This window comes from Ammospiza caudacuta, chromosome 2, assembly GCF_027887145.1.
Source record: "Ammospiza caudacuta isolate bAmmCau1 chromosome 2, bAmmCau1.pri, whole genome shotgun sequence".
NCBI classification, from domain to species: Eukaryota; Metazoa; Chordata; class Aves; order Passeriformes; family Passerellidae; genus Ammospiza; species Ammospiza caudacuta.
The window spans coordinates 45,243,860-45,315,042 of record NC_080594.1 but is presented as its reverse complement, the minus strand read 5'-3'; the positions used below and the strand labels follow the sequence as shown (position 1 = coordinate 45,315,042).

The 71,183-nt window shown below is 39.6% G+C and overlaps 4 protein-coding genes across 4 annotated transcripts; all 4 read left to right on the top strand.

The window, feature by feature from the left end:
• The first annotated feature begins 16,308 nt into the window (after positions 1-16,308).
• LOC131554975 (stromelysin-1-like) lies at positions 16,309-22,731 on the top strand. Its single transcript, XM_058800639.1, has 10 exons — positions 16,309-16,463; positions 16,612-16,856; positions 17,309-17,457; positions 17,551-17,682; positions 18,539-18,700; positions 19,116-19,335; positions 20,466-20,599; positions 21,151-21,310; positions 22,151-22,254; positions 22,444-22,731. The coding sequence occupies exons 1-10, from the start codon at positions 16,359-16,361 to the stop codon at positions 22,542-22,544; spliced, it is 1,512 nt and encodes a 503-aa protein (XP_058656622.1). The 5' UTR covers positions 16,309-16,358; the 3' UTR covers positions 22,545-22,731.
• Positions 22,732-28,269: 5,538 nt separating this feature from the next.
• On the top strand, positions 28,270-35,107 carry LOC131570256 (stromelysin-1-like). Its single transcript, XM_058822621.1, has 10 exons — positions 28,270-28,377; positions 29,121-29,362; positions 29,452-29,600; positions 29,921-30,046; positions 30,561-30,722; positions 30,856-31,012; positions 31,782-31,915; positions 32,401-32,560; positions 33,763-33,863; positions 34,906-35,107. Exons 1-10 carry the CDS (start codon positions 28,270-28,272, stop codon positions 35,004-35,006), a joined length of 1,440 nt encoding a protein of 479 aa, XP_058678604.1. The 3' UTR covers positions 35,007-35,107.
• Positions 35,108-45,556: 10,449 nt separating this feature from the next.
• On the top strand, positions 45,557-51,063 carry LOC131569731 (interstitial collagenase-like). The gene is made up of 9 exons (XM_058821997.1): positions 45,557-45,784; positions 46,084-46,232; positions 46,323-46,448; positions 47,209-47,370; positions 47,731-47,848; positions 48,449-48,582; positions 49,616-49,775; positions 50,669-50,769; positions 50,963-51,063. The coding sequence occupies exons 1-9, from the start codon at positions 45,633-45,635 to the stop codon at positions 51,061-51,063; spliced, it is 1,203 nt and encodes a 400-aa protein (XP_058677980.1). The 5' UTR covers positions 45,557-45,632.
• Positions 51,064-56,078: 5,015 nt separating this feature from the next.
• Positions 56,079-63,489, top strand: LOC131569787 (matrix metalloproteinase-27-like). Its single transcript, XM_058822072.1, has 10 exons — positions 56,079-56,238; positions 56,568-56,806; positions 57,438-57,586; positions 57,683-57,811; positions 60,079-60,240; positions 60,412-60,535; positions 61,245-61,375; positions 61,585-61,744; positions 62,917-63,020; positions 63,219-63,489. Exons 1-10 carry the CDS (start codon positions 56,086-56,088, stop codon positions 63,317-63,319), a joined length of 1,452 nt encoding a protein of 483 aa, XP_058678055.1. The 5' UTR covers positions 56,079-56,085; the 3' UTR covers positions 63,320-63,489.
• Positions 63,490-71,183: the final 7,694 nt, after the last annotated feature.

Genomic DNA, 71,183 nt, shown 5'->3' with positions numbered 1-71,183 from the left:
GGACCTGGGAACAGCAGTCTTTGAAACTCCAGTTTGGGATGAGTCAATTCCTCCTACAAAGAGTTTATGCTCCAGGGAAATGTAATGCACAGTGAGCTGGCAGGTACAACCCCATGAGCAGAGCTCCAGCCTGCAGAAGCCAGAGCCAATCCATGGTGTATTTCTTTTCCCCAAATTTGGATGGCATGCTTTTGGTTGGAGAAGGCAAAATCAGAGACAAGAACCACCAAGAAGAGGGCCTTCAGGCAGAAGGGAAGGGAAGGGAAGGAGAGAGATGGGCAGGGAGAGAGAAGGATGGGCAACTGTCTCAGACTGGCCTGGACTGTGGGGCAGCTCAATGCTATAATGGATGCCACTCATGGGAAATGCTGAGTGGGTCCTTTGCTGCTCAGTTTCCTTCCTATGGCAATGTTACAGTTTGTGCTTCATTTGATTCCTAGAGGAAGCTGAAACTGAGAGCCAGGGATTGCTCACAGACCACTTTGCCTAGATGTAAGGAAGATGCTTAAGTGCCCTGGCTTTCTTAAAAGTTTCATTGAATGACATGACATTTTATTTTCAAATTTTCATACATACAGTGCTTTGTTACTGAGTTTTTAGATTATGGTCTGTGCTGGACATTTTGCTAAGAAAGCAGCAGACTTCTAGGCAGATGTGGAGAAATAAAAGCTTTCCAAGCCTGCCTGTTTATTCTCTCAGAACTGTTTTCAGACTCAGGTTGAAATCTTCCTGTTTGAAGTTTCAGAGAATGAAGGATGAGTTATTTTTGTATAAACAGTAAATATTTTCCATGAGCTAGCTGGTTTATCAGATCCTGCGTCCTCAAAAGGAGTGATTTACTGAGACTTGGTGTTCAGTTCTAAATAATGCATCTTTCTGCAAAAAATTTCAGTTGCTACTCAACACAAGTTATGCCAAGGAAAGCAGTGTAATCCCATGTGTGAGATTAACGAAGAAATGTTAGATGTTGCATGGTCTTCATTCCTTCCTGTTACAATGAAAGGAGAGCAAAGAACAAACACACCAGTTGGTGGGAGTGATCATGCCAGAGATGTGCCTTCACAGGTAGAGTCGTGGTCATTCCCACAGTTTAACACATCAAAAAATTGTTATACTTCTGGGGTATCTGAGACTGTATTTCAAATTCACTTAAGTAGCTAAAACACATTCAAATTCAAACAATTTTTCTGTGCAGGTCTGAGAAAGTGGATCAGCTCCACAGGCTCAGAAGTATTTTTCGTTATTTTTCATACTGGAGATCATCACAAGTAACTGTTGGGTTTTTGTCTTGGGAATATCCCAGATTTATTGTGTGGGTGTAGTACTTGTCTAGCATGATCCCACTGACTAGTCTGCTTCCTCACTTTGAATCATTAGATATTTCCATCAAGCAGATTGCACAGATTTAATTTTGTTTCAGCTCTCAGGTGCCACAAACCCCCTCTCATTTGCTGTGTCAGACATTCTTGCTTCAGCTGGCATGGAGTAAATAGCAAAGACCTGGAGGGCCTTTCTGCACCCAGCAAAAGAACAAAGGCACCAGGCTGAGTTATGTCATGCAGCAGGAAATAATGCCTGCTAGGACTTGAATGGAGATTAATATAGTTTGGATTAGTGTTGAAAGAGCAGCTTTAGTGCCTTCCCTGATACGTGATTTCTGTAGCAGTATCTGCATTTGGATGTCATGGAAGCAAGCAGGATTTCCATCCAGATTGGATCCCCTGGGCTCAGCTGTCAGATAAATGACAAAAATCAGGTACCTCATTCCTCCCACTTTGCCCACCCCACAATGCCTTAAAATTTTTCATGTTGTTTAGTTTCAAAGGCTTCAAAAGGAATTCAAGTATCATCCAGCAGAAAACATCAGCAAGTAAGAAGGTGTAATGCAAGTGTCCTGAGACTTCATCAAACACTTCTCTGTCACAATCTTGTCCCCAAACCACCTGGCAGTGAACAGGTGATGACACATGATGGCAGATGATGTAATGTAAGGGACTCACTTCTCTGAAAAAATGATTGCCATGCAGTTAATCAGTGAAGGAAGGTACAGAACAACCTTCAGGGAAGTAAGAGAAAGTAAAAACCCAGAAAAGAACATGCATTTGCATAAAGGCTTTTTTCAGCAGACTTGGTGAAATGCTTCCACAGCGTTCCAGGAAAAATGAAGAAAATCAGCTAGGCATGTAACAGAAGAAGGAAACAATCAGAACTGCAGGATAAATTGTAAAACTCCTTTTTTCATACTTAGCTGTGAGATAAAAACAACAGAAGCAGCTCAGTGGAGTTATTACTTCTTTATTAATAATGAATACTTCTGTCCATGCAATCTCTTCTGAGTTAAAGTAAATTATTTGCATTCATTGGGTAAGGGATGACTTAAAGTCAGATAACTGACATCATGTGCGTTATTTCAATTTGAGTTTAAGGTGAGGTATCTTTCAAGTAGAACTGATTGATTGTGAAAGAAATATAACTTTTTTTTTGAAAGATATAAATTATTTTGGTTTAAGAATGAGTTTGGTTTTTAAAAGTTTTTATTGATGTGAAGGCAAAACCCAGTGGCTTAGCAATTAGTTTCCATAACTCTGGCAGCCTTGGTGCCATGATCATTTCCCTGGGCAACCTGTTCCAATGACTGACAGCTGTCTCAGTGAAAAACCTTTTCCTGGTGTCCAATCTGAATTTGCCCTGAGGCAGCTTCATTCCATTGCCTCAAGTCCCACGGCTGATCATACTGGCACCATGAGCTATGTAAGTGAAACAATTTTCACCTTTATCACAGAGTTAAACAAAACTTGAAACAAAGCAAAAAGATTTTCTGGCTAAATGCATAAAGAAAGTAGAAAGATTTGGCTGTTATTGAAGGTAGATTAATGCTCTAAATAAGGCCAACGCACTTCATTCGTATTCATAAGCTAAACCTGACTTACATTACCTAAGGAACTCTGGTGGTTTTGCAATCTTGTTCTCTAATCCTGGGACATCCTTGAGGTTGTACAAATTGCTTAATCACCTCCAGTGTTCAACAATGGCTCATTTCCTCAGGTATCTCCTTTTGTGCAGATTGAGGACTGAGCCATAGCAGAGGTAAAGGGCTGAAGCCATCATTACCTACTGAATGTGGTGTTAAGAGGAATCTTTCTTACATCTGGGCTGATCACATATTCCCAGCAAGCACATGCCAGCCTTTGGGAGGCCAGATGTGCTCCTCTGATGCTGTGTTGGGGTCCCCTTCTCTTTACATGAACACCAGCTTCTCACCACATGGACTAACTTTTACCAGAGTAATGGCCTCTAAATGAAATGCTAAGCCAGATGCAAAATTGTCCTCTGTTCCCATTTAGTGAATGAAGAAAGGTAGACAGAAAGTGATTCACACCACTAATATTTCAGCTTCTGTCTGAAGGCATCTGTTTTTCTTCATTGACTGCAGTTAGGAAACTGGATGACTGTGCTCCTAGCCTAGAAAAATCTATGAAGCTGCTACATTTTTGAAAGATTTATCTTAGATTTAGCCGGGTTTCTGACTTTACGTATAATACCCCTGCTTTTGATTTTTTTTTTTAAATCAAATAACTAACATTCTGATACATTGAAGTACTTTTCAAAGTTTTTGTCTTTGGGGCATCTAGTTTCTTTTCACCTTTAGACCCTCAGAAAATTCAGATCCCTTCTCATTCGAGTAGCTGGATATTTTCCTCCAGCTAACTTCTGATCAATTCGTTGATTTTATCCAATGAAATTCTAGACACTATGACTTAGTCAGTAAATGACTTTTCACACTTTGTAGCCACTTAGCAAAATCAAAGCCAAAAAAAGAAATATTTAATAGTGGGGCACTGATTACTGTTAATCACCATGTCGACTATAATACCAACGTCTGTTTGGACCTTGCAGCTGGTTTTTGTTAGGAAGATGGCATGAAACATAAATGTAAATCCATTCTATTCCCTTTGATCTTATGCATTTGTTAAAGCAAAACAACAGAATCTATGTATAAAGGTCTTTTAATGTATTTTAAGTGTGTACTTTAGGTGAAATGAATCACATTCTCTGTAGGCTAATCTTTCAAAAGGAGAGATCCAACACTAAGATAAATTAATTTCATTCCTGAATATGACTTTCAGAGCTTTTATTTCTCTAAAAGAATTCCAATACTATCAGAATCAACACAGGGATCTCAGTGAGATACTCAACTGCACAAAATTTAGATCCAGATAAATTTCTTTTCTTTTGAAGTGACTAGTTTATTTTTATTCCATCACATCATAATGCTTAAGGCTAACTGATCATCCCTTTCTTGTTTCTCACATCAGCCCATAATGTGCACACATGAATAATTATGTTCCACTCACACTTTTGTTCCGCCATGTTATTGTTAACTTTGGCCTTGGATTCTTGTTCTGAGATACTATCTACTATGTTTGGAAGCTGTCAACATTCTAATGTCTGTCTCTGTTTACAGTCCAAAATTAACAATGAGTTGAGTTTAAAAAAACCAGAGTTAAAATTCAGGACTATTATGCAAGAGAAAAAATAAATTAATAAGGATTGGGAAGAAAAATAAAATAAATAAAGAAAAATAAAATAAATAAAATAAAATAGCAAAAAGGAAGAGAAGTGATATATTTGCTTGCAAACAGTTGTTCTGAATAAGTGAATCTTCATTGTACAAATATTTTCAAACTACACTTGAAGACAAAAAAACAGATGATGCAGAAGGATTCAGGAAGCATCTGTGGTCAATAATGCTTTTGGACAAATAGTGTAGAAGTGTGGGAAAAGACAGAAATAAGCCAAATTTTAGCTCTTATTGGTAACAGGGAAATGGAGGCAAGGCAAATCTCTGTTGAGGGATTGCTGGATTCCACCTCTTTCAGTTTTATCTCTTCTCACAGAGCTTTTGTTATTACAAAGAAAATAAACAGTCCAGGCTGAACAACATTGTGGAAGTGACAAACCCAGATTAATCCTCCAGTTAAGCATTCTAAAGTGAGACCTCAGTGACTCCAGCTGAGCTTGTAGGTCCATCTCCCCTGTTCTGGCAAGAGAGAAGGTGAGGGAAGTGGCTTCTCTGCCAAGTGCAGTGAGAGGGTGTAAGGGGTGGCAGCTGCTCCTCAGGCAGGCTCTGCTCCTGGGATGGGGACTGAGGAACCTGGGCTCGGGCACAGCGCTGGGGAAAGGAATGAAGGAGCTCTTTCCTGAATTCAGCTAGTTACCAGCCTTTTCTAATTGCTTGGCAGCTACTGTGGCTTGTGGGGCAAATTTGGCCTGTTATGGTCCAAAGAGATACCAGGGCTACTCAGCTGGCAGGGACAGGGGGCAGGTGACTGACTGTGGGGTTCAGGGCTCAGCCCACCCCCAGGGCCAGGTGCCACACTGCAGGCAGGGCCTTTGGGCACAGCCAGGCACCCTGGCTGACAGCTCCACTGAAAGGGGTCATTCTGGAGCAGGGAGGGCACAAAAGCTCAGCCACAGGGGGGCACAAGGCACACTGTACTTTCCAGGACCAGCGGGTGATGCTCCTTGTTGACCTGGGTAGGTGTCCCCAGGAGGCTTCCAGTGGGTGCAGAGCATTTCCTACATGACACACATGTGGTGCTGCCTCTCCTGAACTGATACCAATGACACTACTTATGAAATTACCTGTGCCCCAGACTCAAGGAGACACATAGTGAATATTTTCTTTCAAGGAAATTCCCTGAACTATTTCTACTTAGCTACTTCTTGGGAAGGATCAGTGCCCAGGCCTTCCTTAAAGCATGTGTGATTTTCACAATATTCCCCTGTGCCACTGGTGCTTCCTCATTCCCACAGACCTGAGTCTCCTGGGCATTTGCTCAGTCCCCACCAGATCTGTTCTGCAGGGTGTGGAAGTGGGTACGTGACTGCTTCAGCAAAATGCAAATTCTTCACAAATTCTTCACTTCAGAACAGAGCCTCAAGCAGATACTTCTAATTGACTCACTGTGCTAAATAATTTGTAAACACCTGAGTCATGCATCATTATAATGCTCTTACAAAAGAATCAGCTTCAAGAAAATTGATATGGATTACTGAGATAAAAGGATATTTTAACAATACATTTAGGTTAAATGCTCCTTTCCTGAAATGCCTGCTGGGAGGCACTGAGATATATTGGTGCATTCTATTTAATTGCACAACTTAAGTATGGTACCAATGACAGCACTAAAGAATTTTTTCCTAAAAAACTCCTCAGAAAAATTAACTAAATATATTTCTTTTACTGCCTTGGGGACAAGATGCTATAGGACGATGAAAATCCTATTGCACTTTCCACATTAGTCTTTGTGTAATAGCAAACAGGATTTTTTTTTCCTTTTTCATTATCCTTCTTGTACCAACACTTTAATTTATAATTGGTCAAATATATATAGGAATCTGTAAATTGCTTGTGAGCAGAACACACTCTTGACTGTGTTTCCAATTCCCTGTGCTAATGAGTTGGTAGTTAACATGACAGCCAGCTGGTTTTCGCACTGTTTTACTAAAAGGAAAAATAAAGAATTGCTTGTACAGCTGCATGAAAATGTGGAACATCTCTCGTGGAAGGACTTATGTCACTGTTATGAAAGCCTTTTTGTGGTCAGTGGACAAACAGAGGAAACTCTCTAAGGGCTGTTTCACTCTGTCTTCAAGGAGTTATTTCAGGGAGTTTGAGTGAATTCTGTTTCCCAGATACTTCTTAAGAGTAATGGGAGCTGCACTGCCAACAAAGTCTATCCCTGTCTTTGCACAGATAAAAGTGCAACTGAGCCTCAAGCTTATTGTGTGGGGATTAGTACTAACAAAGGACATGACTGCAGAAAAATACTCCAGTACTCTAAAGCAGTTTGTCTGCAGGTACAAATACCTCCCTTCAGGTTCTTCTCCTTCAGGCCCTGCTAGTTCAGTGAAAGAATATCCTTTTCTTTTCCTGTAAATTATCTCCCCTCCAAGGTCAACTGTGCATCCAGAAATCTTACTAGTTTTTGTCTAGGGTAGACAGGACAAGCAAGGTGTATAAGCAGCTACTGAAGTTGTCCATCTCTCCTTCTCTCCGTCTGCCTTTAGGCACAAAGACAGGTTCTGTTTAAGCCCTTATTAGCCATGACAGATGAAATCACAAGTGCTGCTTTGAGTGCTGGTCTTTCCCTGCTCTGATGGGTGTGATTATTGCAGTTTGGGGATTACAAGGTAGTTTTCAACAAAGATTGCTACTTTCATTTTCTTTGCAGTACAACAGTGTTTCAATCTTTCATGTGCACCTGAGAGTGATAATTCATCTGTAGTACAATAGTTTTGTACTAAGATGTTGTCCGGACCCAAGCACAGGAAAAACAGACTGAGAAACATCAGAGCTCTGAACTTTATTCTCTCACCATAATTGCCTCTCTTTATGGTTGTGTTGCTCTGTATATGAGGTAGGTTCAGAAGTAAAGAGCATGGATAGATATGTACATCGGCTATGGCACCAGTGTAAGGTTAAAAACTACATATTTCTGTTTCTGAGCACTTAGGTGAACATTACTGCTCTTTTAAATGACGTGTTTCAAGGAAATTTTTTTCCTGTTAAATTCAAAATATATGTTACAAGCAATATATATTTGACTGGATCGTAATTTAGTAGTATTAAACAGTAGTAGTGCTACTATTAATAGTAGTAGTAATACTATTAATAGTATTAATAATAGTAGCCTTAGTTTAATAGTATTTAAAAATGTGTAAAACCAGAAATCAAAATTTTCCAAGTTCAGGAGGAAAACTATATTTAATATTTTCAGTGCTCTTGCTACTCAACACTTTCTGAATTTAATGTGGTTTAAATTTTTTTTAAAATAACCCTTTCCCTTTATTTGTCAGCTTTGAGCAGGAAATGGTTTCTGAATATGTGAAGTAATAAGTGGTGCAGAAGTTTGGAAGAGCTAAAACATAATGTGGGAAATTTTGGGTGGTTTTGACTATTATATATTTTTAAGGGAAAGGGAAATTTTATTGTTGGAACAAAGAAAAACAAGGAGTTGCCAACCATATTATGTTTGAGAAATAGCGAAAAATTCCCTATTAACAATTTAAGAGTCTTGTATGATAACTTTTAACACATATTCATGATTAACTCATATTCCGTATTATGGAATTTCCCAAATGGGCAGCAATTTATTTCACTTTCTTTTCCAGCTATGATTTTTATTCTAATTGAGCCATGTTTGAGCCCTTATTGCAACAGGAGAATTTTTTCACTTTTCCATCACTGAAATCTCTATTATCACCAAAGAAACTCACACCAGATTCTTTCTCACTTTACATAAAATGAACAATGTTTCATGTCAATCATACTTTTCTTAATTTTATCCTACAATGACAAGTGAGTATATTCTCAAATAATCATAAAAGGAAACAAGAAGTCCTTTCTTTGCAGTACTTGAGAACAAACTGTACACAATATTTCTTTTCAGAAGAAATAAACCATGGAAATAATTGCTAGATGTTGTATTAGAAGTCGGTTTCAGATGTATTGGGATGAACTGTTTTTTAAACAAATATGTTTTCCTCACCTTTACATTTTCCTAGAATATAAAGGAAGATACCCCTGTCACTTGAATAATGTTGACAGGTCAAAATAATGAGGGTTTTCAGATTAAAAAGAAACCAAGGTTTGAAATGTTCCTGCTTTCCTTTCACTGGGTGTCTTCAACTAACATTAATAATACCTGGACAACAAAAATGATTATTCCCTTTATTCTTTTTCCATGTACAGTGAATAGAATGATAATATCCCTGTCTATTTTGTTGCCTTTTTAATTGCTTCATAAATATTATTTGTGTTCTCAAGTAGAATAAAGAGAGACTATATGACACAGATATTAGAGAAATGAACTAATGATCCACTCTACACAGCATCCCAGTTCTGACAAAAGAAAATTTGGATACTGCAAAGACAAATTCCCTATACTGTAGCTCCTTTGAGAATTATTGTGTTTGAAAGGATAATCCAGTGTCATCTTGGAAAATTCTAACTCTATATTTTGCAGTGCAAGTCCAAAGATCAGTAACTGCTTCAAGAACATAAATTATGAAAAAAATAAATTTGTAAAGTATATTCAAAAACCCACAGCCTATTCCCCATGGCCTTTTGACATTTGTACTATTAATTAAACTGAATCTCCTAACAATGTTTTGATGTTGCAGGTATCTATTTGCTAAATTGCATAGAAAAAAAGAAACTCTTACTAGATAGTAAAATGTTCATGCCAGTAAAAATAATTTTTTGGAGGTTTGAAAGAGAAGCAGATGACTTTAGAATTGAATGCAATATGAGTTTTTTTTTTATAGTTTAGTTACAGGTGTCTTATGTAATGTCTGTAGGGAAAGATGGTTGCCATATGTGGGGCTGAGGAAACTGTTACTAAGATACAGGTAAGGCAAACCAAAATTTCCCGGGGAAAAGAAATAATATAGTTATCACTGGAAAAAAAAGAGAAAGACAAGTTTTGACCTGTGGACACTGGGTAGTGACTGGGAGGGAGCTAATGATGTGCCCTAATGGTGTGTGTGCTGATGCTGAGGGTTTTGGCATTGAGCACAGCTGTGTGATTTGGGGTCCAGCACATCTGTCAAAGACATTGTGTAAGCTTCCCTTAGTTCACCCCAGCTAGCTACTGAGAGAGTACATGGTACCCTGGATGAAGTGCCTTCCTCTGCAAGAAGTTCACCTATGAGCTGGAAACCATAGTGGGCTTGTGATGAAGTGTTTACAGGAAGGGCAGAGGAGATGCACTGACAAGCCCTGTGTGTCTTGTAAATGCACGATCTAGGGAAAAATCATTCTGAATTACACAGCTGCCTATTACTTAATTCCTCAAACTCCATGACAACCCACAGCACTTCCTTCTGTTCACTTACACCTGAAGAACTTCTTTTAAATCTGGGTACAGTTTAGCATGTCTTTAGCATGTGAAGTAATATCCCAGGGCATTTTGGAGAAAAAAGGCTGTGATCAAGTCTTACAAAACTGTAGTGAAGCAACATCCTGATGAGCCTGTCTTGTGTTTTTTTTAATTAGCTGGAGGCCACTGGATAATCATCTCCAATTAAGTCATGTGAGTCCAATTCCTTGAGAACATTGTGAGCATGAAAAAATATTTCAATTTATTATCTGAAACTTAATCCCTGTCCATGTTCATGACTGCACATGCAAGCTTGGCCCATGTGCCATCCTCAGCAGTAACAGCTGGAGAAAATGCTACCCAGAAGCCTCTTCCTCTGCTCCACAGCAGAGCACGTCCCTCCCTGACACACTTCACTCAGATCACTTGAATTTAATTAGCAATTAAAGTTGCAAAGGTTTTACAGCTCAGCTTATCTTGGGTGAGGTATCATTTGAATACCTCAGCTAGATATTCAGCAATCCCTGTGCCGGCACATAGTGGTGAGCTGGAGAAAGACACTGCTGGAAAGTGTCTTACTGACATATTAGTTAGTAATTTCATATCTGTACTTCGTCCTGACTCTGCATTCTTGAAATCACAATTGGTTCTTTGTTAACTACAAGAATCATATGTTCAAGGTAATTTTTTTCCATATAAATTAAATGGATTGCAAATTTAATACTTGCAATATTTATTAAATGCATCTCTTTTTTAGTCAAGAAACATTTTGAAATTATTTTCCAAGGCAATTTAATGTGTTAACTGTGGCATTTGATTACTTGAACTGGTATTCAAAATAGGAATATGCTTTTGTACGCAAGAGTAAAAGAGATGTAGAAAGTAAATTACTTACTTTGAGCTTAGCATTTCCACAAATGCACAATAACAGCAACTTCACTAGTCAGCATCTTTAAAGAAGTGGTTTGCGATGTTGACTAGCCTTTTTTTTACAAGAGTTTAAACTAAATAAATATTTTTCATCTTTTAGACGTACAATTTGTATACAATTCTTTTGGCTTCTTATATTTAGCAATTGCCCTCTGCTCTGTGGATTCTTGTCCTAGAACATCACTAAAACATTTCATTGTCAATTTTATTACATAGCTGCTAAATTACACCCTGATCTTCTACGCTAGCATCTAAAGATTTCCCTATTCATCACATTGTTCAAAGATCTCCTTCTGCTAAGTGAAACCTTTGTCGGGTTTCCTCTGAGCAGACATGACTCCAAGGTGGGTATCACCATTTTATTCATCAAAACAGAGAAAGGATTGATTGCACAAATGATTTTGGTCTCCAGATAAAGGAGGTAAGTAATCAGGGTAAAGTTTATATTTGGTACTCATGTTCTACTGGCAGCTATTTAAGGATCAATGTGGACTTCTACATAAAATGACTGCCAGTAGTTGATTACATAATTTTCAAATTATTCTCATACCACGACAGACCATGACATATGAGAGCAGGATGGCAGACTGTTTCCTAGAGTGCTTCCTCACTCACTCCCCTTCCTCAGGTCTTTCTTTGGACAGAGAACTCAGGCTTCTTATGGCAGTGTCTTTTGTTTCATGCATCAATAGTGAGCTGGCTAAATATCTAAGGGCTGCCAAGTCAAATTGTAAATGCTTTCAGCTTTTTCCAGTCCACATGAAAAGGAATTCCAGAAAAGTTAGGAGATTCTTTACATGGCAAAGTTCCCTATCTCTTCCTAATATTTGGTTCAAAGCATTGCAGTGGAGTTCATATAACATTAGCATATAATATATTAAAAATACGGCTAATGGACTTAGCAAAGTCAACGGATTAAGCAGTTTTAAAGAGATGGGATGACCAACCACACATCAGAAATCATCTTCTGTGGACTTTCTTCTTCTCTACACAACCAAAAAACTACAGTAAATCTTCTTGAGTCTAAAAACCCATCACCTTAATAAACAACCAGAGATCTGGCAGCTTATTCATATCCTTTACAAGAGAATAAGAATCCCACAGGTCCTTGACCATAAAAGACTGTGCTTGGAAGGAGAGAGTACTGCAACATTTTACTGGCCATCCCCTTCAGAAGGAAAGGCAGGATCCTGCCCACATTTCATTTACTTCAATGGTTTGGTGTGACAGCCTGAGTGTCATAGGGGCCAGAATGGTAAAGAGGAAACAGTGAATTAATTGTGTATCACAGCCACAGTGCTTCCTGTCATGCCTATTGCTCAGGCCATGTCCAAATTCTGAGTATGACCCCACTACATTGCCACATATGAAATAAGGGTGCTATTATTTCCAACTTTCATATTCCAGTTTAGCTCCTGCAAACCCCAGAGTTCTTGGGCATTGGATTCTGTCACACCTCTTATTCACTGATGGATAATATAACACCAATGCAATCACTCAGTGACCTTGCCCTCTAAGCTACCAAGTCAGACATTGCTGAGAGGAAATGACATGCAGCTTAAGAAACTTGTTTATATACAAAATACAAATACGGAAGTGATTTCACCTTTGATATTGCTACTAATACTCAAGGATACCGACATCAAAAATCTCCAAATTCCTATGTAATTAAGATCAGCTATTGAGTCTACTTCTACATGCTATCTCTCAGTTTGCAATGAAACTTGGACAAAATGCTTAGATGAAGTAGAAAAGTGAGAGATATTATTACTATTAGAAGCTGTATATTAGAAAAGCAGGATGAAGAGATTCCACTGATAAATGGAAGTATATGGATATACAGGAAAAATCATGGAATTCAAGTCAATTCCTTTTTCAGGCTCAGCTTCAATACTCTCACAATACTGTCTTGCAGAAAGAGACTGAAAGTTTCATTTCAGTAAATACTCTCTGTTTTTTCTGAGTCTTTAAATAGCGGACCTTCCTTTTTCCACATCACAAATTTTCTTCTTGCCTACTTCCCCCAACCACTTACATGCTATGATCCAGCTGTTATTTATTAAAGACTGGCTCATAATGTAAAGGGCTTAAGTCTTTTTTCTGTTCAGTTATTGTTCCTCAAGTCCCAGAATCTCTTTGTATGGATTTATTTCCCAATTCTGTTCAAGTGAAAGAAACCAGCAGCTTCTTCCATGTCCAAGCACGTCCAAGACCTTTATAACACATCCTGCATGTTTAGCACAAGTAGGGAGAGTTTAGAAACAGCGTGAGTGAAGGGGAGGTGGAAAAGAAGACATCTACAGATCCTTCTAAAAAGTTTAGGAGGTGAAATTATAGTGTGTGTGTGTGTCTGTGTATGTTATTAGTTTAAGCTTCTTTTGACTTAATTTGCTGTTGTTTGTAGAGTTAATGACAATTGTTTACACGACTGTGTTAAGTATCCTTCTATCCTTCTACTTCTTTCCATAAGTCAAACAAGCCAAGCAGAACTGGAATGACATTTCTGGATGAAATCTCCATAGAAGAAAAAAAAAAAAAAAAAAAAAAGAAATGGCAGAATTCCCAGGTAGAAGTTTGACAAATCCTCTAAAAACCCTGGCACTTGGACTAGACCCCACAGGATAACACAAATTGCACTGCCAGAGGACAAACAGTTCTGTGGTGGAAGAATATTATGATGTTGGCAGGCTTTCAGTGAAATGCTCTGTTCTGCTGCAGGGGTCTTCCTGGGAAAGCACCCACTCTTGTCCCCGAGTGTGTGGTTAACTGCTGGCGATATGGGACGAATGAGTCTGAGTGCTGATGAGCTGAGGGAAGAAATGAGCAGTATTCCTGGACCCATTCTGGCTGCTTCACTGCTGCATAAGCTGGCAAGTCACCCCTGACATCTACATGGTCTCCAGCCCAGCAGCAGGAAAACAGCGACTTCAGGGCAAAGGAGGGATCGACTTCCCAGGACTGGGATGGGAATATCAGCATCTCTTTACTTATGGGACCAAGGCATGAAACAGGCATCTGACCTGCTTTATTTAAGTGATTCTGGGCACCCCTGAAGCAGAACCCATCAAAGAGTTGACCTGTAGGTAAGGCAAGAGTGCCATGTGAGGTATCAGCTCAGCTCACTCCATTCAAATTCTAGCTGCGTCTTTGCCAGTAAAACTTCAGTAAAACTACTTTGAAGTAAAACTTCACTGTGTCCCCTGGCAATGTAATTTTCAAACACTTTAAACTTTTGATTAAAGCCACAACACAGCTTCTGTTTTTATCCTGCAGTACTTAAACCCGGGACTGAATACCCACATTCGTTTGAACACTAAGATTGCTATCTTAGGGTTCAGAATAAGAAGGCAAGTCATCTCTTGGATCCATGTGTAAATATCACACTTGCTCACACATCTCAGAGCCATGCAGACTTCCCAGCAGTGAATTTGCATCACTTGTGCTGCCAAACCCAAGGCAAGGTACAGCTCTTTCTCCCAACACTCACCAGGGACTCCACAAATATCAGCTAGAGCATGTAGGCAACGGGATCTGGAAGGAGAAACCAACAGCTGGAGATGCAACATGTCTATTGGCAGCCATGCAAAAGTCACAGAGAAAGAAAATCTTCCTAAACATCCAAAAAGGCTCACTGCAATGTTTGCCAACTGGGTGTGCTGCATCTCATGCTCTGACAGATTCTCCCCTGGACACAGCAAACAGGGTGTTTACAAAACATTCAGCTGAAAGCAGAGGATAAGTGCCATATGCAAGCTGCTGCTGCCAGGCACGGAGATACAAAAACAGTGTTTAAAATGTCCCTCCGCTGTGTCTGGAGTTCTATATGGAAATGCAAACATCATACCCTACAAATGCAGCTTGGGATGCTCTTCCATGACCAGCAGAGAGAAACCCTGCTGCTGCCAAAGGAGAGGTCCTAGCTTCTCAGCCTTCCTGCACCACTATTCCCACCCATGATATCCTACCCCTCCTTCATGGAGACCCTTTACATCTCTTAGGGTACCAGTGCATTTGATAACTTCAGCATCAAACTATTTTTAGTGGGATTTGGGTTATTTTTCTGGGCTGTTTCCTATAGCTTCAGCCCTCTGAATTGGTTTATTGAGGACACATTTGGTATCAGATGGGCACAAGAAAACAGCAAGAGCACAGGGCAGGCTGGGAGGAGCAGGAGGACCCTGTCACAGCAGCAGGGGCTATTGGCAAAGCCACCCTCATCCTACTGCAGCCTTAGACATAAACATTTGTACCACTTCACTCAGTGGTTCAGGGACCTGGGCTCTGACCTGGGTCACACACAATGTGTTCAACACCAGTTTCCTTTGGAAGGCGGCCATGCCTTTCCCCAGGCCACTTTGCAGACTGCAGAGCTCAGCTGCTGTGGTGCTAGGATTGTTTTTATGAAGTCTCCAATATGTTTTTTCTCACTGGAGAAGTGGTTCCTTTTTTCTTATTTTTCTCATGTTCAAAGAGAAGTGGACTAATTTTAGCTCATGTTTCTCCTTTTGAACTTGCATGTGGGTATTAAGTCAACACAGGAGAATTCTGTTTCCAAAGATGGATGTCTCAGAAATGACAGTCAATAGTCACTGAGTGACAGTCACCAAGTGACAGTGGTTCTGCAATCCCTCCATGAGGCGCAGTGCACCAGGTTCAGAAAAGGTCATAGGAACTGAAAGTAGGACTTCTGGCAAAATGGGAAGCTTGGAATGTATGGCACAAATCCTCATCACCTCCCATCTGATGTTGGAGAAGTTTATTAAGAGGTTCTGCTGAAGACCTTTTATCCCAAAACTGCCTGTAGTTCTGTAGGGCGATTTCTTCTGTTCCTTCTTTAGTTGTGAAACCACCCTTGGCTAATAGGACATGCAGACCAGGATATATGATATGGGGTACTCCGTTGAGACTTTGTGGTGTGAGGGAGAAAGGGGATGAGGCCATAGATACATGATTACATGGGCCAGGTAGCAGCACAAATAATGGTTCTGTAACAATGCTGGGATGTCAGGTTCAAGAAAAGAAAAATTAGTTTTTTGTATAATTGGCTATGTCACAAAAATTGTCAGGTACAAGATGGGCTAAAGAAAGGGTTTTTTTCCTGGTATGCTGAGGTCCTGAATGCAAGGACTTTGAGAAAACTGAAGGCAGTTTCTGGAGGTTCCTCCTCAAGCATTGTGAGGAATTACAGATTATTGACCCCTACAAAGAGCCAGGTCACTTCAGCACCTCCAAAAAGTGGGGTAGTTTTTGTCCAGCCCAATTTAGGAATGAAGAAAAAAACAACATACTGTCCGATAATATGATTGCGAAATCAGGGGGTTTTGGGCAAGGTAAACTGTCATGTGTTTGCTCGCTTCTAAACCCAAATTTGTTTTCTGCGTTTCTGTGGAAAATCAGAGGATGTTATAGGCTGAGTCATGCCATTATTGACTTTAGCAAGCACAGCACTGATATAAATAGTGAAACACTGGTGTGTCTTAGACAGAGGAAAAAGAGATTGAGAGGTCTTCTAGCAAGGGCTGGTAGGACAGGGAGACAAAGATGAAGACAAAGATCCTTCTTTTCCTTGAGTTATTATATTTTACATGCTCCTCTGCTTTTCCAGTGGCTCCAGAAAAGGAAAAGGAAGATATGCAATTTGCCAAGGTAAGGACTATGGACAGAACTGATGAAATAATTTATTGAGAAAATGAACATAGTGGTCTACTAGCAATGTAGAGTATTTTATTACCAGATCTCTGCACTTGAAAAGAAGGTTTTATATTCTAAACTGTTGCTTTCTCTTCCCTATCAGAAGTATCTTGAAAACTTCTATGATTTTAAAGAAGAGAAACACTCTCTGTTTAAAGCAAAGGACCTCAACCACATGGCTGACAAAATACGAGAGATGCAGTCATTCTTTGGGCTAGAGGTGACTGGGGAGCTGAATCAGAAGACGCTGGACATGATGAAGCAGCCTAGATGTGGAATCCCAGACATCCGTTCATACAGCGCCTTCCCACGCAGCCCCACGTGGACCAAAGAAGATGTGACCTATCGGTAACATACACTAGAGCACATTTTTCTCCACACCTCTGGGAAGCTTTGTGAATGCTAGGCAGAAGTAATGTAAACAGGTTCTTTACTATTTATTTCTGTATTCCTCCATATAAAAGATCCATTCAGGATGAAAGAGATAGGAATGTGGGAACTATTCAGGCTACCAAACAGCGATGCGAATACCAAAATAGGGCTTTACAGTAGTTAGCTAATAGCCTACTGAATAATATACTCAGTGGGTAGAAAGAATACAGCTGAGTATAAATGTTAGGGTTTCTCAAAGGTATAAAAGAAAACTGTGAAATCTTTATCTGTCATGTAAGCAAATATTTTGGAAATAAACCACTTGAGACATGTAAATAGTTGTAGATTAAAATATTTGACCTTGATACTATGTGTCCCAGTCACATATGATCTGGTTGCTTTTAATTCCTTTCACCTTTAATTCACAGGATTCTGAACTACACTCCAGACATGCTGCAAGCTGATGTAGACGAAGCAATTGCAAGAGCCTTCCAGCTCTGGAGCAGTGTCACCCCTCTGAGGTTCACCAGGGTCTATGGAGGTCAAGCAGATATAATGATTTCCTTTGCAGCTGGATGTAAGGAAGCTCTGTTGTCAGGGAATCATAGTACTTGTCACATTTTCTTAGCAAGATAATGAAAAGTATCCCTTTTTTCCCCCTTATTTTTAGTTCACGGTGACTTCTATTCCTTTGATGGTCCAGGAGGAACTCTGGCTCATGCTTACGCCCCTGGCAGTGGGATAGGAGGAGATGCCCATTTTGATGAAGATGAAAACTGGACCAAATTTACGACCTATGGTGGTAGGCAAACTTAAATATTGTGTTGACTGTTATTTTATTAGAAAGTGTTGTCTTGAAGATGCTGTAAAGTCACATATCCCATGGCAGTAGTTCCAGTATTTACTGAGATGTAAAATGTCAGCAAAATTTAGTAAAACAGTTCTGCATATTTTGATCTGGGATGCAGTCGCAACAGTCCCTTGAAGTTAATGCAGACTGCAGTTACAGCTCCAGTGGAGTAAATTAAGTTAGCATTGATTAGCAATGTTGGGTACTTGTGACTTCAAAAGATAGGGAATTTTCACCCTCAGATAATGACCTTAAAAGTAACAACATAACCTCTCACATTTGTTTGTTTGCTTCGGTTTGGGTTTTTTTCTGATTTAAAGTCATGCTCATCTTTAACTTCTAGAAAGGAAAAAACATCTTGAATTAATTGGTGAATAAAATTAAATATAGCAGGGAATTATTCTGGTTTCCAGCAATGTCCAGGGATTATGTTACACGTTACTGGTTTTGTGAGGTAGTTACCAAGCAAATTCCATGTCATTTACAATTCCCAAAATCTGATCAGGTGACTAAAACCTTCTCACCTGCTTTTCAATTGTTATTAATAGTAAAGAAACCTTGATTCTTTGTTGGAAAATTTCTGCAATATGGGCAAAAACTGTTCCCAGAGTGGTTTTCCAGTGACAAATCAATGTCTATGATTCAAAACTCATTTCTTCTCCAGGAGGCCAGAGAGCTCTTACTTGGGCATAGTTAGATTTTCCCATTTTTTTAGGACTGTGAATGATATACCCTACATGAGAGAATAGCGCCTGTATCCCGCTGTCAAGCAAAAAATTTATTTTGCGTTTGTGTGGATCTTTTGCAGGATACAACTTATTTCTTGTTGCTGCTCATGAGCTGGGCCACTCACTAGGTCTCAGTCATTCCAACGTTTTCGGTGCTTTGATGTATCCTGTATATATGGCCACGGATACGAGGAACTACCAACTTCATCAGGATGACATTGATGGCATTCAAGCCCTCTATGGTAAGCAAGAAGCATCATTTTCTGGTGAATGATGGATAACAATTTATAATTAATTTTACCCAGCAGATAAAATGTACTGAACTTCCCACTACAAAAAAAAATACTGAGGTTTTATTTCTTGTTATTATTTTTGGGCAAATCTCTTGGGGTTTTTGTGGCTAACAGTCTACACTGCAAAATGGAATCTGTAGACTGTATTTATTCCAATTAGTCAAAAGGTCCAAGAGCCTTTCCCCAGTGATGCCAGAGGAACAGCCCACATCTGTAGCATGAAACTCTCTTATCTTCCACAGAAGGGTGGTTTTGTATGCGCACAGCTGCATATACACTTGACTTCACACGGTACTGCCTGAAATGCTGTGACATGAACTGCTCTGATCCACCTTCCAATTCCACTCTTATTTATTTTCCAAAGGACCCCCCAAGGAATCTCCTGCACTTCCAACAGCAGCTTTTCCCCCACAAGAACCAACTGAAATGGTACCTGCAGAAGCACCAACTCCAATGTCTCCCAGGGAAGAACCAACAGAAATGACACCATCCAAGCCACCCCAAAGACCAGACGACTGTGACCCTCATCTGACTTTTGACGCTGTCACGACTCTCCGTGGGGAAACAGTGTTCTTCAAGGATGGGTAAGTGCTTTTATTTCCAGCAGCATCTTTTTGTGAGACTCACAAAGGCAAAGCACGAAGTTCAGTTCAAGGAATTTATCCTCCCTTGGTTATGAAGGAAAATATTTTTTTTCTGTAAGTGTTAAGGCAGCTTTGAAAAATTTTGCTAGCCCACCTGTGCTGGGTGAGTAACATGGTTTAGTAATGAGTACAATGCTTTAATTCATCATACATCACTGTCCATGTCCATTAAAATTGTGCAAGGCTGAATAATTCCAGTGTCACTCCTCAGCCTGCAGCTGCTTTACATGCAGCACTGTCTTCATCACACCATCCTGTGTGTGGGCCAGGGAGCCGGGGAAAACGTCTCTGGTGATTTTTAGTGTCACTCTGACCTAGGATTCTGCACTAGACCAGTGTTGTCTGCAGAGAGTCTCTGCTGTTGCAGGGTGGCCTTGTTTTGGGCACGCTCTGGCACTCTTTGTAGAGAGGTGCTGGCTGGGCACATCCACCCTGGTGAGAGCAAGCAGCAGGGTCAGGGCTTCACCCCCTTCTTGGCTTAGTAGTTGTCTTTTGATTGAACAAGCTTCCTTTGATGATGTAGGTCTGATTTTCCTTCTAAAACATATGAAGTATTGTAGCTTAATAGTTTTCAAGGAGGAGGGGGAAAGAGCAATTCTTTCTTAACCTGGGTTTTAATGTGTTTCTCAAGAATTTTTATTTAACCTTTGCAACCAAATTGAAATGAGCTGTGCTCACCTACATGGGTCATGATGAAGAGAAAGCTGCAATTGTCAGCACTGCCACAGATATCCTAAGGTGTCTTGGACAAACCATTATGGTGCAAATGCAGAAGTCCACTGGGCCACCAGCTGTAGGTGTTCCTGGTTGAGCCAGGAGTTGGACAAGATGAGCTTCAGAGGTCCCTTCCAACCTCAACTATTCTGTGACCTCAGAGCAGCCTGCAGCAAAGGGCACAGGTCTGTGAGGGAGCAGAGTGAAGGACTGCATCCCAAAAGGGGTGGTGTCTCTGCCTCATAGGGAACACTGGTTCCAGCACCCAGACAGCAGGATTTCAAGTACATTTATGGGCCCTTGATCTCCTAATGAGATGACAGACAATGAAGCACTGCTGGTTTTGTTTCTAACAGCTTTGTCTGGCGCAAAAGTCCATATTTCTCAGAAATTGAGCATGACACCATCTTCTCCTTCTGGCCATCACTGATAGCTGGCTTTGATGCTGCATATGAGGTTGACAAGAAGGATCGAGTGCTATTTTTCAAAGGTACTTCTCTTACATTTTCATCATTTTTTAATGCATATGTGAAGTTATAACAATACTACTAAATGTTATTTAATCATAATGGAAGGTATATTATGCTAATATTCATATTAACTCTAACACTAGTGCTATCACTAATAGAGGATATTCTTAATATTTAAACGCATTTAAATTTTGCAAATTATGTTATTGTCAGTAACTAATGGTGCTTCACAATGGTCCTACATAGACTTCCTTTGGTCAGTGACAGCAAAGACCATACCTGAGACAAAATTAATTCCTACATTACATTATCTAAATACATTTTGAAAGATGAAACACACCTAAAATATAGACTTTTAGTTATTGAGTATATAATACTCTTAATGACTATAAAAAATAGAAAGTCCATCAGCTGTGAGATATTCAGACCTCTGTGCGTTCTAATTGGGTAATGTTCTCAGCTGGACATCTGTGCAGTTTTTGGCATTTACTACACAGAAAGCTCTGGGGCTTTGGCAAAAAGAAGATCAGACTCCTCAAGAATCCTCACAATGTTTTCTGTTTTCCTGCAGATGGCCAGTACTGGGCTGTCAGTGGCTACAGAATAGAGCCAGGGTTCCCCAAGCCCATCCAGAACCTGGGCTTCCCCAGCAGTGTTGGGAAAATCGATGCAGCCGTTCACGACCAAAGTACCAAGAGAACCTATTTCTTTGTTGGCAACAAGTACTGGAGGTAAGGTTCTTCTCTCTTCTGTACAAGACATAATCAAAACAGCTTTTTTAATCAAGTGATGTATTTGTACAGGAAGATCATGTCCTCTTTTTGTCAGCCTTCTCAGCCACTAAAAGCTGAAACTCAATTACTCAAGTGTTTTCTTAAAACAGTCTGTTACACCTGAGTGTTCACTTACCCTTATCAGGCTGTGATTAAGGGGCAGATGAGTTTTTTTTGTTCATTAAGAAGTAGTGTGAGCTAGTATAAAAATACAATGTACTATAAGTAGTATAAAAATATAAATCGAGTGGAGTTTGTCATCATGTCAGGTATTCATTCAGTAATTACTAAGAAGCAGAAGTACTCTGTGAAGTTTATAAATGACAAACCAAGAAAGTTATAGGAGACTAAAATATATACTTCTTAAGAAATAATTTAGCTAAGCAGCAATCTGATCCTAATAATTAGTCTGTAATACTATCTTGAAAGAGTGTTATTACACCTGAAGTTTACATTTCTCTTATGGGGTCATTTCATAGATTGTGGGCTGTAAAATTAAAATAATTCTGTTTGATTAATTATTTAAGATTACTACTCAGTATAAGCCCCATTCAGCCTTATTGTCAGTCTCAGGGAATGAAAGTAAATATTCTAATCTGATATTCTGAAAACAGACTTACCTAGGGTACTAAAGATGTAAATATTCACATAGCCAGGATTTATACAGCTCTGTGAGGTCACAGATTGCAGGTACTGGATTTTCATCTGAGAGTAGGCATATTTTGTAAAAAATCCATCTGGTTTCAACTTTGAATGTCACATGCTTATTTTCTGTTTCCACACAATTTCTTTATTTAGTTTCAATGAAAATAATCAATCAATGGAAAGAGGTTATCCAAGAAAAATAGCTGCTGACTTCCAAGGGATCGGCCATCCAATTGATGCTGCCCTTCAGAAAAATGGTAAATAAATTAAAATGTAATTTAAAAACCCCAAAGACCACCTGCCAAAGGCAAAAAAAGTATGTTTAAATACATATATTAAATTTTTGGTTTGATTTTTTACGTCACCCAAGGAAATAGTGAACATGTAACAATAGGTATGCAAAATTGAACTATTAATTTTTCCATATTTTTTCCTTCCAATTCTAGGATATTTCTACTTTTTCCATGGATCGAACCAGTATGAGGTTGACATCAAGAGGAAGAAACTCATCCGTATAATGAAAAGCAACAGCTGGTTTAATTGCTAGAAATATTAAGTGATGATACAGGAGTATATTTGTACCAGAAAGAGCTTTTCATGTTTCTTGATTTTAAACAGTGTTATTAACCTGTTCCTGTGCATCTGAGTCTGAAATGATGGCCTTTGGCAATTCTAATTTAAAACCTTTGAAATGTAAAACCTAATGTACAGTTTAATTTATTTTGGTTCTCCATCTATTTATTAATCAAGTTGTTTTTGAGAAATAAAGTATTTTGCTTGAGTTCAGCAGTTCTTGTGCTCTGATTCAGTCCACTGGAGACAAGGCATCTGCTGCAGCCACACACAAGCTGAGTGGTGCCAGGTTCCATCAGCATTTTCAGCAGGGCTCAGTGCCTGTGAGGGGAAAGTTAAAGAGAAGTGGAGGGGCAGTTCTGGCGGGCAATTAGAAATTGCCCAGGTGACAAAGGAGGGAAACAAGGTGCTCAGGAACAATGTGGGGGAGGCATAAAATGTAAGAGGAGATCCTACACAAGAGTGTGTGAAGGGAGAGACTGGAGTCTATGGCATGCTGTGACTCCTGGCACAGGGACAGAGGCAGGGGTGGGGACAGGTAGGTGGGAACATGGCAGTGGCTGAGAGGACCAGTGCCACTGAGGGTGGTTTTAATGGACAGAGTCATTGGTACAGCAGGACATGAGCAACCAGAGAGAAGGATAAGTGTCCAGTTTGGGGATGGAAGAAGCATGCAGGCAGGTTGGGAAGTGATGGAGATATGATCACAGGGTTGCAGGGAGTCAATGGATTAGCCCTCCTGAGCTGTAACCATGTGCCATGGAAATGGAGTCAGGGCTGGCAGTCCAACTCACAATGCTTGACAACAAACCAGAAACAAGAACCATTTCCCTGCTAGAGCACACAAGCCAAAATAATAAGAAAAAAACCTAAGGATTTTTATGTAACTACCACAGATGAATCCTCCAGAGGATGAGTGGTGAGACACACCTGCTTCCTCCTTGTTTGGGTCCTGCTCACAGGGCAATAGCTCAGTGATTTTAAACACCCCTTGGGCTTTAAGAGAGCTTGGCTGTGGTACATCCTCTCTTTGGAGGGATTTGATCCCACCTCTTACAACACTGATGTGATGATGTGATTATGCGAGGAAGTCAACTGGCTGTTAATCTTTCTCTAACAGAATTGGCAAAGGCAAAAAGAGAGGCTGGGAATGGCTGACAGGGACAGTATTCCAATTGCCACAGCTCAAACCTCATTAGGCAGAGGTAAAATTTTCTCCTGGTCTTCTGCACAGGGCAGCTGCCTCAGACATCTGATCAAAGACATACTACCACCTATACCACCTATCCCCTCATCCACGTGGGCCAGAGGAAGCCATGTGTGTCCCAGTGCACCCACAGGCCCACAGTGCTCACAGACAACGTCAAACAAAGGCAGCAGAGATGAAGCTAGGTTGGAGGGGCTTTTGAGCAACCTGGTTTAGTGGAAGGTGTCCCAGCCTCTCACAGGAAGGCTGGAACAAGATTTTCCTTGAAGTTCTTTCTCCCCCCAAAATTCTTCAATTTTATGATCTTGGAATATCTCATCTCTGGCATGCTCTCCTCATGCATGTTTTGTGCCATGCTAGATATGCTCTAAGTACCTCTAAAGCTGGGTTTAAAACCGACCTATGTTACAAATCAGAGCATGTCTTAAAAGTTGCTTTTAACAACTTTTAACAACAGTCCCTACTGTTGTGTCAAGCAGGGACACAAGAGCTCAGCATTGCCCCAAGGGCAGCAGATCACCTGGAGGAGTCATGGACTGAAAAGTGGCTGAGCTCACCTGGCAGCAGTCCAGGCAGGGCAGAGACACAGGAAAACTGGTGCTGCCCCAACATCTCCCAGTTCTTTCTCAACAGCTCTTTCCCTGTACATAGCCTATCCTGAACAAACTTCAGTCCAAGGACTTCAGATGCCTCCAGGCTTAGGCAGGGTGCTTGCGAGTATAGCATAACTAATGGGGTTAATTCCCTTTGTTTTTAAAAATGCCTACATACTTTGATATCGTAAATAGATGCTTTCTTGTATGTGAAGGCTACCTTCAGAAATAAGGCCTTTAGGCTCTGGTTGCTGTCTGAGACTTGAAAGTGGTTAGGGAGGAACCAAAAGAAACATTTCAGCAACAGCAAAGCAGATCACTGTTGGTGTTTATACTGACTCACATTAGATTAAAGTATTTCTCCTGCATAAGGTTAGTAATAAGTTTTTAGTTATGACATCCAGGAAACAGCAAAATTAAAACACTCCCTCCACCTTTGAGTATTAAGTACCTTTAACTCACAATATCTGAAAAATGAGTGATATTTACTTAGCTGTGAAGAAAAATGTAGCCTGGAGCAGAAACAGATGACACCATGCCATGGATTTCTCGTAGACAAGGGGACTAGTGAGATGTGTTAATCATGGAATTTCTGTCTGTATTTTTGCTTTGTTAATGTCTTAAAATTTGAAATGAAACAGCACTACTTTCAGTTTGGGAAAAGCAATGAAATTCCTGGTAAATGGAAGATGTAGCTCAGATGATGTTGGAAACATCAGAAGCAGGAGTGCTTGAGCTGTCTATACTCAGCGAACAAGGGAATATTTCTTGTAACCATGATTTTGTCATAGCTCATAAATTATTGCTGAAATTAAAGACCTCTTAGGTGCCAGCAGGGGAAATTTATCCACAAACGTAATTTCAAGTACTTGTCCTGTATGAATAGGAACTTTCCTTGAAACCCAAGGGCAGGCATGCAAATTAGAGTCACAAAATATAACTTGTTACATCTAAAATTCTTGATTGCAACAACAGTTGACCTAGACCAAACCACTTGCACATGAAATCTCAAAACTCCCTTAATGACTTCACTGACAGAGCAAGGATGACCCATGTGCAAGTTGACTGGGACTGGAACACTGAATGCTGCCAGGGAATCAGCATTGCCATGCTGGAGACCCACAGCTGTTATATAAAAGCCAGAAGTAGGTCACACTTTGTCAGCAATAAGATGTTTTTGAGCCTAGGTTTGTGCTGCCAGGTCTGAGGGTTTGCAGCACAGCCAGGAAGGAGGTGCCAGAGACACTGAGTTAAGCAAGGCTGGTGGCAGCACAGGCTGAAGTTGCAGTTTTACAGCTCAGAAGTTTCCCCTGCACAGACCCGCTCTCCCAGGGTTTGGCCAGGGGTCCTGCACTGCTACCAGAGTTCAGCCTGGCCAGGACACTGAGGGCACATAAGGCACCAGAGAGGAGCCATTTCAAGCTCTGAGTAATTAAGCCCTTGGCTTTGCACAACAAGCCAACTTAGTTTCATCCTGTTGAGGCTCTGTGAGATGCTCTTTTCTCTATACCACATTATTTATTAGTTTTAAAATATGTAAACTGTGACTTAGCAGTAACTTTTTTGTCAAGGCTATTAATAATAATAACAATAAACATATTGTGTTACCTGTTATATGTCTTGTGTTATATGTCTTGTATTATATGTCTTATGGTGGGGCTATGGGAATGCATCCAAGGCAGAAGATTAAGTCCTGAAGAGGAAGGGCAATCCTAGGAGCTTACCCAGACAAATTTACAGGTTGTAAAAAGGACAGCACAGTAATTTTCACACTGACTTCTTTAAACTGAAACCAGAGGTTGGCATTACATAGTGTGCTACTTTTAGGTAAAGCCACGTCAAAGAAGTGACAAACAACAAAGAAGGTCTTTGTGATTACGGAATTTTTTTTATATAGAATATTCTAGGTGATTGATCTCTTGAGACAAACGGGGAATAGTATCCAAAAAAGTGAGACAGAGGTTGACAGAGTAGCAGAAGTATGTACTTGAGAAAGCTGATAATAAGAAAACTATATAAATGTCATTAATACCATTAATGACCAAAGCATTCCTAGACAGTTTTGATGCCTTTTAGTAGCCCTCTCATTAGAAAACAAGATGAGTGATGAAAATTTAATTCCTACAGGCTGGAAAGTTACTTCTTCCTTCTAGCACATGGAGACAGTGAGGGAGGAGAAAAAAGAGCTGGGAGGCTGTAGGGAGCTGTAACTTCCAGAAGCTATTTCTGCAGAGTGCTACTGTCAGTGTGTAAGCTGCACAGGAGAACTCTACATCAAGTTTTGGATTCATCTCACCCACCCTGGTACACCTCACATAACTCTGTGAATGCAGTCATTACCAGAAGCTCCCTCAGGAGATTGCTTCACCTTGACTCAGCTGTTCCATTTCTGGGTCATTCCCTGAGCCTGTCCATCTCCTCCCAGGACTAGGGAAGGGTTCTCTCCCTAATGGAAATGCCTCAGGTAGATGTCCGCTCCTAGGGTAGGAATTCAGTCCACAGTGACCAGATAACCCTTGTGGAGTCCCACCAGCCTTGCCTTGCTGGTTCAGCTGCCCAGACCCAGCAATCACTCATGTCCTGCCTTTGGATGGCCACAGGCACGCAGTGCTCTGGGAATCCTTCTAGTACCAACACAGTGTTCTTCATCAGGAAATAATTTCACCAAATAACTCGAGTATACAGTATATTTATAAACTCTCCTTTCACATATCTATCGTGCTGGAAGCTCCGTGGAAGGGGGTTTATCTCTCTGCACATTCAAAGTCTCACCTGCTCCTCAGTGCTGCAGGCTTACCTGAAATCCTGTGTCAGCCCCACACAGAAGTCTCTGATATGTGAGCTGCCTTCAACGGCAGTGAACGTCTCTCTTCAGGACTCCCATCCCCACTGGTTTGTCCTCGTTTGTGCATGGAGGGTGTGATTGGGCATGGAGGAAAAATGGTCCCGATCTAGAGTAGGCCTGCTGTTGAGTCTCAGCAGCTCCTACACCAATGGCAGAAATGGAGAACAGAGGAACCTCTCTCTGACAAGGACAACCATCAAAGAGTTGTTGTTCTGTTGTCAGAAAACCTGAGTGATTTTTAAAACCTTATAGTAAGTATCAAAGAAGGAGAATGTGAAATAAAGTCTTTGGGCAATTCTCTGAGAACACTGGAAAAACTGCTGAACAAATGTAGCATGAAAACATCTTGGCTCAATTTTTATAATTTCTATATATGCTGGGAAAATATATACATGCTTTCGTTTATTTGTGTTAATTTCACACTTTCCTGCAGAAAAAAAGATCATTTCATCCAAGTGTAAACTGTATTTAAAAAACTGCATAAACAAAACATTGCTTCATCAAGCAAGGAGTTATAGCACTGACAGGACTCTACCAAAGGGAAAGATGGTGGCACTATAACAGCCTCCAAAAAAAAAAAAAAGTATAAAATCCCCTGAAATAAAACCTTGAAGAATGATTTTCTGTTTTAGTTTACAGTCATGTAACATTCTGTGATCATTTATCCCTTCAGGCACTTTAACAACCCTTCTGAAATCATTATTATCTTTGAATAGGAAGCATTAAAGAGATATGCTCCAAGTTTTGGAGAGTAAGGCTACATTTTAACAATTAAAAGGTTAATAAATTAATTAAAAATAATTACAGTTCTATTATCTTCTCATTAATCATTATTTCCATGTTGCAAAACCCACACAAGGGTGGAACCGGATGAAAGACAGCACTGATCTGTTTTATGGTAAAACTCTTGTTTTGCATGTTCTGTTGCTAACTAGACATTGTGAGAATCAATGAGTCAGGGATTGGAAAGCTTTATAAAGCAAAAGAATACTATATAAAGGTGAAGCAGGTGTGTGGCAGACTACAAAAAAGACTTCTATAGAGGCTAATGGAAATGACAGTGGGAAATCTCCCATTTCTCCTGTTATTATGTGCAGCACTTTCTTCTGCTTTTCCTGCAAGTACAAGGCAGACAAAGGAAGAAGGCATGCAGCTCATCCAGGTGAGGAATGTAGAGCTCTGGGGAGATGTTTAGCTACTGTTGAGCATCCACAGCAGTCTGTGCAACTAGTATAGTGCAGCCAAACAGCAAGCAGAATAAACAACTGATTGAATATTTATAAGAATAGGCATGTGATGAGAAAGGCTACTTTAGCACCATCTTATTTTACTTTTCTTTAGAGACTGATTAAATTTGATGATGCATTCACTCTGTGTTAATTTTACAAATAATTAAACTTCTGCATCAGTCTAGGGTTGTTTTGTAGCTTGGGTGGAAATGTGGTTATTTATTTGACTTGTGATATTATGAAACATAACTTCTCATGAAGTAAGTATAGTATATTTTTCTGAACTATTACTGTCTAAAATGTGGGGAAACAGGATACAACCACTGAAATTTTATGTTCAGTAATGTATTTCAAATTACTTCTTCTAAAGGGCTCTAGGTAATCTTGGGGGGCAGGGTAAGTGGAGGCTACATTATCAGAAAATAATCTATTAAACAAATGCTAATTTTAAATGCATTTTAATAACTGAAAAATATTTATGGTGATAATACAATGGGAAAAGCCAGCATTAAGAGAAAAATATTCATGCAGGCTTTAACTTTTATCCATGCTGCCATAGAACAGAAAGAAAAGTAGCAAAGGCTACTGACTGGTGTTTGTTTTACATCTTATAAGCTTCAAAGCAAACATCACTGATTGTTCTAAGCTTTGGGTTTGTTTTTTTTTTTTTCATTAGAAGTATCTGGAAAATTACTATGGCTTTAAGAAAGATGGAGAACCTTTTGTTTGGAAAAGCAATAATGCAATGACCCAAAAACTAAAAGAAATGCAGGAATTCTTTGGGCTGGAGGTGACAGGGAAACTGGATTCTGGCACTATGGACTTGATACAGAAACGCCGCTGTGGATTCCCTGACGTAGCTGGGTTCTCCACCTTTGCAGGAGAGGCAAAATGGACAAAACATGTCCTGACATACAGGTAATCACAATGGAATTCTTCATGTCAAGGCAGTGTGAAGTACAGGGTGAGTGGCAGCAGCACAACTTGTTCTCTCCTGTGTTTTAAAGGATAGTAAACTACACACCGGACCTGCGTCCAGCAGATGTCAACGCAGCGATCAGGAAAGCGTTTCGTGTCTGGAGCAGTGTGACCCCGCTGAGATTCATCCAGAAAGACAGTGGTGATGCAGACATAATGGTCTCCTTTGCAGCCAGAGGTAAACCTCTATGTAACCATTATGAGTTTTTGCCAAGTCACTGCCTATGTGGAGCAGTTGACTTGCAATGATTTCTCCCGTACATAGCACGTGAGGAGATCAATGTCCAGTTGAACAAGCAGACAGGAAAATACAGTTCTTGCTCAAGGTGCTATGGTTACAGGTCTTGACAGACTTTGGGGGAGGGCATAGAGGCAGATGAAGAGAAAGGGGAAGAAAATGTAGGGACCTGCCAGTAGTTCAGTGGATCTATACCTGCTGTGTGCTGCTCAGTGCGTGCATGAATCCCCAGTCATCTGTGTTTGCGATTTGCTCCTCAGATCACAACGACTTCATCCCCTTTGATGGCCCAGGAGGCTCCCTGGCCCATGCCTATGCACCTGGCAAGGACTTTGGTGGAGATGCTCACTTCGATGAGGATGAAACGTGGACCAAAAGCACACAGGGTAGGTAATTAAGTTCTCCAAGACCTTCCTGAAGCAAGTTGCACATGGAATCAAGGCTGCAGTGTCTGTCTCCTCTCTTCCTTAAGTGTTTAAATTGCCACTGATTTGAAGGAGCATATGGTTTGCATAGTTCTAAAAAGCCTCTGAGTCTCTGCTTTAAGTTAAGGCCCCAGTTCAGCTTCTGCCATGCACAGGGGGGGAGCTTTATTTGTAAGGTGGCCCCACTTCTTCCCATTCCTCAAACCTCTTCCTGCAGTTACCTCCCTTGCACTGGCCCAGGGTCCTTCTTCTACACTGAATTCTGCAGGATCTACAGGCTATTTCCTTGTACTCCCCTATAATGATTCCATTATTTTTACCTCTGACCATAATTTCATCTCCAACCAAATTTCCCACAAGAATTTCATTTGATTGGACAAGCAGTTCTGAAAGCTTCTGACCTACCTTATGCTCTTCATGTTATTCAGGACAAAGACACAGCTCTCCTCTCATGTGTTTTGTTTGATGTTTTCAGGCACAAACCTGTTTTATGTTGCTGCCCATGAGTTTGGCCATTCACTGGGACTTTCCCATTCCAAAGACCCCAATGCTCTGATGTATCCAGTTTACAGGAAATTTGACCCTTCAGTACTCCTTCTTCATCAGGATGATATTACTGGCATACAGTACCTCTATGGTAATTCAGAATTTTTCATCAACTACTGCTTGTAATTTCAAAGACTTCAGATACTTTTCAGTGACAGTTTTGTGTAGTGGATACACCTCAATGAGTTCACACTATAATTTCTTCCATAAACTGCTTCTTTTAGGACCATCTCCCAATACAAACAATGATCAAACAGAATCTACTGAGATAAAAGACCCAACTGAGTCAAAAGATCCTGCACTGCCAAACAGCTGCAGCTCCAATTTGACATTTGATGCTGTCACCACTTTCCGTGGAGAAATAATGTTCTTTAAAGACAAGTAAGTCAACTTCTGAAAGTAAAATACCGGAGTGTCACTTTTTAAATTATGCCCCACAGCACAGAAAAGTAACTTTAATTAGCATATCAACCATTTTAGACAGGAAGACAAGGAATCAGGGAAAGAGATGGAAAACAAAAAGCAAAGAGGGTAGCAGAGAAATGAAGAGAGACAAGTATAAGGAGGAGGATGACCTTTGGAACAGAGGGTGCTTTGAATAGGGTGGGGGAAAACCTCCTCTGCAAACACGGGCTGTTTTCACTTCAGGCTGTAAGCAAGTCCCAAGTGTTCAGCATCTGGAGAGTTCAGCTTTGGAAAAACACATCACCAGCTCTGAGACACCTCACAGCCTCTTTGCTCTCCTTGCTCTCACCAGCCCTGACAAAATACCTGCTTGAAGAGCCTCTGTAGTGAGGATTTAGTATACTAATAAAAGGAAAGGAAATCTGGGCTTTTGTTACCAAAGTCTTACTGGGCATCAGCCTTGTGAAACAGGTCTCTCTAAGCTCCACTTCTGCATAAAGGGAAATAAATGTTTTGACAAAACAATTCATCTGACCTATTTTAGATGTCTGCATCAAGATGAGAGTGATCCTTCTATGGAAATAACTGTCTTTACATTAAGTTACAGGGACTGTAGTGTGACTAACTTGGATACACAGCTGGGTTTAATCAGATAAATACTGCCCTGGTTGCCATGATGTGGTTTCATGCATCAGTGAGTGTGAACATCTAATTTTATTTAAAACCTGCTCTATACTTACACAAGGCATATTTGGCGCAAACATCCAGCAGTCAGAACAGCTGATTTTGAGTTCATATCTTCACTCTGGCCGCAGCTGCCACCTGGTGTTGATGCTGCATATGAAATTCCTGAAAAAGATGAAATGGTCATTTTTAAAGGTAAAATGTTGTCTTTTTATTTTCCCATGTTGTCTTCCCAAGTAGCCTAGAGAGTTTGCATTTGGGTTCAAAACCACTTAAATTCTTTCCGCAGGATTTTCCAATCTTGAATTTAGTCCAATAAATTGGTGTGTTTCAATCACAGAAATAAGAAAGTTTTTGTCCAAGTTAATGAACATCTGTCTTATTTTTTATTATCCACATTGAAAATTTCCCCTGCCAAAATAATTTTCATTACTTTTCTTCTGGGAAATTTTCTATTGAATTTAAGAATGATACTAGTATTAGTATGAAGAAAGAAACTGAAATTTCTTTCCGTTTTAAAAAAAAAGTAATGTGGAGAACTGTTGCATTTTTTTTTTACTCTATTTTCAGTTGTTTTCAAGTTCAACAATTATTTTCAAGTAACCATCAGCTTTCATTAAAAAGATTGTGTCATTCTCAGAAGATTCTCACAACATGTTGTTATCAACTTTTGTTAATAGGGAAAGAATTCTGGGTTGTGAGAGGAGATACCGTACTTCCTGGATACCCTCAAAAACTCTACACCATGGGCTTTTCAAAGGATGTTTCCAAAATTGATGCTGCTTTTCATAATGGAATTGAGGGGAAAACATATTACTTCATAGCAGACAAATTTTGGAGGTAATATTTCCTGTGGTACTTTTCTAAATAGGAGCAAACATAATCACATGATCAATATCCTGTCATGATTTAGGATGCATTAGTCAGACACTTTTGGTGATCTCTTTCAGCGTCACAACTTGTGGAAAAATATTTGAAAGGAGGTGGAACAGTGTGTTTAGTTTTTCTTTTAGTTCATTTAGCAGTTTATTTGTTTGTTTGTTTGTTTTCATTTAGCTCTCTTGGTCATTGTACAGCTCCACAAGTCATCTCATGAAATCAGGCAGAAGTTGACTATTCACATATCAAATGTTTCTGTGGAGTAAGAAGAAGAATGTCACCCACTTTCCAGTTACTAACAGATAGTTTCATAGAGTTGCTGATGAATGTCATGTACTGCAAAGAGTTATGTGCTGTGCATGGTTATTATTTTTTTTCTTTTCAATCCCATTCTGCTGCTCAAGTTTGTCTTACAGGACATAGATTTCTAACAGCCAAAGGAGGTGCTCCTGTAATGGAAGCAGTAAATAACTCAAATTATTTTAGATGAACAACAAAGCTTCTCTTACCTTCCACCACAATGTCGAAACAATTGTATATACAAAGATCACTCTAGAGAATTATTCAGCCACATGTCTGTACTTTAAGCAGAAGATCAGATGTCCACATTTTCGGTCAAACTCTCATAACTTTAAGAGTTTCATCATTAAATCTCCTGTACAGGAAATTACAGAAGGGAAAAGCTTTCACAAGCCTTCTTATTCCAGCACTGATAGATAAACTTCACCAAAAATGTAATAGCTTGCTGTAAGTAACTTAAGTAAATTGACTTAAAATACCTTATAATTCCAGAAAAAGCACAGATTTTTCCTGGTAAACCTTTCTTACAGAAATATAATGTGAAAAAAACCTTTTTATAATCTATTATCTATTGCTCCTTTAGGCATGGGCTCTTAGAAAAATAAAAAACAGATTCATGGTGATGGTTCCAATATTAGGGATTCTTAGGGGGAGTAAAGAGAACCAATACATCCATTGCAAATAATAAATTAATAATTAATTTATGGCAATTGTGTCTCCTTCTACACTACCAAATGACACTGAAAATCTTCAATGAACTTGGTTATCTGTCAATAGGTAGAAGATAATGAGCTGAGAGGAATTCATCATGAGTTGTTTGCAGGTTTTGATGACTCCTGTTTGTTTATAATTTTTTTTTTCAGTTATGATGAAAGAAGTCAGTCTATATATAGGAAGCCATTACTGATAAGAGATGCCTTTCCAGGAATTAATGGGAAGATTGATGCTGTTTTTCAACATGAAAGTGAGTAACTATTCTTGCTAAAATCTGTAAGAAATGCTCAACGTGATAGGGCTGAGAGTGCTTGGGCAGAGACAGGTACGTCCATGTGCTGCTCAGAACCCACAGGATGACCAACAAGACCCTGAAGCAGTCACAAAACACTCCTATGTTTCATCTTTACCTCCTTCAAAAATGGGGATGGTAGACCTTTGGTGGCAGCTGCACATCTGAAAGGGCCAGCTCTATGGGAGAGATATACCTGTATTCATGCTGCTGCGCACATCACACCATGAGATCAACACACCACACAGTGACATCCCGACACCATGAGGTGTGCCTCTCACAACCTGTCCCTCTGACATAAAACAGTCAGAGCCAGCTTCTCCTGCAGGAGGGTGAGCACTGCTTAGACATGGAAATGCTGGACTAGACTTGAGGATATATTCACACTGCCGCATGTCACAGCTTCCCAGTTGCCTCCTTGCTCCTCATCTGCTGCTCATCCAAACTATGCAAGTTTATTGTTTCATAGCAAATCTTACTTCCTCACCCTCAATGAGTCTCACACGTGGTGCTGAGACACCCAAGAGGGCAGCGTGGATGTGACTAGCCCAGGCTGGACCTCTCTTTCCCTGCATGGCACCCATCAAGCAAGCATCTGTTCACACCTTGCTGTGCTCTGTGCCACACTCTGGTCTGTGCAATGCCTACCCACAGGTGGCTAGAAATGCACCCTGCTGAGGGGCTCAGCACAGCTGGAGTGTAAGAGCAGATATTTCAAACTAAAGAAAGGCACAGGATACATCCTTTGCAGAGTGACCTTGTGGGGTTCATCAAGTACACAATACAGCACATGCATGGCTGGTTTACTGTGGAGCGTGTCCCCATGCTGCTGGGTCATGTGTTGCAGAAGTTACACCTGGGAGAAGATGCTGTTGGCAGAATAATTGTATCCAAAGGTTGCTTTGAGCTCTTTGAGGATGTTGTTAAAGTGTACTAACCTTTATATCTGCAATCTCATAATTCATTTGGGTTTGGGTTTTATTGTTTCTTTTTTTTCTAGACTCCCTTTATTTCTTCAGTGGAAGAAAGCAATTTGAGTTTGACCTTAATAAGAAGAGAGTTACACGCCTCCTGAAGACAAACTTTTGGTTTCCATGCTAATAAAATGAAATATGTAATGGTGTTGGAAAGAATGTACTGTTCTTGTGCTAGAAAAGCTTTTTCTTTTATAAACATGTAGAATGTAAAAGTACTTCAGCACCAGTCAGCAGATATCAGTTCCTGCTTAACCTGTATTTCTTTAAATAACAGAACAGTATTTAACATATTGATGTGTACATATGTATGTAGTTAACATCAGGCTGGCTAGCTTATCAAACAACAATGCAGTTTCTACTTTTGATACAAAATTGTGATTGATTTTATTATTTCTGCCATCTTCTTTTCACTCTTCTTGCCATACATCACCCTACACAGAGCCCTCCCATGGAGCCAGGAGTCCACGAGGAAGAGTATTTCTCTTCCTAAAGCTAGGATTGCTCTCAACCTGTTTTAGATATTTCAGAGCTAAGCAAGAAGACTTGGCTAGTGCTGGTAGTTACAGTGAGACATACATGGTTTCCCAAGGGCAATCCCTCCCAGCCAGAGGGGTGTTGGGAGGTGGAAGTTCTTTTTTACAGTGACTGGAGAGGCAGTTTATGTTGGACACCTGATTATAGAAGGCTTGATTAAAGTGTGACGAATTCTACCCTAAACTATTTATTGATACTTGTCATTTCCTGTGCAGTGTGCTCTCAGAGAGGATGGAGCAGATGACCCTACTGCTGTCCCTCCCAACCTTATCCTTTCTGTCAGCAAAGGCTCATTTCCATAGACACAGGAGCAGAGGGGCACACCGGCATGTGGGGAAAACCCAGACACCACTGCCTTTCCTCTGGAGTGTGGCTGCAGTCCACAAGGACATGAAGGCTCCTGGGGGTACAGGAGGTGCCAGGCCAGCTGCTCTCCTGGCAGGGCTGTGTGTCTAAGAGCACTCCTGGGGGCTCCACGCTCTGTTGGTATTTTCACGTTGGTGCTTCACCGTGGGACAGAAGTTCTCATCAGGGGAGGTGAGCAATGGAGTGGGGCCACAACTCCTGTTCATCTTTGTCCAAGTGCTCCATGGTTTCTGTCTGGGATTGTCTCTGTGGCCACTCTCACGGCTCTCTGGGCCCAGGGGCAGACATGAACCAGCTGCCACTTCAATACTGCTGACATCATCTACCTGATGCTGAAAGCCAGACATCGCTTGGGGCCACAATTATTCACATGGACAGCCAGCAAGATCCAAGGTATTAGAGAAGGTATCCTCTCTTTCAGGCATGTAAAAATATCTCTACCAGCACCTATTGTCTCCTCCTCATTAAACAACACCCCTCCAAAAACATGAAAACTGAGAAAAAATAGTTGTTCTATTTGATTCTGCTTCTCCATGAATCAGAGAATCGCTGAATGACTGAGCTTAGTTGGGCCTCTGGAGTTTATCATGTTCAACCCCCTCTGCTCAAACCCACCTAGAGTGGGCTACTGAGTCTCTAGGTGGCTTTTGGGGACACTGCTTCTGCACAAGGAGAGACTCCACCACCTCCTGGGCAAACTGTGACAACGTTCTCTCACTCTCACAGTAAAATAAGTGTTTCCTGAAGTTGCGAGGGAACCTCCCGTGTTTTAGTCCTGTTGGGATAAGGTGATTGTATTCTATTTATGCATAAAATTGTACTGCAAGATTGCAAGGAGATATTTCAACACACTGTATGTAACCTTTTTTCTGATGCATTTTTAAAACTCCTGGTAGCAGGGCTACTCAAATGGGGCACTCCAGTGACTGAGGAATCTTTATCTGAATTTTATCAGGGTCAAAAATGTATAATGGCACTGTCAGACTTGCAAGACAAATACTGCTGCCACACCTGCTGTAGAGGTGGCAAACAAGGTTTGCTATCAAAGCAAAACTAAAGGTAAAATGATTAATTTTAATCACAAGACCTTGAAAAAAGGAAATTACTAGCTCTGGTCAGTGTCTGACATTGCTGAGGTCAGAGAAGTAGGTTCAAGTCTTGTAACTTGAAAGTTTCTATTGAATTTATTAAGAAATATTTCTGTATTGTTTGTTTTTTTTTGTTTTTTTTTTTTTTCTTAATAGTCTCCTTGTAATGTCCCTAATTCTGTATTTCCTTCATGTTTCTGGTATGGGTTTTTGATTGGTCTTGCAGCTGCAAGTCTTAATCAGTCCATGGTCTTAGCTAAAACAGTGAAAGTTAAAAAAATGCATGAACAGCTTGGCTCACACTTTATAGTGTCAGTTTGTTTGGAGTTTTTTGGGGGGGGGTTGTTTTGGTTTTTGGGTTTTGTTTGTTTGTTTGTTTTGGTTCCTTCAGGAAGTTTCCAGCTGTTCTGGTTTGAATAGTTTTATTCTGTTGTTCCTACTGTTAATGCTCTTCTATGGTGTCTGTGCCTTGCATATCATTTCCATTGTGGATAACTGCATGAGACCATGTTCTTTTAAATGTGATAATCTCTTCCAGCGCTGGTCTATCCAACTTTCTTTAGGAAATATTGTCTTTCAGATGAGATTATAGCTCTCAGAACAGAGCTGGCTGGTCCTAGAACTAAGGGAAACTGGGAGCCCCAAAGGGTATGGGGGAGCAGCTTCATGACCTTTCATGACTGTTTTGTAGTTTTCTGACTGTCACATATTTATCCAACTAGTTCTTGTTTGGGGGGGTTTTGATGATTTCTGATTAGTTGTAGCTCTCTCTTTACCTATTTCTGTGTACACAGATAGTCCTACCAATTGTGAATAGGAAGTCTTAGATCTGTGGCAGAAGTAGAGCTTAGCTGACTCCAGTACTGTCTATCTTAATATAGTTTAGCTGGTTTAGTATCAGATGTTGATATCATTTTTTCTTCACAATTCTTACTTTAAAAATCTCTGGTATCACCAACAAGACAGCGTGACCATTTGAGTGAAAACAGGCTTTTGAACTAAAGGTGATTGACCTGTATTCAATATCCTGTGCTCTTCTAAAATACATTTTGAGACCTAGGCTCAGAGCTAAATACATTCTTTGTCTGTGGTACATTTAGTCCAAGCATTCCAGTTATAGTTTTCTCATCTTCTAAGCACATCAGATTTCTATGTTCTAGACAATTTCTGCTCTGTTTGTATAGAAACTTGGGTGAAGACAAAAGTATCTCTCACAAGGAACATGTGACTCTAGAATTCAGATCACAAGAATTTCTCTGTTTTCTTCTGTGTTTTATATATACTAGTCACCTTTGTTGTAGTTTTCACCATCTTGTCTTGGAGGACATGCCTACATCTGAAGGTATATATTTAGCTTTTGCTTTTCAAGGACTCCATAGCACAACCATCAGACACAATCCAGAAGGTCCAATATGGAAGTCCCAACACTATCTAACCAAGGGAAAAAGCTATTTAGCTCAGAAGTTCTTTTTCTTGGTATTTATTGGTTTTCTCCAGTTTCACACACTCATCCCGCCTAGAAGGGGCGAATGACCTTTGATGTTGTTCTTGGCAGGATTACAAATACACGATCAAGCAAGGTAGGTCTGCGGTGCTGACCTGAACTGAAAGCCATTGTGTCGTGATTTAAACAAGCAGACTAAGAGCAGAGAGTTTATACCTCAGTAAACCAGACAAAAGTAACTGATAAGTGCTGGCAGAGCAGAGCAAGATTGAAACAAGTCCATTTAAATATTGTCTGCAGGAACTTGGTCCTAGTGATATGTTTGGTTTGGTTAATGGAAATGCTGTGGGGGGATAAAAGCCTTTCTCAGTAACAAAAACCTGCAGATCTGTAGGTTCAGAAGTATTTAAGACAACCCAGAGCTACAATGATGCATGTCTTAGGTGTACATTGATATTATAGAGACAATACTTTAAAACTGACAAGGAGCAGGCTTTGTTTCCAGATTATTCTCTGGCAGCCTCTGAACTTCCATCTGGCTGCCAGGAAGAAAAGAAAACTGCCTTTGCAGGTTCACAAGAAGTAGCTGCCTCATGGAGTGTTTTGGCATTTGTGCCATGTATCCAGCTGGGAGACTGTGAACCTGTAGGAGTTCCAGTATGTCCCAAATGCTGCAGATCTCCAGGAAATACGCAGATTTAGTTTGTAGATCAGCGTGGACACATTGATTTCTTCCTGCTGTCTCTTTCAGAACAAGGTTTACATCTGCACAACTTGTGTGAAAACCACTAAGTTTAGAGGCAAAGGGCTTCAAGCTGGCAATGCTGGTTCTGCAGGGCATCCCAAGGCCTATCTGCCATCAAGGAAATCAAGACTTGAACACAACAGACCAGATTCCCACCCCAGTTAACAGCCCAATTGCAAAGATGAAGAATGTAATTTGAGTTTCCTGTGTTCAGGAAACAGGTGCTTGGCATGGAAAGTGGCACTCCTTCCCTTCTCCTTTTACTGAAGTCATTGATGATGCCATGTCTGAGACTGTGCCTGTCACTCAGGTGTAACAAGTGCTGCCCCACTGTGGGACTGGTCACACTGAATTGCTTTTCTACAATAGAATAATTAGAACTGATTCAGCACCTGTCATCCTGAGCCCTATCACAGTGGCCTTTGGACTTCTGAGTGGTTTGAACTACAGAATTGTGCTCCTAACACTGCCCAGCACTGCACCCTGGTTTGTAAACCGAGTGACTGATCATTCCCCTGGAGCTGTGCCAACAGCAGTTCTATAAAGGAAATGTTTAACACTGGGTGATGTGAAGCCATGAGCTTGTGCAAACTTCAAGACAGCTGATTTGGAGGCTTACGTTTGGCTGTTTCATCTCACTATTAAAATGTACTTGGTTCATTCAGGGAAAACTCCTCATGAATGCTCTAACTTCAAGCAAATATCGGGCAATCAGTAGAATATTGCTGCACTGTGACATGACTTATATTTTGACACATTAGACTTCACATGAAAAGTGACAACCTCCAAGGAAAGTAGCTTGTTTCAGGATAATAATTCTAGGTTTTCAGAAAGAGTTTTGTTGTTTCAAAATAGATTGGAAAGACGTTAGAAGATTAGGATATACATAAGAGCACAGAATGGAAAGAAAATACTTCCTGTGGGAATGATGATTATTTCATAGTACCACCTGCTGTTGAGAAAGCAGTTGCTAACATCATTGCGACAAATTGTAAACAATTCTTTGAATTATGAAGTATCTATTTTCATTTTTGGAACATTAAAATTACATAACTACCAAACAATGTTCCCTTTTCTACAGTAATTTTGTAGTGAGAGATGATTTAGGGAAACCCCACAATGATTCACGCTGTGTATTTATTTTTACATTATTCAGTCAGGGGTGTGGGTGGAAGTCATTAGAACATGTTACCAGAGAATGCTAGGGGAAAGGGGAAATAGGTACACGAGTCAAATCCAAGTCCCAGGTAGGTGAGGTACAAAGTAAATCGAAATCACAGAGAGAGAAGCTTGCTCAAGGCTAGGAACTTCTGGGGAAATATGTCTCCTCTTAATGCCTCTGCCTAAATGTCTTTTTCAGTTAATGCTGAAAAGGGAAACAATTCTGGGTAGAACTCTGGCAATGCTTACATTTCTGTGAAGACCTAGAGAGTGAGGAGCAGTCAGTAGAGTACCTAGAAAAGGGACATTTTGAGGTCTCTCGTCTCAACACAAGGAACAAGGGTGCAGTTCTGCTGAGGAAGAAATGTAAAAATAAAGCAGGATTATTGTTAATATAGGCAGACATAAATGTGTACTGCTTGGATATACACTGGAAAAACCCTTGTACACACTGGCTTAACATCTGTGCCACCTCCTCTTCCTTAGCAGTGGCTTAGCAGATGGGTACCACACCTAGCAGGGTGATTCAGGGTGAGAGCTGTCAGGGATAGGTAAGTGTAAAGCTTCCTTCTCTCCTTTGATTGCATGGAGGCTTTTCATGTAAGCACATCTGGAAGAGCTCTGCTGTGAGGACAGGCTGAGAGAGCTGGGAAGAGAAGGCTTCAGGAACACATCACTGTGGGCTTCCAGTACTTAAGAGGGAATTATAACAAAGAGGTTTAGGGACTGTTTACAGGTGTAGATAGGGATAGATAGGACAAGGGCAAAGGGATTTGAATTAAAATACAAGAGATTTAGATTAAATCTTGGGAAGAGGTTCTTGGCATGTGTTGAGGCACTGGAACAGTTGCCACAGAAGTTGTGGATGTCCCATCCCTGGAAGTGCTCAGTCTGGATCGGGCTTTGAGTAACCTGGTCTAGTGGAAGGTGTCCCTACCTATGGTAAAGGGGTTGGAACAAGATGGCTATTAAGGTTTCTTCTAATTCAAGCCATTCTATGATTCTAAATTTCTGTGATTTTGAACAAATTCCAGGCAGGGACAGTGTGTTTGGAGTGGTCCAGATCTGATACCCTGATATACTTGAGGCTGTTGCAGCTCCCTGGCCCCAGGTCCAGCAGAGAGGTTGTGCCTGTATCCCAACAGGTACGTACACACGTACATACATACCCAATGTGGGCACCCTGGTGTCCTTGCAGTCACAGCACCACTGACACAGGGGCCTCCCAGCCCAGCCCCACCCCAGAGGCTCTCACTGAGATCCCCCCGACATGATAGAGCCCCTCACACAGAAAAATAATCTGAAACGGGGTTTAGTGAGAGGCCAGGACAGTGCCAGTCAAATGCAGGTACAACACAATGGTCCTGTGAGAAAAATGAGGAACTGTGCAGACCCCAGTTGGCACTTGGTAATAACTCTCATGAGATTTTGTCCTCTGAGGAGGTCTCAGTTTCATTTTGGCATTCATTATTGGTCTCCTTGGTTTCCTTCTGTTGGGATTTGAGCCTTTGTCTATAGACAAGTGCTTGAGAAGGGAAGATGCCACACCACAGCAAAGCAGATGACTGAAACCTGTCCTTCCCTTGAGTGTGGGATCGAGGGAGCTGTGCCGAAGCACACGCAGTAGGAAGTCAGAGCAGATGGTGAAATGGGAGATGACTTTGTAACCCATCACCATGGAAATTCCCAAGACAGGGGGACACCACTGCTTCTGTTTCCTCCTCCTGATGCTGCTTACAGTTTTTACTCCTCAAATGTACAGAGCTCCCACAGCTAGTGCTGGAGTCCAGGATTTTCTAGTCCTTCCACTTGCTGCCTTGGAAAGTAATTTATTTAAAGTGTCAAAAAAAAAAATCCAAGAGTCCTCTCTGACCCTCTGCTCAACTCAGTATTCTCTTGATCACATTAAAATATGGCCACAGATCCTGCACAGAAATCTGCAAAGCAGAAGAAACTCCGTGAAAGCCACAGGATTTCTTTATGTTCCTGTCTCAGCCACCAGATGCATCTGATTAATGTGCTTCCCTTGTTTGCATGTGTCTGTTTAAACATGTCTATGATACCTTCAGAAAATAAAAAGGAAAAGATAAAAGAAACAAGAAGCTAGCTACTTCTTATGGGAAAAAAAAATAAGAAGTGAAGCTATTGAATCAGGAACAATATTAACCATCCTAAAGAAACACAGGAACAAGAAAAATTTACAGGGTCATAAGACTAGTCTAGAAAGTGAGTTAGAGAAGTTAAGCAGCATTTCACAAATCCCAAAATCCTTCAAGCTGTAGCTAGACCTTTGGAGAAGTATCCAAAACACAAAATTCTGTTTCTACATGTCTCAAGATGGAGCAAGAATAACCAGTAATTGTCTCCTTGGATTATAAACCATGAAGTTGGATTTCTTTAGTCTACAACAACTGTACCCTTTAAGGTATTCTTTTCCTAGTCATCTAAAATCCCAGCTTCTGCTTTTGAAGTGTCCTGTATTAGCTTCAATCAGTCACTCCAGGCAAACTATGTGACTTGCATTGGAAAGTATAAGGCAATTTACTTTTCCCAGGAGTGATGTACGCTCTGCTGAACCTAGATGCAATTAGGGGGTGATACACTACAGTGAGTGTAGCATCTCATATGAAATAGATTCTTTTTCATTATATTTGGGAAAGTAAGTGAAGAATTTCCCAGCATAATTAAAATAATGATATTTATTTGTATTTCTCCCTCTCACACTAACATTTACTGTTTCTCTTTTAAGGTTTACAAGGAGGATCTTTACCTCCAATAAGAACAGAAACATCAAAACTATCCTGAAAGATGTTCAGCCTGTACCTGACAGCCTGCAGAGTTAGCAAACACACATCCCTTTCAGGCCAATTACTCTGATGCTTGCAGTTAGAAATGTTTTCCTCAGTTTAGGAATCTATACTGTCCAGGATATTTAAACTCTTCTTACCACTGTTAGGGACCTGGCCAATACAGTCAATGTAGCATGAAGAGCAATTCTTCTCATTCAGAAGTCCGTGTCGTGTGGTCAGTTGAATCACTCTCTGGAATTCATTGTCCAAAATAGGGGAACTTGAAGACCTAAATAACTTACAGATATCAACACAACAGAACACTTAAAGCAGATTTCACCTCATTACTCGTTTGCCTGTACTTGAGACACCCACCCAGGGCTGGCTGCCATGGCACAGGAGCTATGGCTACCTGCATCCTTCCAGAGCAAATGATGATCATTTGTGATTCCCTAGAGAATTTCAAATAACACTAATCTTCAGGCAGCTGAATCCCAAATCCCATATATAAATTTCATCACTCTTGTTCAAGACTACACTAGGGTCTTGGAGACTGGAGGCTGTGAAATTTTTTTTAAATACTTCCTTATATTTACCAGCTTTTATCATTGTTCATCTCACTCTTCTTTCTATGAGACAGTGAACACAGCATAAAAATGGCTACTTTAATCTTCTTTTTCCACACTGATAAAAACTCCTGTTGTCTTTCATGGTGTCTTTTCTATCATCTCGCTCTGCCTGAATCGAAACACACTATTCCAGCAGAGGGTTATCCATGCTGGCAAGAGTAGAAATGTTACTTACCATACAAATGGGAACCCAGATTATGCATTCCAGTAGCATGACCAAAATTGTTAATATCGGTAAAAAAACGTTGAATCATTTTAGCACTCACTTCTGCTAATATCATAAGATTGCTTTAGATAGAACTGTTAGATAACTGTTAGATGACAGTCTTCCTGGAGTTATGCTGCTGGTTATTCCATAAAAACGATTGGTTCTTTGTACTGTCATTTTTATCTTGATATTACATATTGTTACATGATATTATATAGTCTGTTTAAGATTAAATCATGTGCAGCATATGTAGCATAATTTGAATAATTATCATACAATTTATTAAGTTGCTCTTAAATCTTATTTCTCATTATTTCTCCAGTTTGTCAAAACCTTGTGCCATAAATAGTCTAAATTCATGATTCAAAAAAACCATATGAAATGTAGCTCAACATCTTACCTGAAAAACATTTCCTTATTTGTTAAATATGCTATAAAATTGCACAAACTAGAAGACTTGGGCAAAATAAGGATAGTAATATTAGTTAAACACCTTGCGTCACTACCTGATGATGAAACTGCTATGCATCATTTTTACTAATCAGAGGATATTATACAGCATGAGTCAGGCTGTCACAGATTTATTATCAGCTATATAAACACAGCTGAGAAGTGTGCTCAGTAGCTCAAGAGTGAAACTGAGGCACACAGCCTTAGATGAGGATGAAGACCATTGCAATTCTCCTGTCGCTTTATGTGGCCATCTCCTCTGCATTTCCTGTGGCTCCAGAAGCAGAAGATGAAGGAAAAACCTTACAGCTTGTAGAGGTAAGTATTTTTTCAGTGCATATCTAAGGGAAACATAAGGTATTTTGAGAGATAACTATAATTGCAATTCACAGAATATGGGTGGAAACTAAAGATGTGCCATTTTGGAGAGGTTTTAGGAGAAAGCTTTTCCTATCAGCCTCAAAAGTGTTTGCAAATTGCAAGGAACATATTTACTCAGAAGTCATCTGAATATTATATACTTCATTTTTGGTGTTGCCAGTAAAGTAATAACAAAACTACTGAGGTGTGAGTTCTAGCTGGAACAGTCAAATTCAGCAGCAATTTACTTTTCAGAATGTGCTTTGAAACTTGTGATATGACTGGTCTTAATAATATAAGGAAGGAAACTTGCTTGAAGCAGGCATGTTTTTCCGTGTTTTGGCTGAAGAGATCTCTTACAGAATATTTTGGAAAAAGGGAACTAACATAGACACAACATAATTTGTTGTAGACAAAATTCTTGAAATTCAGTAGGAAGGCCTGAGTTTCTAGTATCAGAATTTATCTGTAGCTAAAAATAAAAGGCATGATTCACCAAGTCTTACTCTCAGCTGCTTCAGTGGGAGTCCCAGCTGTGTGGAGTCTCATCGCCAGCCTCAATTTCCTTGCATGAGACCAGTTATAAACTTCCTTGTAAGCTTTAATGTTAGAGTAATTGATCGCAGTAAATAATGTAGAATTAGTTATCAATAGTAAATATTAGACTTTTCAAGACATTTCTTGATATATTTCATCAATGAAACAAACTATTCAGAAAACCATAGGAAAACTGTACTGAAGAAAAAAGGTTGTTGTTGGTCCTGGTAAACACAGGGCATGTCAATATGGGAATAGTTTAAGATTACTTAGTAAATTTAAGCGTAACCAAAAGCAGTACTGATAAGTCACAATGCTCTCTTTTTTTTTTTTAACTCTAATTCAGAGTTATCTACACAATTTCTATGACCTTCAAAAGGATCCCCATCCCCACTTAAGAAGTGGTGGTGAAAACCCCCTTGCTGCAAAGCTCAGGGAAATGCAGTCATTCTTTGGACTAGAAGTGACTGGAAGACCTGATCTTGACACATTGGAGGTGATGAAAAAACCCAGATGTGGTGTACCTGATGTGCAGCGATATGCATTCACACCAGGGAATCCCAAATGGAAAAGAAATAATCTGACATACAGGTAACCTTTCCTTATCTGGTTCAAAAAAATCTAGCACATCAACTTTGGGGTGGGGGAGTCTGAAGGAATCATATTATTTCATATATGGACATATGGAGTGATTTAGTGATTTCTGGAAGAAAACAGATACTTTAGAAGGCAGTATCTAAAACAAAGTCTTTATTAATTTTCATTCACAAAAGATACTACATCTAAGATTTTTGATTTTTTTTCTCAAGTAATTGTATTTCAGCTAAAATGCTGAAATTTCAAATATTTCCTAAGCAATGTATTTATTATGTGTTGGGTTTTCTTTGAAGGATTTTGAATTACACCCCAAAGATGAGACGAGCTGATGTAGATGAAGCCATCAGAAAAGCTCTTAGTGTGTGGAGCAACGTGACACCATTGACATTCCAAAGGGTTGAGGACAAAGTAGCAGATATAATGATCTCTTTTGCTTATAGAGGTAACAGTGATAATGCAGCATATTAAATACCCATCTGAAGTTATGGGAGTAATTCAGGACTTTAACTAATTTTTTCCCTCTTGATTTTAGACCACCGTGACAATTCTCCTTTTGATGGTCCCAATGGACAGCTGGCTCATGCATTCCAGCCTGGTGAAGGTCTTGGTGGAGATGTGCATATGGATGAGGAAGAAGCTTGGACAAAAGATGGAAGAGGTAAGTTTTGTAGCTGAATCTGTATAGTTTTAACCTCACACGGTCTTACCTCACATGATGTTTACTATTTCATGAGCCTCCCTACAGGCAGAAAAGTGAGAAAAAGAGACAGAGCTTTTAATTTATAATTGCTTTCCCTTTGTCGTTGTTTTTTACTGCCACTTTTAGGCATGAACTTGCAGAAAATTGATTTTTAGATCATAGTGGCATTTATAATGGCATATAAATATTTACATCATAACGTTTCATAATGATTTCAAGGTCAGCACTTCAAAATACTTTTTTGTTCAGAGGAAAACTAAAATTTGGATACAGGGAAATCTGTTGGTAGACTTCTGAAGGCAAATTCTTTCTTTTTCTTAACCTAACATTTCAAAGTTTAGTGCTAACTAGGGTGTTCCAATTATCACCGAAACTGTAATCTCATTGTTTGTTTTTAAGTTCTTTTTTCTGTTGGATCACTGCCAACAATCCCTCATCATGGGCATGATCCTTGATGTGAACAATGTATGTGATAGCAGGGGAAACAACTCATGCTTAAGACAAAAGGACACTAGAGAGATGACAATGAGAACACAATTAAGGCCAGACATTCTTTACATACTCATACAGGTCTTCTGTAACAATGTTTTTGTGTTTTTATGATGATAGGATTACTTACAGTCTCTCTTGTACCTCTAGTGTATACTAGTTTCCCGTTTAGTCAGTCGTGCTGAGTATTGGAACAGATTTTATGTTTCATATGGTTTTCATCCTACAGGCTACAATTTGTTCATTGTTCTTGCCCATGAGCTTGGCCATTCACTGGGTCTGTCTCATTCAAATGATCCTGGAGCACTGATGTATCCAACTTACTCCTACACTGACCCCAGTGAATTCCGTCTTCCTCAGGATGACATTGATGGAATTCAGGCCATCTATGGTAAGAAATAATATATTTATTTAATATTTCTACTTGGGAGGCTGGTAAAATGGTAAAATGAAGGTATTTAACATTCCATCAAAACAGGAAGTTTATCAGTTTCTGAAAAATGGATAGCAAAAGGGAGAAAATTCCTGGAAGCTAACTTCAGCTGAAGTCCAGTTCTGAAAAAATCTCATTTTGAAAAGAGGAACACAACTGGTTTTATCAATATTATAATTCTGCATTTAATGCCAGACTCTTACTTTGAAATTATATCCTTTTTCCTTCTGTATAAAACATGTTTTCTGGGTCCTCAGAGAGTTTTTGAACACTCTCCTTATATTTCTCCACAATAAATTATAAATGTTCATCCTACAGGACGGTCTAATGCTGCTGTGCAGCCAACAGGACCTGTGACTCCAGAAGCTTGTGACCCAAATTTGACATTTGATGCTATTACTACTCTACGTGGAGAAATATTCTTCTTCAAGGGCAGGTAACAACAATAAGCATACACGTTGTTTTTTTTTAAATATTCAGTAGTTCAAAAAAAATCCTTGAGGGAAAACTGTCCTTTTGGAATGTAATACAAAGAGAAGAATCACTAGAAGATCCTTCTCAGATCATTAATCTGAAGAGCCCTATTTGACAAGACAAGGGAAGGTGACAGGAGCTTGTATGTTGTTTACCAACTATTCTATCCCTGTGCCTGCCACTGTGACACACTTATCTCTGAAATTGATTCAAACAAACAGCAAAGCAAGAGCACTCATGTATCTGTCAGCAGTGTGTCCATGGGTCCCACACTCATTCTCAGTACAGGAGCAGGGACAGAAGGGAAAGCACTACCAGGGAGAAGGATGTCTGAGCCTTATTGCCCTACAGAGAAGCAGAAGGTCTCATATTCAATTTGCTGAAATTTTAGCACATAATTGAGGTGCTAAAATTACTAATGTCCTTGCTCCAGATTTCTTTTACACTCAGTGGACAGGGGTATTTACATCTCCTCTCTGTTGTACTCCAGAAGCTATAATATTTATTTTGAATTTTTGATAGGAGTGGAATTATTTTATGACTTAAATTTTCTTTAAAACAGATACATGCTGCGCAAGCATCCCGAAAGGACAGAGACAGAGCTCAATTTTATCTCACTGTTCTGGCCAAGGTTACCATCAGGAATTCAAGCTGCTTATGAAAACGTTGAAACAGATGAAATTACAATTTTTAAAGGTATTTTAATCAGAAGGTCTCCACTTTTTCTGACCTTTTACTTCCTGCTTCTTATAAACTATACAGTTACAGAAGTTAAAGTGTTTTTAAGGAAATTGAACAGATAATCTTACAATTCTGAAAATAATTACCAAAGGGTCATATTGCTGTAACAGATCTCCAGAAGTCATCCTCTAGAAAACTTTCCCCTCTGTTATAGTTAATGCCCTGAAAAAAAAAGTTATGAAAAGAGCTACCCTTTTTCAGGTCTGGCTGTCTTCAGGTAACAGCACTTTGTTTTGTGCAGAAGGACTTTTACTGAACTCATTTGATAAATACAGGCATTTTAATATTACAGTTACTGATATGTTTATTAGTATTTGTTGTACTTTGGAAAAAGAAAAGAGAAAAAAAAATGTTGGAGGAAAATTGTACTGTGAGAGAAAAATTGTTCACTGAAATAACAATCAGTCCTTCTTTTTCAAGGTCTCAAATACCCTTCAAATATCTCAGATGAATTCAATATGCAATTGCTCTAGTGCATGACCTATTACCATATACATTACTTATTACCATATTGTCCTTGCATCTAAAATTACCGGAGCATTTTGATTAGACATGTGCTTTTCTTAATAGTTTAATTTGATGCACATTGCATAGTTTTCAAAACATTACATGGCTCTATAATCAAATAGCATATTACAGGAATTTACCAAATTCAATATCCCAATCCAAGGTCAGTGGTTTAACTCATCAACCTTCAGCCCTCCCCAAGTTGTTTTCCTGAAAAACACCTTATATTCATTTTTTTTTCATTCTGGGGAAAGCTCTATCCAACACACCTCATGATTCTAATGTTTTACTCATAAAAAGAAAAGCCATTTCCACTGTCTTCATTACGTAGTCCCAGTGTAAGAATTAGAAATATTTTCTAAAGTAGTAAACTGAAAGGAAAAATACTGAGATCTAGACACATTGTTTTCCAGACATCTAAAGCACAAGTAAATGCTTTTATAAATAGCAAAAGCAAATGAAACTTGCTCCTATTTTTCAGAGGATAAATATTGGGTCATCAGGGGATATGATGTTCTACCTGGCTATCCCAAACCAATCTATCGCTTTGGGCTCCCAAAGACTGTCAAAAGGGTTAATGCAGCTTACAACGATGAAGCCACAGGGAAAACATACTTCTTTGTAGCTGACAGATACTGGAGGTAAGATTTCATGTTCATTTACCAGAAGACATGGTTTCATTTCTCTGGGGACTGATGTATTGCTATATAGTTGGAGTGGATTGATGTTTAAACCAGGCATATTCCAGAAATTTAGATATGTTTCTTTGGATTTAAAAAAAAAATTTAGGAATTTCCTAGAAAATATCACCCTTTCATCAGGATTTTTTTTCCAAAACATTTTGACTCCTGTAGCAGGATTATAAGTACTTTCACCTGAATGAAAAGCTACCCAATTAAAAAAGAGTCAATTTCTAATAGATTGCTCACTTTTCCTCCACAACAGTTCTGCTTTTTTGTGCTATGCTGTGATAGCATCCACTTTTAATTCACTTTTCAAACAAAATGAATAATCAGTGCAAAGTGCCGTAAATAAATTCCTCTATGAAGTAATTATAAGTATTCTCCAATTTTAAAGTTGCTTATGTTTCTAATTGAAGCTCATGACAAATTTCAGAGAGCAATTTTTTTCAAGTCCATCAGTGACACTAATTCAACTATGGTTCAGGACTGTGCTACTGTCTTCTCCGAAATTTTATGTTCTGTTTTTATCTTGAACTGGATATCCTCGAAATAGAAATTCATTTTATGTGCAAGTCATGGCCAGGGCTCTGCTAGTCCAGAAATACAAAAATAAATTTCTGAGCTGAGTTTCCCAGGGTCCCTGGAAACATTGTGACAAACTTTACCATAGACAGAATTTTCAAATCTTAGTGAAATCTCCAAGAGAAACTTGATAAGAAGAATCAAAAGCTACTTAAGTTAATCTCTATGAGACTTCTTAGTAACAGTAGAGTTGCATGTAAGAATTTGCATTTAACTTTCAAAATAATGTCTGCTTCCTCATAAATTCTAATGACATTTCTTCTTCTAAGATACGATGAAAATAAAAAATCCATGGATCATGGGTATCCCAGGAAAATAGTCTCTGACTTTGGAAACATTGGCAGGGTTGATGCTGCTTTCCAGAAAGATGGTGAGTGAAACTTACCTTTAAGCTGTGCTTATGTGAATATTTGGGCTTCTACAAGTAGAATATTTTTTTTCAAAAAGCTGCTATAACCTTAATGAAGAGAAAATGAAAAATATCTGGTATACATGGACTGTCTATAGTCAGTTTTTTGTTTTTTTTTCAAATGAAATATAATTGGATTAAATTTTACTTCTAGGCTATGTGTATTTCTTCCATGGAACAACCCAGTTCCAGTTTGATCCTCATGCCAAACGGATTGTTCGAAAAATGAAGAGCACCAGCTGGTTTAATTGTTAATTGCAATGTTTTTCCATGTGCACATTGTATGTTTTTATCTGCTGCATTTTTCAGCATTTTATGATTCTCAGGTCAGAAAGTATTTCTGTTCAAATTCTATGGCAGTATATTCTTAATAATTATTTATTTTAAGTAAAATAAATTTATATAATTTATCACAACTTCTCCTGTTACAGTCAAGTTTCCTAATAAATTATGTTTCTCATATAGTTTTGTTCCTGATGTTGTTTTTGCCCTGATGCTCAAGATGCAAGTCTAACTTCCAAACACTAAAAAATGTATTCTGGCAGGAAATGTCTGGTTTTTTCACAAAGGCAGAGAAAAGAGGACACACTTGTCTCTGAACCCCCCACTCCTCACAAACCCTGATGAAAATCTGGTGGTTAATTAGTTGGGGCTCATTATCATCAGTGTACAGATCTACTTCCACTTTCTGTTCCTCTTTCCCCTACTTCCCCTCTTAGACTACTCTCCAGGGTGTTCATCTTTACGACTATGGGAAGAGGGCAGGGGGTTAGGGGAGAAGGAATATTCTCATATTTTGGGGTTTAGGAACTGGTTTCAAGTCCAGAAATGCACAAATTAAGATTAGAAATGACCTCTGAGATAAGAAACACGTCACTTGCTCTCAAAGGTAGCCATCATATAATGAACATATATCACCTGTTCGTCATGTAATGAACAGATAAACTTCTGCAATCAAGGCTTTTTCTACTCTCTTACTACTCCAGTACTTACTAAATCCCACGTCATTCCAGCGGTTTAGAGAATCGAGAAGTTTGCCTAAAAGATTAAAATTCTTGGCCAAGAATACCTCTGATAGAAAGAATCATAAAAAGGACCGTTTGATTTCCAGCTTAACTACATTTTCTGCAAAAACCCTCAATTAAAATGGTGTTTGAAGGGTTATTCACATTCTCTTCAGTCTTTTATAGCTCAGCTGATATCATTAGAAGCCATATGAACAGAACAAAATTTATTAGATGTTATATCTGCATAATTCAACGGGCTTCAGAGGAAGGTTGAAGGTTAGAGTAATAAAAGTTACTATATTTTGAGGAAATAATGTGTAGTGTCATAATACTTATCTGTCTGTATTAAAAGGGTATTAAATTTTATCCTTCATAAATACAGAACCGAGTTAGTAGTTCTTATTTTTATTAAATTCAGTATAGTTTATTAAATTTAAATTTAATAATTTATTTAAATTTATTAAAATCAGTCTCAATACTATTCAAAGATAAGTAACTGTATAATTGAAAATTAATTTGATCATATACTTTATAAAACCTAAGAAAATATTGCAAAATAATAAAAAAATTGCAGCAAAACAAAAGCTTTAATTAAGAAGTTAATTTATGTGAATCCAGTTCTCACATGGTGTTATAGATACCGGTTCTTTAATATCAAACCTCACCAGCAATGGTATTGAATCATATTTTCTTGTGTAAGCCAGTGCTACTGAATTACAATTAAATAAAAAAGGATTTTAAAAGTATATTAATCTAAATTTTTTGTGTTGTGTTCTGCTTTTTTTTTAGCAGAAATGATCTACAAACATAACGCAAGATTTACAAGCAAAGATAATATTTCTTACTAGAGCAATTTATATTCAAAAAATAAAAACTGGAGGCATATTTTCCCTGCACATATTAAGTAAAAGCACAGGATCTTGAGGTGATGTCAAAAGAGCTTCTCAGATTTAGAGCAGAATGCTAGTCCTCTCTAGAAGAAAATAGTGGTGAGCAGTCATGGGGCAGTGAAAAAGTTAAATGGGAGATGAGGGGTAAGGTGGTGATCATGTTTTAGAGGAAAGAGAGATAAAGGGTAATTTACAGACCATGGAATATGAAGAAGTTAAAAATAGGATGAAGTTTCTAATGCAATATTTTTAGTCCGTGCCTTTTCGCATCCTGTCCAAATTTTAGTTGCCAGATGCAGTTTTGAAATTCACTTTGTGAATTTCCCATGAACAGGAAGATGAGAGCTCTACATGAAGTGATTCCTTCATGAGAAATCTGCCCCGTGCTTGTGTGAGAGCCCATTTCCTCTGCTGTGGAGTGCAGCAATTGCTCCACACCAGCCACACCATGAGGAGGAGGGCACATCTGGTGCCAGCTGCTCTTGTCTTCCTTCAGGCACAAAGCAAGCTTTCAGGAATTAGAAAAATTAGGGTGTTTTGTCCATAAAATTGCCTGTCATTTTCTTTTTGCCTTTTAATAAGTTTACCTCTATTTGCTAATTACTGTACTACGTTAAAGTACTGTACCCCTCCCCAGGGCCTTGCTACAGGTGGTGTGTGTAATTGTTGCCCATATCATCAGTAAGACAGATTTGCCCAGCCAGGAATTCAATTCCCTAAATGTGTTTAGTACATTTGCAGTTCTGTAAGGTCTCCTAGTAACCCATGCAGGTATGGAACAGGACTCCTGTGAGCCCATCACTTCCCAAAGGCCCACAGAGACTACACAGTCCCTAGGGTCCTGTGTTGGCATGGTTGGGTCCTGCCCTCACACGCTGCAGTCTGTTAGAAGTCCATCAAGAGTCAAAGGCAGTACATGGACCATTTGCCTTTGCCTTCACGTATTTCACCCAGGCTGAGTGAAAATTCAATTTCATTGGCTCTGTGGAAGGATTGAGCCTGAGGAGCAGTGGCCATTAAGGTGCCTGAAGGTTTCCGGCTGGTTTCCAACTACCAGTCTACAAGCCACAGGTCCCCTCTAGGTTCTGGATCGCAGCCACCAGTGTGGCTTTCTTTTTAGAGATCTGTCTTACATTTTTAAATTGATATATTTGTTTGTCTCAAACATTTCAAAGCTAGAGGTGCTACAGTCGGATTACGTTCATGCATATGTCACAAAAGACAAATGCTGTTCAGGGCTTTTGCACCAAACATATTTTCCCATGGCACTAGAATACATTTTTGGAAAACATGTTTCAGTTGACATGAATTTAATTTTATAGGAAAATCAAGAACTATGGGCAGATTTGATATGAACTGGGAAAAGTGTTTTTCTTGCTTCCCACTGTGGCTGGCTATCAGATCCCCAGAGCTGTCTGCCATGTAGCAGTGAAGGATAGAGACAATAAGAGCAGCTAGGTTAAGATCAGCTCATCTAACTTTATGCATTTATTAATTAAGCTTTCTTCTACAGAAAACAGAGAAATACTTATCTCTGGAGAGTGATTCAACCAACTAACTTAAAATAGGGTCATTTATGGTGGCTTCATTCAATCTAGAGAAGTTGAAATCTCTAATTTAGACTATATTTTTAGTTTCAGCTAACATTTGTGTTTGCTCAGAAGACATTTGAGTGACAAATGATGGAGATACACATCACAGAAAACACTACCAGGGTTTTGCAACATGGCAATCTACACAACTCAGCAGCCAGTTCCCACTGCCCAAGGCAGAGAGACCGGAAAATGTTCACAAGTGATGTTTCACAAGCACGTCTGTAGCTGGCCTTGGGGTCTGGGAAAAGAAGAAGCTGTATAAAGTAGCTTCTGCTTACGGTTTCCTAATGCTTATCTTTGACATTTATTAGAGTTGGTAGATATTGAACTACCCCATGACTTCTTTTCTCCTCTTAGAAGGCAGCAGCAATGTGACCCCTGTTTTAACTGAGAAAGCTGACTGTCTATCACATCAGTAGTACTGACAATGTTACACAGAGCATCCAAGGAACCAGAAATAGTGCTGCAGCATGGTCATGACCTTAACACTATAACAGCAGGGACTCAACATTCCTAATTGTTCACAACATGGGTGTCTGTTATGTAGCTGTCTAAATCTGCATTATATCAACAAAAAATCTGATCAATATGGTAAAATAAAGACAGAACTGAATGGGGCCCATACAATGCAATTATAATAATCAAGAGAAGAGTTTGTTGTTTTGGTTTTTTTTAAGTATCTGAGAAACGCCTTTAACAACAAGTCTAACAATGAGGATATCGGGATGAAAAAATTCACCATTAATGCCTCCAGCTGGAGAAAATTTGGCTGGAAGGGACAGCAAAAAAGCCAAAAACCAGAAGCATGGGTTTCCTGAAAAAGCCACGGTCCAACGTGAAGGCATTTCTTTCAACAGTTTTGTAAAAGCTGAGTATGTGCTGTGAGAGCTCCTCGGGGGTGCTAAACACCTTCATCTCCCTTTGCTGCCAGTGGAAGAGGAAGGTGCTTGGCTGGAACTGGGTGAAATCCCATAATTTCACAGCTTGTGTGACTCTTGAAACTTCCCTTATTCTGAATTACTTAAGACAGGAAATAATCATATGCCCTGTGGCTAATGTGGTTAAACTGAAAAAAACCCTTTAGTGATGAAATGGCAGAAAGATGATAGATAGATAGATAGATAGATAGATAGATAGATAGATAGATAGACAGAGAAATATAAGAGTATTCACATTCGTTAGGCTCAATTTATAAGGCTCATTTATGCATATTTTGGACTCCACCAGAATAATTTAAAAGAAACACACTGTTTTAAAAAATTGCCAGAAAGAGGTGGGTAAGGAATTGGCATTTTCCATCATAAATCAATTTGAAAAGAAAATATTCTGCTTACAGTCATTTCTCCCAAAGTCTGTTCTGTTTACTTTTTTATGGGATTCATACCTCATGCACAATTCCCATTTTCTAGGTGGAGAATGTAGAGTACCCTGACATTTGGTGGTCCCAATTCACACAGGTGTGTTGGGACAACTTAAAAGGTTTTGCATTTGCCCACCACTTAATCTGGCATTAAATTGCTCAGGTTTGTCAAAGTCAGTGTAAAATAACTGAAATTGAGTGCCAGTTTTGAAAGGGTTGCCAATCTGCTTAGACAGATTCAAATCCCAACTGACTTCAGATGACTGTGAAGTCGGATGGGCTCAATTAAGTTTTATTGTGTTAGTCTGCACAGTGTTATAACTTGTGTGGGGGGAATCAGAGCATGATGAGCTCTGAGTCAGTCTACAGCTGACTCTCCAGAGCACCCCATAACCATACAAACTGGGACACGAGAAAGGAGGCGCATGGAGCAGAAAGCAGACAGCTCTCCTGCCAGGACAGGGATGAGAGTAAAAATGAAGGCTCTTTCACTTTGGCTTGTGATATGCACAGCTGTTTCTAGCGCTCTTCCCTTCCACCCAGAGAAAGACAATGAAGAAGATGCAAAGCTTGTGCAGGTAACTGCGTTGTCCATATCTGGGATCTAATGAGCCCTCTATTTTTAGACTTGCTGCATTTCTGAGACAATGCTATTGCAAAGAGCTCTGCTGCTCGGACTTTATATTAAAGTAGGATAAATCTGTACAAACTGGAAATGTCAAGTTAATAAGAGTCAGGAAAATGTTGTCTGTTTCTGTTTAGCTATGATCGTCATGAAAACATCTGTTGTGCTCCAAAATCACAGGAAAGTTTTGCCAGCAACCTACACAAATAATATCAGTCTGAAGGTATTTATTTGTTCAAGAAACAGATCAAAATGGGAAACATGTCACTTTTTTTTCACTAGAACTACTTGAATAAATTCTATGCTGTTGAGCCAGATCCAAATCAACTTGGATGGAAAATAAATGCTGAATCTGCAGCTGAAAAACTCCAGAAAATGCAACAATTTTTTGGTTTGAAAGTGACGGGAAAACTGGATAATGAGACATTGGAAATGATGAAGAAACCCAGGTGTGGGGTTGCTGATGTGGGTCTCTATGGCTTCACCCTGCCTGGATGGAAAAAAACCAAACTGACATACAGGTAGTATAATTACTTTTTGAGTTTAAATTTTAGATTTGTGGGTATCCAAATTTGTTATACTTAAATATAACTTCTATTGCAATTGTTTCCTGTTGGGAATACAAAAAAGTTTCTCTCTCCTCAGCTGTTAGCCAGGCATGCTTCTGAGAAGAATTTCTGAAAATCAAGCTGGGTATTTTACATTTACTGGTTCAACCATAGTATTTTGCCTGTCATGTATCACTCCTGACAAATATTCTGTAAGCCAAACAGAAACATCAATTGCACCCTGGACAAAATTTATATCTTTATATCTTTAAAATTTGCTGAGACAACAGTGGAGTAGTCACAGAAATCTGAGGAGACAACTCTCCTCATGCTCAAGGGGCAACCTCCTGGCTAAGGCCCATTTTAAGAAAAAATCAATAATGTGTACACAACTATTATGAAAAAGCCATGTTGGACAGTTATCACATACTCAAACACACTCTGTATTTACATATCAAACTTGCTCAGCCCAAGATGAATCTTGGGAACTATTTGTTTACAGGTTACATTGTTTCTTTATTTTATGTTCATCTTCTTAACCATGTTAGGGATTTTCCTTTTTCTGCAAATACTAAATATTATGCTTGAATTCTCATAACTGTAGAATTGTGAACTACACACCAGATATGAGCAAGGAGGATGTGGATAAAGCAGTTGAAAAGGCATTTAAAGTGTGGAGTGCTGTCACCCCCCTGATTTTCACTCGCATTCATAGGGGAATAGCAGATATGATGATTGCTTTTGGGACCAAAGGTAAAATGAATACTGCACTCAATGTTAAAATTAATTAATATATTTTTCAATAGTCATTATCTAAGGTTAGTGTTGTATCAACTTCATGTTATTTAGTTCATGGACATTGCCCTCGCTATTTTGATGGCCCCCTTGGAGTTCTGGCTCACGCCTTTCCACCTGGCAATGGTTTAGGTGGTGATGTGCACTTTGACGAGGATGAAGACTGGACCACAGGCTCAGCTGGTAGGTTCAAAAATGGTTTATAAAGTGCTATGCAGATGAATAAATTTCATTCTGATTTTATTTAAGTGAAGGAAGAGACTGAGATGAAACGCTGTACTAACTATAAGAGCAGTTTGAGGATATTTGTTGAAAGCGAAGGGAGCCAAACCATCTTGTTGTTGATCAGCATCGACTCCGATTTCTTGATCAAATCAGTCACCCTTTATAATAGTGTTAATTAACTTCATGCATATTGCAAAATTCAAGCTCACGATAGGTTACAGAGAAAACTCTAACCCCTCCTTTTGTTTTACAATACCTGTGGTTTGTTTATTGAAAACAGGACCAGCGTTCTCACTGTGATATGAAAAGTTCTCAAAACCTTCATATCTGTTCCCAGAGCAGCTATCTGTTTCCAGAGAGCCTAAGGACAGAATGTTTTGCCTGTTATGGGAAGACTGTCTGAGAATCCTGCTGTTTATAGAAAAGGTGTCTGAGAACGTAGTTATTTACAAAATCAAGCCTGGGAACTGCTGCTTTACAGCTGCCTTTTACTTTGCCATCAGCTGTATACCTTCATGGCCTCTTTCTTTAATCCATGCTTGAACCAGGCTCTCCACAGATATTGCAGGCTGTTCACTAACAGGGATACTCACAGTGACACAGACATAAACATCTTGATCTACTCTAGTCCTTAATTAGTCCCTAATTAGTCCTGTTGGTAAAAATACCAACAGGACAATCCTTTTCAGGTAGCAATGCCACAGACACAGCACTGTTACCTGGGGACTGGTGGTGGCCCAGAATTTCACAAGCCTTGATAAAAGCTTTCTCTTTTCCCCTCTGGTGCACACCAGGCCTGGCACTACCATAGCCTGTGCTTTGCAGGAGTCCTCAGAGGACATCCCCACTACCTAAAAATCAATGCATCCACCAGGGATAATGAAGAGCTGACTAAAAATTCCAGGGTAGGTTCAACAATAGGCAGCAGAGAGGGGAACACTGAGCGCTCAGGCTCAATCTGTCTGGGGATGTCTGCTGTGCTCAGCCTCCAGGCTGGCTGTACAGCACCTACTGCCTCTGGCACATTACCCTCTGCTACTTTAGACCCTTTTCTCATCCACTTTTTGGGGTGGAAAGCTGCAACAAGAGAACTGAGGTCAGGAAGAGCAAGGCACTAATGAACAAAGTGCTGTAAAACCACAAAACAAGGAGGAGACTGTGGGTTTATTAAGGTGGGAAAAAAAAGAGAGGGATGAGTGCTGGACACGTCACATGATTAAATGTGATGTTCTCCCCACACTGGGACTGAATGGGTCAACCACATGTTTTCTGCTGTTCCTCAGCAGCCCAGCTCCAGCAGCCAGACATTGCAGAACTTGGAGCACTCAGAAGACTCGTGAGAGGGGAGGACTGACTGGAAATATGTGTGGAAAAAATGAGGTTTTATTTTGTTTGGGTTCTTGAGAAATGAATATCTTGGCTTCAGCCAGCCTTTCTTGGGCAATCCATGACCAGTCCTCTCCTCTGCCACAGACTTGTGCTCTTCATTAAATCTGTTGACATTTCTGGATCTTGGTCTGCAGGACAGATGATGATCATTCTTCCCTAATTCAGAAAGGCATCTTACTTGGAGGGACGCATGTTGAAGGAAATTTCATTTTTATTTCTTTATTTGGTTAACATATTTGACTGGGAATAAGCATGCAGAAGCATAATATCTTAAAATTTTATTTTGTTTCATAAATCTCTTAAGAAACCATATGCTTTAAAGTCCCAATGGTAAAAAGGTAAAGCATTCTGCTACTATTTTATTTTCCCTTGTCTATTCATGATCTCGCCTTTCCTTCTCAGGTTTGTAGGAAGGAGAGTGACACACAGAGTGACACTTTGATACCTGCGGTGAGCACAGAGTGTGTCCTCGCGCCTTGCCCTGGAGAGCTGTTAGTTTGATCTGACTCACTATCCAATCTGTTCTACCTCAGCCAGGAAACCCTGCCAGGACATTCCAAAGAGCTGCACCCACACTCACCCCCAGATATCTGCTCATGACACACACACACTTTCAGTAGCTAACAGAAAGCAAGAGGGTCAGAAGCCTCCCCCTTCTACTGAGGGAAGACCACAATCTTGTCTTATGCAAAAAATATGTTCACCTAGATGCATTCCTAGTGAAGGTCAATATACTGTATGAAAACTGTGTCTGAGCAATAGCCTGATGCTGTGATCATATCAGCCATTCACAGAGTAAAATTTGACTGATCTCTTCTCTCTATCCATTTCATAAGGGTTCAACTTGTTCCTTGTTGCTGCTCATGAGTTTGGCCATGCCCTGGGTCTCTCCCATTCTAATGATCAGAGAGCTCTCATGTTCCCCAATTATGCCTACGTCAGCCCCAGTGAATTTCCCCTCTCTCCAGATGATATAAGTGGCATTCAATCAATTTATGGTGAGTAAAATCCATGGCTTTAAAAAAAAAGGTAAGCAGAGGAGAAATAATCTCTTTCACAATGTTTCACCACAAACTTAATCATATTCACATAATATTTTAAAAAAGCAAGGTGTGGAAACCTTAATATTTCTACAATTAGGTGTAATCTTTCCAAAAATTCTCCCTCAGGATCCCTACCAAATGCCCCAGATAAAAGGCCAACCACCCCTACCTCGGCTGAAATCTGTGGCTCCCAGATATCTTTTGATGCTGTAACTACACTCCGACAAGAAATCATTTTTCTAAAGGGCAGGTAAATACTGATGTGACATTTGTCTGCATGGGGTTTAATTTTTCTTGATTTATACAAAGACTGAATACTTTTGTGGTTCACATGTTTACAGCGTTTACAATGAGAAAAAAGTATTTCAATTCATGGAAATGAAAGTTTTAGCAGATATTAGTTGTATTAATATTTTACAGGAGCCCCTGAAAAAAATGGCTTCATGTTTTTCCAGAAAAAAACTCAATCCCAATGAGACCTTATTCCCAAATGCACACATAGATGGTTACACTCAGTTGTGACTTAATTTTACTAATCTAAGTAACTAACAAACTAGGAAATAAGTACATTTGACCATACAGTTGAACCAATCTCTCCTTCAATCCCCTCTGCAAGCCCAAAATCATCTGGGGAATTCATCTGCTGAAGAGGTTACAGTAAGTTCTACCTGGGCTCCTATAAACCTCTCACTATACAGTACAGGGACAACTTGAAACATTCAACTGCTTATAACTGATCATTTATCAATCAGTATCAATGAAATGTCAGCATGAAGATAGAATAAAAAAAAACAGACACTTCCCAGTCCGGGGACTTATTTCCTTTCTGACACATCAAGCCAGGTAGCTCCACTGACAAGAAAGAGCTTGTAAGTCACAATGTTGCTCACATTCTTTTGCACACACAGAAGTTTCTGTGGTTTGTTATGTACTGCAAACCTGTTTCATATTTAAATCAGGCACTTATGGCGGGTATATCCTGATAACTCAGAGGCTGAACGTGAATTAATTTCTGCCTTCTGGCCAAATCTGCCTCCTGGTATTGAAGCTGCATACGAGAACACAAAAGATCAGATCCTGCTTTTCAAAGGTGAAGTATGAGATTTTCTCTAATTTTTTTTCGTAATTTAATGATGTGGGCAGAAGGGATGTCTGCATAAAATACATTTTTCAAATAGGTAAAAATAAAAACTCATAATATTTCATCTATTTTCCTACAACCTACAATTAGGAATGCATTTTGTAATTTACTGTCTGAAAATGTCTGGCAAAACTAAATATTTTAATTTGTCTTATCAGGCAACAAATTCTGGGTTATCAGCGGATATCAGGTGTTGCTTGGTTATCCAAAGAATATCAACACACTGGGCTTCCCTAAAGGTGTCAAGAGAGTTGATGCAGCTGTTTATAATAAAAATACAGGGAAGACAGACTTTTTCATAGGTGACAAGTACTGGAGGTAAGAAGAATTGACAAATGTTTTCCTATTAATAACTCCAATATAATCTGAATAAAAATTAAAGTGAACCTGTGATAAAAGAGAAAGCAGACCTTTCAGGTAACTGTAGGTTCCCTCCAAATCCTATTCCCAAACTGGCATGAGTGAGTCTTGATACCCAAAGAGCAGGCAGGGGAAGAAAGAAGTCAGCTTTGGGAAGCTGAAAGATTCCTTCTGTGTGCAAGCACAGTGGTTGCAAAGGTCCTCAGACAGCCAGAGGACAGAGCCAGGGCAAGCATGGTCCACACAGACTTTATTGTGACTAACTGTGGGGTTCCTCAGTGATACATACAGTGTCATCCGGATTTTGAGATTCCTGTGGTTTCCTGTTTTTTGGTTTTGATTAATTTGGGTAGAGTGTTTACAATATCTTGCATTGTTCTTTTACTGCATTGGTCACAAGACAACAGCATGGAAGTAAACCACAACACGCATTTCTTACCTAGTAACTCATTCTCTTAGCCTCAGATGCCTGTGAAAAATATTTCTTGTATCCAAGGAGAAGTGAAACAAAGGCTTTGTTTGCTTGGTTTGTTTTGGGTTTTTTTCCCCTGAGAGGGTTCCTCAAATCTGGAAGAACAGTTCAAGTTCTCCTTTCAAGTTCCCTGAATTTAGTCCTATCTCATAAAAATTGTCCTGGCTCACATGGGAAGAACTTGATGTATTAGAAATAAGCCAGATTCCTTCCCACCATCTAAGTTTGTCAGCTAGTAGAGTACTATGTACAATATCTTATCAAAGTCTGAGAGGAAGAGTCAAAATTCATGCTATAAGTATGTACTATGGCAAGAATGAATCTGTCCAGTTTCCATGCACTGTCACACTGTTATCATCAGAGGAGGGACATCTCATCCCTGGAGTCAAAAACGTGAGTCTTCCTCCCATTTTTCTCACTTAAGATGCTTCTTTGGAAGTGCTTACCTTTATCAGCAAACAAGAAACAACCTCCTGGAAAACGCAGTGGCCAGCATCCTGCAGCCATGTGTGGAAGTAAATAACACAACTTTCTCTTGCAACCCCAGTGAAACCAACTAAATTGAAGATGGGTGGGCATATTTTAAAAGCTGCTAAATTCTGTGCAGAATTGAAGTCTAAACTCTGGAAAATTGCATGTCTCCCTTCATATGATTTAGGTTTGATGAAAGCAGCCAGTCCATGGAGAAGGGTTATCCTAGACTGACAGTCGATGAATTTCCAGGAATTGGTCAGAGAGTTGATGCTGTTTTCCAACAGAAAGGTAAATGAAATAAGCCTTTATGTAAAATCAGTTTCGTTCTAAAGATCATAAGTTCTGAAACTATGATGAATGTCATTATTGCTGAGTCCTGCAAAAGACAGAAATGAAGAGATGCTCTCCTGTGTGTATGAAGGGGATTTGTCAGAATGAAGCTATTTCTTGTATCCATAACATAATGCTTTTCTTTTTCATTTCCAGGATTATTCTACTTCTTTCATGGACTGAAACAGTGGGAGTTTGACCCTGTTGCTAAAAAAGTTATCAGGGAAATGAAGAGTAATAGCTGGTTTCACTGTTAGCATCATTAAACTTTCTTACATTCAGTGAAAGACAGTAACTACCATTCCAGAGATCTCAGAAATTGTTTGTATGTACACTGCTCTACGGAATAGGCAACAGGACTAGTTTTCAAAAATACTTTTCATGTATTTTAATAAATTAACACGTCAGCTTAAATTTTATTTTCAAATACTAGAACAATATTGCATTTTTCCCATAAGTGAAAATGATACAAAATAATTTACTACTTTATTCTCCAGATGGTTTGGGGGATTTTTTTTAATAGTATGGCAATAAAGAGTTTTAGGTTGATGGCACCTATTTTCTGCTTCATCTGTTGAAGGCATTCTACATTTCTGAGGTGTGAAAGCTGCAGGTTGATATTCTATTATCCCTCCAGCATACAATGTTTGTACTTTACCTCTTTTCTCTCCAAAGAGCAAGCTTCTCTTCTCTCCATCTGCAAGATACAAGCTTTCATTAGCCACTTGCTTTTCTGCACTGTGCAGAAGATGCATTTTCCTGCCTCTTGTCCTGCTCTTCTTTGGCTGTTGTAGCCTTGTCCCTTTCATATCACAACAGTACTTTGACACCAAATCACTCTGAAGTGCCAATGTCTGAATAAATTATTTCACCTGATAATCACCCTGATCAGTCTTTATAGCATAAAATTACCATTTCATCAGTGTCCACTTTGTCTGAAGCTATGAATTACATCCTTCACACATCAGCCCTGTCCTGTTCAAGAATAGATTCAACCACCATGTCATGGAGCACCTTTGCTCTGCTGATACAAATCATGTGCTTTTCATACATCTGACGTTTATTGCCAGATGCAAACTCCAGATGCATCAAAATTTGTGGCCATGCAAACTCCTCACAAAATGAGACAAAATTTATAGAGTCACAGTCATATCCTCTACAGGTATTTCTTTTACATTTAGTTCTGGAAACAGGCCCAGAACGCACTACCAAGTTGTTGGCCATACTGAGTGCATGGCTGGGAATATCTGAGAACCTGGTCTCAGTATTGGTTTGTCCTGCTGTTCTCCAGTTCTCACATATTTGTCTGTTTTACACACCTCTCCCATGATTTAGTAAGATGTTTCTTTTTGCTGTGTGTATTTTTATAACAATGCAGTGACCCCAGCATGAACCTTGCCCACCTGACTTGCTGTAGACAGCAGCAGTACCACCGTGCTGCTGCTATTGCTGTGAGAAACCCACTGGCTTTGATCCCACCAGGAAATCAAAGTAAAGGATTGAATCTGATGTTTCACTAATCTGCAAGTCTAATCATGGGGAGCACCATCACCATTTTCATCCCTAAGAAAATGTAAGCCTAAAGTGGGGTGGTATGGTAGACATTTGAGGGAGATAGTCATCTGACTGCTTTAGCTTCCTGTCTAGATATATGAAAAGGAAGAACTTTTCCACAACATTACTCATCTCACTCAAAGAGTATGCTGGGGCAAACCAGTGTCTTCAGCCTCCATAGAAAACATCTCTTTGCAGGAGAAGGCTACCCAACTAGCCTAGAGTAGCTGCCTTTCAGACAGATAAGGCTGGGTGGAATTAATAGCATCTTTGATGCCTATCTCTCAGTTTTTTATTCAGAACAGGACATCCTACATTTCTCCTCTATGATGTTCACTTTTTTGACAAGCTACAACAGCAGCTTTTTTTATCACCACAAGCCAGTGATAAAAGTTGTCTGAAGGCACCTGCTTGCACTTGTGATATCCCACACAAAAAGAGCAGAATATTCTGGAGGCAGGTGGAACAGAGATGATTCTTTAGCTATTTATGTCTTTTCAGGCTCCTTAAACTCTTCTCCAGTATTCAATTAAATTGATGGCTGTGTAGTAGAAAGCACAGTTTAACAGCACAGACAGAGAAGCGGCCAAGTTACACCCAGGTGTTTATGGTCAGAGGCAAGATTACTCTTTAACACACTGTCTGCTCAGTGTGTAATATGATTGTAATTTTAACTTCAAGAAACCTTTAATCATTGAGTCATAGAGGAGATTGTTCTGTTCTTTGCAATACATAGGCAAGTTCCACTGTCTTCAGATATATAAACAATCATATTAGCCTGTGCTCCTTCTTTTCTTAGGTGAAACATTGTTTCATAATTTATAAAAAACCCTGGTCTTAAGGCAAGTTAATCTTTAACAGTGGAAGGTAGTTAATGAAGAGTTCTGACTGGCAGCTCTGGCATTTTGTTAAACCAGTGTGAAGTTCATGTTCGCAGGTCACTTGTGAAAATAAATAAAGCAATCTGTATTGCTTTTCCTTTATTAGCAAAGAAGGCCTAAAATGTCATTCCCAACACAGAAAGACTTGACTTCTGATTAGTGGTAACAGCTTGATGACTCAGTTTTCCCTCTCTGATTGTCATTTCATTGGAGGAGTAGGAACCAGAATAGGAGTGTCAGAACAGAAGAGTGCTTACTGGTGACCCTATCCTTCCATCTCTGGACAGCATGGGATTATGTCTTGCAGCTCACTGTATCCTCCCACAGCCCCAGAGAGTCCCCAGTACCTCTCCCCCTCTCCTTTTCCTCCTATAGCTCCTCATAATGCATGTCCCCACACTATATTTCGGTATCTAGCTGGGTAATGCTGTGCAGTTACCCGTGGGGTGACCAGCCACTGGCCCCACAGCCCAGCCCAGGGATGAATAATCTGTCTTCTCATCAAAAGGGGTTTTTCTTCCTCTAGTCAGCTGCTATTTTCCACAAAACCAGAAGGAACAGTGGAATTTCAGTTTGGCTTGGAAAAATTGGCCAGAACCTCCAGTTGCTGTGGAACCAGATGGACACACAGAAAACAGGATCCCATGTGGTAAAGCTGAAATAATTGTCTCAGTGTTTTCACTAAACATTCTTCTTGCTTTCCACTGCAGATTTACATTCAGTTTTATAATACTGGATTCCCCTTACTGTTGACAAGAGAGTTTGAGAGAGCAGACAAGGAAAGGCAGAAATGACATATAAAACCAAGGAGACAGCTAATCCACATTTGTCTTTCCAGTTGTTTCCTGTCACCAAGAAAAATGGTCATTTGTTTCTCATCCAATTGATGGTTTTCAACAGCTGTTTTTCAAATTAACAAGATCTTAAGATGATGAGACTGAACTAAAATGAGGAAATTATACATCCTAATGTAATGGGTTACTGAGGCACACAAACTACAGCATTCCTGGTAGATTGTACTGAAAAGTCCTGCTCACTTCTTTGCCTGCAGGAACCTGATCTCTCGACACGGGCATGGGAGTGTTTCAGCTAACAGAGTGGGGCAGGAGCTATGTATGATTAAATACTTGCTAGAGCACAGCTGAAAAGCTACATCTTACCCTTTCAAGTGAGCAATTCTCTCCTGAGCTCTCAGGTGACAGACAGATACACCAGAAGCCCTGAGAAAACTGATACTGATTTTTTTTAAGGGTTTGGTACCTTGAAGGAAGGAAAAAGACAAGCATGGGAGCTAACACATAAAGAAAGAACTTGCTATTGCCTGGCTGTACACAACCATTGTTCCCTGCAGTCTCTCATAACTTCGTGCCCCTTGCTGCAAATTGCCCAAGTCCCAATAAAAGGAAATGAAGGTGCAAGGCTCTGTTTGAGTACTGAGAGCCAACTTGCTCTTTGAGCAGCTTATGAAGCTTGAACCTTTTTGAACACTGGTCCATCAGACATGCCAGAGCCACGCCCAAAGCAGAGAACTGAAACCCAGTCCAGACATTGCAGGTGCTGAAACAGAACATCAACAAGAACTGAGGGTGAGTGGCACAATGCAGATGAGAGGCCTGGCCAAAACAGGGAGAGCACTTTGCTGAGGTCTACATGCCCAGGCAGAGAGCCTTGCAGGGTGAGCCCTTTTAGTGACAGCCTTTCAGTGATCTTACTGAGTGTACCTTGCACGTGTACTCTGCAGACAGGAGGATCTAAGGATTTGACATGTGGGTTCTGTGGTTCTGGCTGTAAATCAGACATTTTCATGGTCTATCTGCATTAACTGATTAAATCAGCTTGGGATAAGGGATGTCTGTTGGATTTTTTTCTCAGGCATCCCAGGCTTTATATGTTTTTATGGTCTGTAAGCACTGTATCTTGCCAACTTCAGATAACTTAGTGGACACAGATCCATGTATGTGTTTTTGTGTGCTCCTTGGACTACCTTACCCCCATATGGGTGCATGTGGGTCTGCACAGGCTCTGTGGGGCTCTGCAGCCTGCAGGAGCTGATGGAGCAGGGAAGGTGTGGAAATGCCTTCTCAGTATGATAGGAACAAATGCTGCTGCTGGAACCAAGGACATACAACCTCCACATTAATGAACAGCACAAGGCTCCAAACTATCAGATCAAAATCCAACATGGGCTCCTAAAGACTAGGTCTGGGTCTGGGGTGGGTAACTGGCACCGCGCGGTCACCGCTGCCACCTAGCGCCCACAGCTGGCGCCTCGCGCTCACAGCTGGCACTCCGCAGTCACATCCGGAGCCCCGCGCTCACAGCTGGCACTCCGCAGTCACATCCGGAGCCCCGCGCTCACAGCTGGCGCTCCGCAGTCACATCTGGAGCCTCGCGCTCACAGCCGCCCCGGCATCTGCCCCAAGTTGGCACCCGGCAGCTCAGCTCCTCAGATGTTTCATTTCAATTCTGCCGCTCAGGATTTCCTAAATAACAGTTTGCATAACGGTATTTTATAAAGAGGAAAGTGTGTGAGGAGAAGGACTCAGATTTAAAACCGAAAAATGCTTGGTTAAATCTACTAATGGGGTTATTTAAATTGAATAAGCTGAGCTGTGTGCTTGCCATGTTGGTGGTGATTCAAAGTCACCAAAAGGAAAACATAAAGAAAAGCACCAAGAGGGTACTAGAAACTATGTTCTGAAGGACTGAGTCCCCTAAATTATCAGTAACTATTATAAGAACTGGTAAAAGCTGTTTTGCCCTAAACTGAAAGGGTTACAGTTGTTAGGATGAAAAATTGATACTTAAAAATGCAGGTATTTTCATTAAATAAATACTTACAGACATATGGAAATGTCGTTATTAAACAGAACAATTTGGTAATAAAAATGAAAAATAAATAGTTTACAAAAAGCAATGAAAAACATTTTTCAAATGTGTGTGTATGCATATAATGTATGCAAATATATATGCATATATTTACTATTACTTTTATAACTATCGCTTTCAATTTTCACCAAAGATTATAGAGGACATGATTTACACAATGAATATATGAACTCTTTAAATCATGATGCAATTCCTAGTTCGGTTATAATTTATCACTTCACACTACTGTAAATAGGATTACTGTGAACAGACCAGGCTTTTAGTGTTAAATAAATACGCATGGTGTAAGGAAGTAAGGAAAGTTTACAGTGATCTCAGGAGGAGACCAAACAGGTACAGGTGTGTTCTGGAGCAAAATCCTGCAAGCCAACAGCTGTTTGTTTACGGAGATGTACAGAGTATGGAAGGAGAATGACTATTAGTAAAGATGTCTTTTTGATTTCTGAGTGTGATAAACTCTTCCCTCATTTCCAGGAACACAGTGCAGCCTTGCACACTGTGAGCCAGAGGACAGGATTTAATTAGAGAAGAAGGTGCTGATTCAGCAAAGCCTTCAAGCTCATGCCAAAATTCCAACATGTATTTAAGTAACACTACTTTTGAAATCTTTTGTGCAGTCATAGCCTTAATGGGACATCTGTGCTCATTATGAGCATAGAAATGCACTGCCCCAGCAAAGTTCACACAAAGCATGGCCACTCCTCAAGCACTTGGCTGAAGAAATGTGCATTCACACCAGTACATTCAAAATGATCTGTGTGTAAATGAGAATGGACCCCATCAGGTTCCTTCCCCTTGCAGTCCCCTTGACTCTCCTTCCCAGAGCTTCATCCCCACCTTACAAACCTTTCTGCTTCTGCCTCTGGTATTGCAAATATTATTTTCAGGTACAGATTATTGGAGGCCATAATTTTGGGAATCAGTGATATCAAAAGGCAGATGTCTAAACAAAATGCAAATTATACAAAGGGAGATACAGAGGTCTTCCTTTCATTCCTGAATATGCTGTGAGATATTTCTGCAGATATAGAATTTTTGTAAGAATTTGGTTACGCTGTGAAGACCAAGTTCTAGGCATGTAAGTATGGATTTCCACCTATATCCTTGTGTCTGGTGTCGTCCTGACTGGATCTGAGCCTTTAAAGATGCTTAACCATGAGGTAAAATCTCTGCAATTTGGGATTAATTTAACCATCATTATGTCATTCTTAAAGCTTTAAAGTGAAATAAAGGAGGGTGAAATAAAATGCTTGTGAAAAAAAAGGATCCTGAGCTTAGAGAACATACTGCCAACAGGTAGGAATAAAGATCCCATCTCTTAGAGCATCTATCTGGGGAAAGGACAAATGAACTGTGGACTTTAACACAAGGATGAATTTGAAGCCAATTTCTTCATAATATTCACATGCCCAGCTTGTTTTTAGTTTGTGGAGCGCTTTGTGGGCACAAAACCCAAAATCCTGGTAAGACCTGTCCAAATGCCTAATGGAGACATCTGAGCTCAGAGCAGTGAATGGTCCTTTGGACACATTCAAACAATGTGGCCAAAGGCAAATGTTTTAGCACCAGAAGTCAGTCCAAGTCAGCTACTGAGTGCTTTCCCTGTGTGTGGCTGACAGCAGCAGAAACTTAGGGAAAAGATGGATATAGATCTCAGGTAAAGTTTTTGTGCAACACTTAGGTAAAAAAGGCATATTGTTATTTCCTGAAGGAAACTTCTGAGACCTTTTCCCCCTTCATCATGGGGCCAGGAACCATTCTCAGTGAGGCATGGACTACCTAAAACCCTGGACTCTGCACTTGCTGTTGGTCACCAAGGCTGGGCTGACACTGTAAGAGAATTATGGGGCTGCTGGGGCTTTTATTTGCACACTGAAGAAAACAAAGTGTGAACCTCTGTAATATGGCACACTTATGAGCCACTAGTTTGCAAGACAGAGGGGTTCCTTTGCTTTCTCTTACTCTAAATACAATTTTCTTCCTGCAGCAATGGTGCCATAGTCCTTGGCTAGCAGCTGGAAGTACCAGCAGTGTGTGGTATCTGACAAGGAGACATGGGTCTTGTTTCATTACCACATACACTTAGTAAGTTTATCTCCATGCACAACAGTAATTTTACTTCTCTCTCTTGCGAAAAATAGTGGAAATAATAGTATTTTTCTGGTGCTAATGCTAGACAAAGACGTGTACAAGTCATGCCTGATGTTACAGCACAATCTATTTATTCAAAATAGAAAAGCTGAGCACTAACCATCTACAAAATAATATACAGTTTACATACTGCAATGAAGTTGTTGCTTAGATTTCTTTGCCATATTTCTATTTGCCTTAGAGAAAGCTGGTGCAAAGAACTTAAAATCATCAAAACCTGAATGTTTGATATCACAGAAAATACCAAAATTATAATTTCCTTTCATTCTGAATCAAACCTCAATTAGCGTAAGATCTAAGATTTCAGTATAAATACACAATACTATCTTCATACTAATAAACTAACTCAGTTTGCATTGCCAGACTTTTCTAATAATCATATGTTCATCTAGATTTTTTAAATCATAATTTTATACATTAAAAATTGCAAAATTTGTATTGGAAAATACTCAATTTTTGTCAATCAAAATATTAACAGGTCAATGAGCAAAATTTGCTTGAAATTTTCTGGTTGTTTTAGGATTTCTTTCACATGTATTATATCCAAAAGAGAGGGCACCAGTTTGTGAAGATGACTGCAGCAGCATGACAGGAAATCTTAAGGACATGCAGGCATTCCTAACTTTTCAGGTGGCCAGAAATGTGG

Excerpts from the sequence above, each read along its gene's own strand:
- LOC131554975 (XM_058800639.1), top strand. The coding sequence starts at position 16,359 with ATGAAGACAAAGATCCTTCTTTTCCTTGAGTTATTATATTTTACATGC. Across the intron at positions 18,701-19,115 it reads TGGCATTCAAGCCCTCTATG|GACCCCCCAAGGAATCTCCT; the intron begins GTAAGCAAGAAG and ends TATTTTCCAAAG. Across the intron at positions 22,255-22,443 it reads TGCTGCCCTTCAGAAAAATG|GATATTTCTACTTTTTCCAT; the intron begins GTAAATAAATTA and ends TTCCAATTCTAG.
- LOC131570256 (XM_058822621.1), top strand. The coding sequence starts at position 28,270 with ATGACAGTGGGAAATCTCCCATTTCTCCTGTTATTATGTGCAGCACTT. Across the intron at positions 30,047-30,560 it reads GTGGACCAAAAGCACACAGG|GCACAAACCTGTTTTATGTT; the intron begins GTAGGTAATTAA and ends TGATGTTTTCAG. Across the intron at positions 30,723-30,855 it reads TGGCATACAGTACCTCTATG|GACCATCTCCCAATACAAAC; the intron begins GTAATTCAGAAT and ends TGCTTCTTTTAG.
- LOC131569731 (XM_058821997.1), top strand. The coding sequence starts at position 45,633 with ATGCAGTCATTCTTTGGACTAGAAGTGACTGGAAGACCTGATCTTGAC. Across the intron at positions 46,449-47,208 it reads TTGGACAAAAGATGGAAGAG|GCTACAATTTGTTCATTGTT; the intron begins GTAAGTTTTGTA and ends TTCATCCTACAG. Across the intron at positions 48,583-49,615 it reads TGAAATTACAATTTTTAAAG|AGGATAAATATTGGGTCATC; the intron begins GTATTTTAATCA and ends CCTATTTTTCAG.
- LOC131569787 (XM_058822072.1), top strand. The coding sequence starts at position 56,086 with ATGGAGCAGAAAGCAGACAGCTCTCCTGCCAGGACAGGGATGAGAGTA. Across the intron at positions 57,812-60,078 it reads CTGGACCACAGGCTCAGCTG|GGTTCAACTTGTTCCTTGTT; the intron begins GTAGGTTCAAAA and ends CCATTTCATAAG. Across the intron at positions 61,745-62,916 it reads ATAGGTGACAAGTACTGGAG|GTTTGATGAAAGCAGCCAGT; the intron begins GTAAGAAGAATT and ends CATATGATTTAG.